Below are 72,089 nucleotides of genomic sequence, written 5' to 3'. Positions count from 1 at the left end.
TGTAGAACTTACTGTGAAATGCTTACTTATGAGCCCTTTAACCAACAATGCAGAGTTAGAAAACAGTAGGCAAGACAAAGGAAAACGAGTTACACAATAAAATAATAATAACGAGGATATATACATGGGGTACCGGTACCGAGTCAATGTGCAGTGCATGTGAAGAGTGTGTGTGTGTGTGTGTGTGCGTGCGTGTGCATGTGGGATTAGAGTCGAGTCTGTGAACATCGAGCCTGTGCAAGAAAGTCAGTCCAAAATATTATAATTTAATAAGGGGGTCAATGCAAATAATCCAGGTAGCAATTTGATTGACTGTTCAGCAGTCTTATGGCTTGGGGGTAGAAGCTGTTAAGGAGCCTTTTGGTCCTAGACTTGGCGCTCCGGTACCACTTGCCGTGCGTAGGCAGAGAAAACAGTCTATGACTTGGGTGACTGGAGTCTGACAATTTTTTGGGGCTTTCCTCTGACACCGCCTATTATATAGGTCCTGGATGGCAGGAAGCTTGGCCCCAGTGATGTACTGGGAGGTACGCACTACCCTCTGTAGCGCTTTACGGTCGGATGCCGAGCATTTGCCATACCAGGCAGTGATGCAACCAGTCAGAATACTCTCGATGGTGCAGCTGATGACAGTTTAACATGGTGTTCTTGGTCACAGGGACTACGGTGGTCTACTTGAAACATATAGGTTTACAGACTGGGTCAGGGAGAGTTTTAAAGTGTCAGTGAAGGCCCTTGCCAGCTGGTCAGCGCATGCTCTGAGTATGCACCCTGGAGAACGGGCATATTTAAAGGGCAGCGTTCCCCAACCCCTCCCCGTTTTTCAACTGGTCGTTCAGAACATCACCATTTCCGTTTAATTGAACGTTGCACACCGTTTTTTCATATTGAACGCAGCCCTGCAGTTCTACTCTGAGATACATATGAAGAAGAGATCAAGCGTCTTAGAGTAGGAGTACAGATTTAGGATCAGGTTTGCGATTTAGATCACCACAAATAAGATTAAATGGACAGAGGGGACCTGGTCCTAGATCTTGATACATATGGGCATATATATAAGTGGACCTGCACCACCTCCACCAAGAGAAGTCTCTGTTGACTGGGGAAATATCTGTTTTTGTTCAGCAGTTGTTATTACCACAATTCACACAAGATGGCGCCAAAGACACATGCCTTGCTTCATTGGTTGTATAGGGCCAAATCAGCCAGACAAAACATTGCTCTGCAAAGCAGCAAAAAAATAAATAAAAATAGGATATTCCAAGGTCAGTCAATAATAATAGGCTATTTGTTACAAAAACCTAACTGCTGCATTCATTATAACAGACTACTTAATATTGGGACTACTTACTATCAGTCATTTTCTCAGACACAACCTTTCATGTTCAATGCTGTGCAAGCAAATAAAAAATGTCACGTTTCTGAAAAAAAAGGGCTGAGACTGGTCAACGGACAGTAGCATCAAATATCATCATCAATAAGCGTTAATCTTTAGGAAGCGTATTATAATCAATAGCTTTATCATTAATATGTTTATTATAATCAATAGCTGCAATGATGATACATACAGTTACACTGGTGACAATGCTGTCAAACCTCTCTCTCTCTCGAGCCCCTTTTATGCCTGCCACTGATATGCGTCCCTTGTCCTGATCTTGTCCGTTGTCCTAAATCAGTTCACAACGAGTCTTTGAATCGTCTACACCTGTCTGAAAATGTGGGCACAATCAGAATGTGGACACGATCTAGACACAGGACGCATGTTAGCAGCAGATATAAACAGGGCTTCAGAGTCAAACATGCGTGCTACAAAAAATAATTGCAATTACTGGTACAGTAGCATACCCTCAAGGAATACACATTGGTCAATATAATTAACTCAACTATATCGCTAAGTCACATAGCTGCTGTAGCTACGCCAGGCCCTGAATTACTGGCACTATTGATAAGGATGAGCAAAACAGACTGTATAAAATAAACAATACAAATACTGACTATTGTATGCTGCAATTTTTTTTATTATTATATTATTTTATACTAATACCATTGAAAAAAAGAAAGACATTTTGTTTTTGCCGTCTCAGTCTCTGTACTTGAACCACCTTGAAAACCTGTGGTTTGAATTGATGAGGGCAGATTCTGTATCGAAGAATGGTCTAAGCTCCCTTGCATTATCCCGCATGGTAGAGCATGATACTTGCAACTCTAGGGTTGTGGGTTTGATTCCCACTGGGGACCAACATGAAAATGTATACACTCACTACTGTAATTTGTCTGCTAAAAATGTCCCACAGAAAACTCCCAACATGTTCTCATAAAACACTTTAGAAAAAGGCTCAGTGGCATTATCATCGCAAGGTGAGGTATTGAAAGATTGAAAACAGGGGTGCCAATAATTTTGACCCCTATCTTTTTGAAGGGAAAGCAATATTACTTGTTAAACAATCTCTTTCTCTGGGCAATTATATTAGTAAAAATAAAACGGTGTATGTGTAAACAGACAAGATATCTTGTGGGTCACTATAGCTCATATTTATTTCATTGTCTTTTTTTGCTCATCTTCATCAAGGGGTGTCAATAATTATAGATCCCATTGTATTTTTTTTATATTTTACTAGGCAAGTCAGTTAAGAACAAATTCTTATTTTCAATGACAGCCTATGAACTGTGGGTTAACTGCCTTGTTCAGCAGCAGAACAACAGACCTTCATTTTTGATGATCTTGTCAGCTCGGGGATTCGATCTTTCAACCTTGCGGTTATTAGTCCAACGCTCTAACCACTAGGCTACCTGCCACCCCATAAATGTTTCTCTCTCCATTATTATTTATTATTCTCTTCCTCCTCTATGTCTCTTTCTGACACTAAGGCTCTATCTCAATTAGTCTTTCATCGATTCCTCTCCTCCTGTCTGCTCTCCTCCTTCTCAAACCTATTAGAGGAGAAGTTTCAAGGTACCTCCCCTAGGATTGTATACTCCAATGAATTTTGTGAAGGCAGTGAGTAAAGAGGGATGTGAAGAATAATCGAGGAAGGATGAATAGAGAAAAATCCCATAGGCAAGTCTGTAATACCACTTTTTTCACGGTCATCACTATCTGGCCTTTTTCTACAATTTCTCTTCTTAAAATCAGATTTTAACCCTAACCTTTACCTTAACCTTACATTAAGACCAGAAAGGAAATTCAGAAATGTGTAAGATAGAAATGTGTATATGTGTATAGACAATTTTGACATTGCAGCCTGGGCATCTAGTGGAACCCTATATTACATCTATAGTGTGTTTATCTCTCACTTTAACCACTAGGTGGGATCATCACTTAATCATTCAGCACTGTCTCTATGAACATAGATAGAGGACTCATCTTTGTATTTGTTCCATTATACCGTCTGTTACAGCATCCTTTATGTACGACACAAAACCCCAAACAACGAACGCAGAGCAGAATTAGGACTAAACCTGCTAATTATCCAAATCCAGAAAAGAGCTGTTAAATGCCTATACAGTCCACCACAAAGCCCTCACCTACAGAGAGATGAACCTAGGGAAGTCTCCTCAGCCAGCTGGTTCTGGGGCTCTCTTCACAAACACAAACAGACCCCACAGAGCCCCTGGACAGAAACACAATTAGACCCAACCAAACTATAACAATGCAAAAAGATAACTATCTGACCCATTGGAAAGAATCAACCTAAAAACAGAGCGCATTGGAATGCTATCTGGCCCTAAACAGAGAGTACACAGTGGCAGAATACCTGACCACTGTGACTGACCCTAAATGAAGAAAATTCTTGACTATGTACAGACTCAGTGAGCCTAGTCTTGCTATTGAGAGATGGCGCCGTAGGCAGTCCTGGCTCTTGAGAGAAGACAGGCTATGTGCACACTGCCCAACAAAATGAGGTGGAAACTGAGCTGCACTTCCTAACCTCTTGCCAATGTATGACCATATCAGAGACACATATTTCCCACAGATCACACAGACCCACAAAGAATTAGAAAACAAATCAAACATTGACAAACTCCCATATATTAGGTGATCACAGCAACAAGGTTGCCATGAAAACAGGGCAACCAATGGAGCACAAACAACACTGTAAATACCACCAATAATTATCTGTTTATTTATCTTATCCTACTATTCATACTACAACTATTTGCACATTGTTAAAAACACTGTACATAGATGATGATCTGACATTTGAAACATCTTTATGCTTTTGAAACATTTGAGTGCAATGTTTACAGCACTTTTTATTTTATTTTTATTTTTTATGGGGTAGATAAGCTTTAATATTGCGGATGGATTGTGGCTTTCATCAATGTAATTGTCTCCATAATTTCCAATCCCCCATATATTTTGGGGGGAAATGTATATAAAATGTATATATTTTTGTATATATTTTCCTTTATTATTTTCCCCTAATCCTACCACTCCTCCCCCCTTTAAATGTTTGTTTTAATGATGTTGCTTTTTGTTTCTTGCTTTGGCAATATAAACACATGTTTCCCATGCCAATAAAACCCCATTGGGGGAGAGAGATATTTGTGTACAGACTACATGCAAGGCAACTGTACATAACGAGCTATTGTTTGTTAAATCACTCTTTCACAAATCCAATTACGTTCATCGGTACATCATTCCATGTATATACAGGGTCACAATATGCACAATTCATCTCAGCACAGTCCTCCTCCCCATTAGGACCTGAATTATCAGTGGTGTACCCCTCTCTCTCTCTCTCTCTCTCTCTCTCTCTCTCTCTCCCGACAGTCCTGTTCAGCGTACTCCCAGGGTTTCTTCTCAGCCGAGAGGTAATAACAGCTGTTGAAGCCAAACTTCTTCCATCCTTTAGGACACATTTTCTCTGTTTGAGAATACAAACAGAGAAAGAAATAACACTTAAATACAGCAAACCCGTTTCAGTTTCTAAAGGCTGTATGGTTGCCGTGCCTGCATGCGTTGCCGTGCAAGACAAACTACCTCTAGCTTCCTCCATACTGCACACAGAGACATAAAAATCGTATCCAGAGTTCATCTGACCCTAAGTAGAAAAACGTCTTAGTTGTCAGAATCTTTCAACATTCCTTTAAACAAATGTTAACACTGTAATTGAACTATTGGTAAATTCACGATGGGGATGCACTGCACACGGTGTCCTAGTGCACACTGGACCCGCACACTTCAGGAAAAGGAAGGGTATAGAATCGAAACTGAACAAAAATATAAACTCAACCTGTAAGTTGTTGGTCCCATGTTTCATGAGCTGAAATAAAAGATCCCAGATATGTTCCATACGCACAAAAAGCTGATTTCTCTCAAATGTTGTGCATACTGTACATTTGTTTACATCCCTGTTAGTGAGCATTTCTCCTTTGCCAAGATAATCCATCCACCTGGCATATGTGGCATATCAAGAAGCTGGTATGATCATTACAGATGTCTCAAGTTTTGAGGGAGTGTGCAATTGGCATGCTGACTGCAGGAATGTCCACCAGAGCCGTTTCTAGATAATTGAATGTTCATTTCTCTACCATAAGTCACCTACAACGTCATTTTAGAGAATTTGGCAGTACGTCCAATAGTCCTCACAACCGCAGACCACGTGTATGGCATCGTGTGGACGAGCGGTTTGCTGATGCCCCATGGTGGTGGGGTTACCGTGACGAGATCCTGAGGCCCATTGTGAGGCCCTTTAAAAAAAAATGCACATCTGTATTCCCAGTCATGTGAAATGCTTAGATTAGGGCCTAATTTCAGTTGACTGATTTCCTGATATGAACTAACTCAGTAAAATCAATGAAATAGTTGAATTCAACTCACTCTGTAACTGGTCTCTCTCACTCTGTAACTGGTCTCTCTCACTCTGTAACTGGTCTCTCTCACTCTGTAACTGGTCCCTCTCACTCTGTAACTGGTCTCTAACTCTGTTTCTATTTTTGTTCAGTATAGATGCAGCCCTGGTGTCTGACTTGGCAACTTACCACACCCAGAGAGCCCCTTCTCCAGCGTCACCTTCTCATTGATCAGAAGACTGACCCTGTCACTCATCATGTCCCTGTCTTTAGTCAAGGCATTGTAACACTCCTGTAACTGGTTTTGGTTTGTTTTCTCTAACTGGTCTCTCTCACACTTTAACCTGTTGGGGCTACAGGTTAGCAATGAACCCCGAGTCGGGATTGCTAACAAGGCTGGAAATTCAAAACATCAAAAATCTAATAATTTCAATTTCTCAAACCATCAACTATTTTACACAATTTAAAAGATAAACATCTCCTTAATCTAACCACATTGTTCGATTTTCAAAGAGGCTTTACGGCAAAAGCATAAAGTTAGATTATGTTAGGACAGTACATAGCCACAAAAGTACAAACATCCATTTTCAATTCAAGGTCAGGCGTCACCAAAAGCAGAAACCAGCTAGAATTATGCACTAACCTTTGTCAATCTCCATCAGATGACACTCCTAGGACATTATGTTATACAATACATGCATTTTTTGTTCCATCAAGTTCATATTTATATCCAAAAACAGCATTTTACAGTAGCGTGAAATTCAGATTTTTTTCTTCTCTGAAATGCTTCCGGTGAACATAACAAAATTACTATTCGACAACATTGGTAAATTATAATATTGTCATTCAAAGAATAATATATTATCATCTCGTAATTGCTACCGAATGGCCAGATCTCAAAATAACTTTACTGGGAAATCACATTTTGCAATAAACGGGGTGCTATGCTAAGAACAACAGGCTATGCTATACAGTTAGCATAATCTAAAATCGATAATAACATTGTAAATACCCCCTTACCTTTGATTATCTCCATCAGAAGGCAGGATCCCAGGTCCGGAAGGCATTCCAGGTCCGGAACAAATGTGGTTTCTTTTGACAAAGTTCATAATTTATGTCCAAATAACACCAAGTACTTAGCGTTCATTATGCTCCCACAAAACGTGGTTGGGGGCTGGTAAAATCACGCCGAAAAGCTAAAAAAACCTAGTAAATAATCTATTTATGTTCGTTCAAACATGTAAAATGTTGTTTAGCATTAATCTTTTGGTCCATTTTTAACGTTAAACATCAGTAATATTTTCACACAACCTATCCTATGTCTAGATAAAAAATGATGACAAACTCACGTTTCTCAGATTTATGCGCAGGCGCAAAAAAAGGAAGTGATGACATGTCAACTTCCTTGGATTCTAATTTGCTCTCTGTTTATCATAGACGCTTCAAACAACTTTATAAAGATCGTTGACATCTAGTGGAAGCCGTAGGTGTTGCGAAATGAATCCTTTCTCACTATGGTATCTATAAAACAATGACACTAAATAGTACAGTCACAAAATTCACATTTTTTTAAATCTATTTTTCACAGGTTTTTGCCTGCAATATGAGTTTTGTTATACTTACAGACACCATTCAAACTGTTTTAGAAAATTCAGAGTGTTTTCTATCCGAATGTGTTAATAATATGCATATCCTAGCTTCTGAGTTGGTGTAGGAGGCAGTTAAAAATGGGCACATCTTTTTTCAAAATGTCTCAATACTGGATGTATTATCACTTGTGAATGATGTATTATCACTTGTGAATGATGTATTATCACTTGTGAAAGATGTATTATCACTTGTGAAAGATGTATTATCACTTGTGAATGATGTATTATCACTTGTGAATGATGTATTATCACTTGTGAATGATGTATTATCACTTGTGAATGATCTATTATCACTTGTGAATGATGTATTATCACTTGTGAATGATGCCCAGCTTTTGACAAGAAACAGTGCATACTATTTTTGGCAACTTTTTAAAATCATAGTCACACACATAAGTGGCCAAATAACTTCTTAAAATGAAGCACATTAACCTGCATTATAACTGTGTAGAGCAATGTTCCCTCTAAACTGCGTGTTGGTGCAGGTGCACAGCTCCCTGGGACTGCAGCGCAGAAGAAATATCAGCACGTGCACTTGAAAGAGTTTTCCTCATTAGTATACACTATCAACGTTCCCTTTACTCAAATCAAATCAAAGTGTATTTGTCACGTGCGCCGAATACAAAAGGTATAGGCCTTACAGTGAAATGCTTACTTACAGGCTCTAACCAATAGTGCAAAAATAAGGTATGTGTGTGTGTGTGTGTGTGTGTGTGTGTGTGTGTGTGTGTGTGTGTGTGTGTGTGTGTGTGTGTGTGTGTGTGTGTGTGTGTGTGTGTGTGTGTGTAGGTAAGTTAAGAAATAAAACAACAGTAAAAAGACATTTGAAAATAAGAGTAGCAAGGCTATGTACAGACACCGGTTAGTCAGGCTTATTGAGGTAGTATGTACATGTAGGTATGGTTAAAGTGACTATGCATATATGATGAACAGAGAGTAGCAGTAGCGTAAAAAGAGGGGTTGGCGGGTGGTGGGACACAATGCAGATAGCCCGGTTAGCCAATGTGCGGGAGCACCGGTTGGTCTGGCCAGTTGAGGTAGTATGTACATGAATGTATAGTTAAAGTGACTATGCATATAAGATAAACAGAGAGTAGCAACAGTGTAAAAGAGGGGTTGGGGGGCACACAATGCAAATAGTCCGTGTAACCATTTGGTTACCGGTTCAGAAGTCTTATGGCTTGGCGGTAAAAACTGTTGAGAAGCCTTTTTGTCCTAGACTTGGCCCTCCGGTACTGCTTGCCATGCGGTAGTAGAGAGAACAGTCTATGACTGTGGTGGCTGGGGTCTTTGACAATTTTTAGGGCTTTCTTCTGACACCGCCTGGTGTAGAGGTCCTGGATGGCAGGCAGATTTGTCCCAGTGATGTACTGGGCCATACGCACTACCCTCTGAAGTGCCTTGCGGTCGGAGGCCGAGCAATTGCTGTACCAGGCAGTGATGCAACCGGTCAGGATGCTCTCGATGTTGCAGCTGTAGAACCTTTTGAGGATCTCAGGACCCATGCCAAATCTTTTTAGTTTCCTGAGGGGGAATAGGCTTTGTCGTGCCCTATTCACGACTGTCTTGGTGTGTTTGGACCATTCTAGTTTGTTGTTGATGTGGACACCAAGGAATTTGAAGCTCTCAACCTGCTCAACTACAGCCCCGTCAATGAGAATGGGGACGTGCTCGGTGCTCCTTTTCCTGTAGTCCACAATCATCTCCTTAGTCTTGGTTACGTTGAGGGATAGGTTGTTATTCTGGCACCACCCGGCCAGGTCTTTGACCTCCTCCCGATAGGCTGTCTTGTCGTTGTCGGTGATCAGGCCTACCACTGTTGTGTCGTCTGCAAACTTAATGATGGTGTTGGAGTCGTGCCTTGCCATGCAGTTGTGGGTGAAAAGGGAGTACAGGAGGGGACTGAGCACGCACCCCTGTGGAGCTCCAGTGTTGAGGATCAGCGTGGCAGATGTGTTGCTACCTACCCTCACCACCTGGGGGCGGCCCGTCAGGAAGTCCAGGATCCGGTTGAAGAGGGAGGTGTTTAGTCCCAGGATCCTTAGCTTAGTGATGAGCTTTGAGGGCACTATGGTGTTGAACGCTGAGCTGTAGTCAATGAATAGCATTCTCACATAGGTGTTCCTTTTGTCCAGGTGGGAAAGGGCAGTGTGGAGTGCAATAGAGATTGCATCATCTGTGGATCTGTTTGGACGGTATGCAAATTGGAGTGGGTCTAGGGTTTCTGGGATAATGGTGTTGATGTGAGCCATTACGAGCCTTTCAAAGCACTTCATGGCTACGGACGTGAGTGCTACGGGTCTGCAGTCATTTAGGCAGGTTGCCTTTGTGTTCTTGGGCACAGGGACTATGGTGGTCTGCTTGAAACATGTTGGTATTACAGACTCAATCAGGGACATGTTGAAAATGTTTGCGAAGACACCTGCTAGTTGGTCAGCACATGACTGGAGCACATGTCCTGGTAATCCGTCTGGCCCCCCGCATTCTTGTATATGTTGACCTGTTTAAAGGTCTTACTCACGTCGGCTTCGGAGAGCGTGATCACACAGTCGTCCGAAACAGCTGATGCTCTCATGCATGCCTCAGTGTTGCTTGCCTTGAAGCGAGCATAGAAGTGATTTAGCTCATCTGGTAGGCTCGTGTCACTTGGGTAGCTCGCGGCTATAATACATTATATGACTCCCATCAGCCTAAGTTTGATAATATAATGCATGATATGACTCCCACCCGTCTTAGTTTGATAATATAATACATGATATGACTCCCACCAGCCTTAGTTTGATAATATAATAGATGATATGACTCCCACCAGCTTTAGCTTGATAATATACTACATGATATGACTCCCACCAGCCTTAGCTTGATAATATACTACATGATATGACTCCCACCAGCCTTAGCTTGATAATATAATGCATGATATGACTCCCACCAGCCTTAGTTTGATAATATAATACATTATATGACGCCCACCATCCTTAGTTTGATAATATACTACATGATATGACTCCCATCAGCCTTAGTTTGATAATATACTACATGATATGACTCCCACCAGCCTTAGTTTGATATTATAATACATTATATGACTCCCACCAGTCTTAGTTTGACAATATAATACAAGACATGACTCCCACCAGCCTTAGTTTGGTAATATAATACATGATATGACTCCCACCAGCCTTAGTTTGGTAATATAATACATGATATGACTCCCACCAGTCTTAGTTTTATAATATACTACATGATATGACTCCCACCAGTCTTAGTTTTATAATATAATACCTGATATGACTATATATCATGCTATATGATGTATGTGTGAATTCACAGGGTCCCAATTTTGGATCTGCTATAGTAAATTGGGATCCTGTTAATTGACATATACACTACATATATCCTGACTGAGTTTACAGCACCACCAGCCTTCAAATGGAGAACACATTATGGATCTCACTCTGTGACTGGTGGTGAAGGGGGAAGTTGACCCTAGACTCTGATCTTAGGTCAGTTTTGCATTTCCACCACAAATGGTTAAGGTTAAGATTGGGGGAAAGAAACCTGATCCTAGATCTGAACCTAGTGGAGAATTCCCTCCGTGGTGTGACCGGCACCAATGGCCATTTACAGCAGGGGTCAATTTTTATCTCGGATGGATCCCGAGGCAAATGTGGCTTACCAGTGAACCTCCAGGTGTTCACCATTAATACTGTGTCCATGACTGATGCAACCTGAAAAAGCATTAAAGACAGAGTTAATGAGTACTTGAGGTCACTGAGAAAGTCTTGACATGGCCTGCTCTCCCTTATGTAAGGAATTAAGCATCTTCGCCATGTTTACCTTGTACTGTAGGCTATGTTTACTTGTTAGACTGCACAGTAGCTTATTAAACATATGCATTTTGAAATAGTAAAAAAAAATATAATAATCAGTAACATGTTTCTACCATGGTGTGTTTTTGGATGATGGATAATTTTAAATACAGTCAAATGCATTTGTGAATTAAATTGCTTTATTGTTTAATTATTTAAGGCTCCTTTCTCTTCTATGTGCTGGAGTTATTTTAAGAATAAAGTAGGCTAATGAAGGCAACAAATTGTTGCTTACTGAAACTCCCAAAGTCATCCAATTGTTACAATAGGATTTGAAGCAAAAGCCTACCCGCGTATGGTCAACTATTTCAGCACCGTTTTGTGCTGCTCTGAGACAAGCAAGACTACTTAATAAACAAATACATTTAAAAAAAGTAATTCAATAATATATTTATTTTTGTACCACTGTAGATGTTGCAGTCATTCAGATGAGTCCAATTGTAAAGTGTAGCCTAAAGGCTAAAATGGGCAAACTTGCAATGTATTCAAAGCTTAAGTACTCTAAAACCAGATTTTCCCAACCCCTACAAATATATTCATGTATTATTAACCCTGCCTGATAATAGTACAAAACCCATTAGATATTCATTTAGAATCCTCTAAATGCAATTAGATCTACTACTGTAATTTCTTGATCTGTATTGATCTGCAAGTATTTTCATTTAGAGATTCGGGAAAACAATTTGATGTTTCCTTTCATGTGTCCAACCAATTATTATTGGATTATTCACCATGGAAACCAATGAAATGTGTTTCTTAGTTAGGTTGGCTTGTTTTCAGAATTCACAGCCTGCTAGCTTGTGAAAAACAAAATGCCTCCAGCTGTCCATCACTACTGTAAATATAAAGAGTGGTTATAGAGGGTGCAACCGGTCAGCACCTTAGGAGTAAATGTCAGTTGGCTTTTCAGAGCTGAGCGTTCAGAGGTCGAGAGAGAGAGAGGTCGAGAGAGAGAGAGGTCGAGAGAGAGAGAGGTCGAGAGAGACAGAGAGGTCGAGAAAGAGAGAGAGGTCAAGAGAGAGAGAGGTCGAGAGAGAGAGAGAGAGAGAGAGAGAGAGAGAGAGAGAGAGTAGAGAGAGAGAGAGAGAGAGAGAGAGAGAGAGAGAGAGAGGTAGATAGAGAGAGAGAGAGAGAGAGAGAGAGAGAGAGAGAGAGAGAGAGAGAGAGAGAGAGGGTTGAAACACACACAGTAACACGTGTAAATGAGTTCTGAGAGCCGATCTGTTATCCAACGATTAGTTTAATATTAAAAATTGTCAAATGCTTCTCAAAGATGCCCTGTGGTGGTCAAACTAGCACTAACTAGCATTAATGGCAACAATGGTTGACACTTAAATAACGTGCCATAGAATTCTGCGGCAGCCCGCAAGTTGTGCTGCAGTATGATGCAACTTTTTAATGAAGAACCACTGTAGGAGTTGGCAAGACAGCATTAAACAGATCTGGGACTCTAGCTAGGGTTGGGTTAAGTTTAGGTAAGAAGAATTGTTTAGGAGTTGGAGTGAGGTTAGAAAACAAAATTCAATCCAGCAACCTTGTGTTATGCCTTCCATTCAACACCAACTTATCACCTAGCAAGTGTATTTAACTCACACTGGGCACTGTAAGCTCTGCCCACTGAGCTTTATTTGAACCAATAGCATTCATTATGTCCTTGAGGCAGAGCTGCCCTCAGGGCAAGATTGAATACGGAAAATTGTCCCTAACCAATCTGGATTGTTGTTTGAGGTTCAGGCTAAATCTCTATCACCTGTTCACATTCTTTTCACCAACCCTTTGTCCAACTGCTGGTGAATATGAGAAAAAGCATTTAGCATTTCAATAAACCAATGATCAATCCACAAACAACATGGAAGCTATCAAAAAACAAGGAAGATGAAGATGAAGGCACTTAAAATGCCTTTATTGTGGTCGTACGTTCAATGAAACAACATACAAAAAAATGAATGTAAAAGAAGAAACAGGAAAACAATGGAACATATTATCTCCAATATTGTATGTATACTGCATAACTTTGCTCTTCAATAAAACATATTTGTTCATTGAACAATATATTATAGAATGGGTTGCCAGATGGTGGTGTCATACATGACCGATGACATCACAATGGTCTTTAAGCCAATTTGAACAATGGGTTAATGTGGATATGTATCAGTCTTCATTGGTTATTGACATGGCTTGTTTCTGCTGGTGCAAAAAGGTATGAAATCAGGTCATTTAATCGATTAACAACTACTTAAATTCTGGAGTAGTATTTTTCTCTTAGACCTAGTGGGAAGAATAAAAGTACATTCTGATTGACAAATGCATAAAAAGTGTACATGAAATGTACATGAAGTTCGGCTGTTGCAAATGCCACTCAATGTAACCTGTCTATTCTGTGTTATATGAGGTTTAGGATAGATAGCTAAGTTCCTCTCGGTTAGGCCTACCTTTTCCTATTCCGATGACCCCCCCCTCTTCCATTTGCTGGGGATCGGGGAAAAGGGTATTTTTTCAGCACTATAACATTTTCTTGTCAACAGAAAAAACGTCAGAAAGCAAATTCAGTTGATGTAGAGCAGAAGACAAGAAAGAAGAATGAGAGTGGCACTTCATCCCCCTCTCCAATTCCATCTGACCGTTCTGAACGGAATGCCTCCGTCACCTCTGACCCTTCACCCTCTGACCAACTCTCCTCCCTCCATCCACCTTCCTCTCCTGTTAAATGTTCCTCTCAGCCTTGCTCTCCTGCTAAACAGCCCTCTGTACCCCGGTCACCTGCCAAACACCCTTCCCCAGTGAAATCCTCTCCAGTGGTGTCCCTCCCTAGTTCTCCCTCTCCTACCAACCCTCTGGACTGTCATGGAGACACCAGCCATGAGGGCACAACAGTCAGGTAATTCAAACAAAAAGTACAGTGCCATCCTAGAGTCTCTTTAGAGAGTTGGGTTTAGAGCTACAAGACCAGGGCCAGTGTTTATCAAGAGTATGAGTGCTAATCTAGGATCAGGTCCTCTCTTTCCATAATCATCTGATTTTTAATGTTCTAAAAGGCAAACTGATCCTAGATCAGACTCCTACTCTGAGAAACTCTATAAACACAGTCCCAGAAAGTTATTTTCCACAAACTGTAGTTTTAGGCTCTTCTGTCCACATCTAGTGGATAAAGAGAGTACTAACCTATTGCCCTGGTCTACTTGGTACACTGCATTTATATGGACAGCAATACATGCGTAACTACTCAGACTGTGTTTATAGTACAGTATAGTATTTAATAGAGAGACTGCGTAGAGTGATACGATCTCTGTTTTGGAGGCTTTAGACCTGTTTATCTCCTTCCTCCAGACCTCTGTCTCTTCTGGACCACTCTAGCCCAAGGCCCCAGAGGCCAGTCTCAGCCACCAGAAGCATGAGTCTTCCCAGGGCCAGCTCAGCCACCAGAGGGTCAGAAGAGACCCAGGGGGCCAGAGGAGAACGGGGGGCACTGGTCAACATGGAACTTCTTGGGTAAACCACAACACACCACAAATGCATTGAATATAAGTTATTTATTGTTTAGAGATCAATGTCTGATATACTATGGGGATAGGGCTTACTATCAAGCATGTCAGTTTTATTAGATATTTATAAAGAAATTAATTATAACAATCTTGGCCTAAAGGACATCCACTTCTTTGTGTACTCACATAATTACATATCATTTTTACATGACCAAGATGGCTGCCATTATCATCACTTGACAGAGTTATGAAGGTTTATGACATAGGCCATTCTATGTGTCTAGGGTATTGTATATCTATGTGTGTACTGATGGCTGCTTTTTCTTCACAGGTTGCCTAACATTGGCAACACTTGCTTCCTTAACGCCATCCTGCAGTGTCTCCTGGTCCTGCCTTCCTTCTTAAAGAAAATCCTGCACCAGGAACAACTCTGGAGCTCCTCCCCCTTCTCCAACCTGCTCAGGTAAAGGAAGGATCAAAAGCAGACACTTCCCCACACACCCATTATTTGTGGTCATGAATTTGCATGCGACTTCTATACAAAGTGTTTGTCGTAGCAGGTTAGGAGAGCATTTTTGCTAAATCTAACACTTTTCCTAACCTTAACTCCTTCATATTTTGCTGTGTATGTATTTAATTTTTTTTTTCTTTCGGAATCTTCATAAACCAGAGGAACAACAATGATACAATGATTATGATGTAAACATTAGTAGGCCAACTTGGAAAGTGTAGAATTACTATTTTCCCATAATGCTCAATGACTGAACATTCCACATTACCGTGGGAAATTGATAGTTTTTTAAAATGCTCTGGAATTGAGAGCAGTATCCAAACCAAATATCTTAGGAGAATAAACAACACATTTTTGTTGTTTTGATCATTGTCCGTCCTCAAAGGTGAAATTGCATTGAATCGAATGAATCATTTCTAATGATGAGGTGCCGTTAGATAAAACATATTTGGATATACTCATCTGCCTCTTTAGGCGTAAGCCAGTAGGTTGACACCATCCAGTCAGCTGCTAATTTACTCTCTGTCTCCCCTACAGGTGTCTGTCTGATGTGTACCGTTCGAGTCTACCTGACAGTGGGGCAAACCAGGCCTCAAAAGCAGACCTCATGTGGAAGGTCAAGTACTCCTTGTCAGGATATGATTTGAAATATCTGGGGGACACGCAACAGGTAACTGAGGCACTACTCTCTTGTGTACGTGCGCTCTTTTTGCAAGGGTTCATTTTATCTTCTTCATTTGCTTTTATCTTGGTATGTTTCTTTCTCTCCTCATCATAGGACGCACACGAGTTACTTGTGAACATGCTGTGTCAGCTGAAGGAGGAGGGCATGATATTGAAGACACTCGGGGTGAGCTATACCTGCCCTGTTTCCCAGCTGGAGTTCCAGCTTGTGTCGGTGCGCACATGTACCAGGTAAGAGCTCCCATTGGTTGTAATGTATCTACTGAGAACATGATATTTCTACAAATAATATTACAAAACACATGGCATAACAGAAACATTGTAGACACCTGAAACAGAAACAGACTTGAAGCATTTTTCTTCTCTTTGTCCTGCTTCTGAAGCTGTGGGCGCGAGTCGTCCACCAGAGAGGACTACAACCACCTCTCATTGGACTTCAGCCCTGAGCGCACCTTGCAGAGCAGCCTAGCACTCACTTTCAAAGTCAGCACTTAGGGCTCAGACCTGCATGTAGAGACTAACACCCAGGGCAAGCTGCCCACTGCCTCAGAATACGCTATCTTATTATTGTAGTGGTATCATTCATTTTGTAATGCTTTTGTTTCTAACCCAGGGTGAAAAGGTTGAATTCAAATGTGAGGGCTGTAAAGGACTCCACGCCACAAAGTTGGAGCTTTTCCACACACTGCCTCTGTGAGTTGTCCCTTTATAACCTCTCATAGGACTAGCAGTGTGTAATGAAATGAGTGGTCATTGTGTCCTGAGCCTTTAGGAGTAGTTACCTTCCTGAGCAGGTTGTAGGACTTAGTGATGAGCACCACCCAACACATTTCACTCATCTGTTATTTTGTTGAGTGGTTTCATTGTCTGTCTGTTCATCTCTCTTCCTCTCTGTCTCTGGGCAGTGTGCTGGTTCTGCATCTGAAGAGGTTTGGAGGACCTGGGGGGTTGGAGAAGCTGGAGGCTCCTCTTTTGTTTCCTTCGGAGCTGAGGCTCTCCACCCTCTGTGGGGACATGGTGCCACACCTGCACAGTGCCAGCCCACAGGCCCTCACCAACCTGGCCCCCAGCATCCAGGGGTCCATCCCCCAGACCCTCACCAGCCAAGTCTCCAGCCCAGCTGGAGAGGCCAAAGACAGCACCCTCTGCTGTTCAGGTAGGTCATGACACCATAACACTATTCTTGCTCCAACACCACACAAACCATCCACTCCCAAAAACGGTCCTGCTGACAGAGAAGCTGGAAGCTGCAATTTAAAATGTTTCTCAGACATCTTTAGTGATGTATTGGAGCTGTTTTAGTCCAGAGCATTTCAGACAAGTGACCACGTTTTCACAGCTCTTCATATGTATATTTGACCCCTCAGATTCAAATGACCAGGAACCAGAGAAAGTGCTGCTGACAGCCTCAGTGGTGAGAAGAGAGAGAGAGATAGAGTGAAACCAGTGAAAAATAAGTTATGACAGAACACTGAGATAGTTATGAGGAGAACACGATGTAGTAGACCTCCTGTAGTAGACTAGTACTGTAGTAGACTGTAGACAGTGTGGTGGACTGTAGAGGAAATGACATTCCCATGATCACATGTGTTTTCTTACAGAAGCAGCAGCCAGTGAAGTCAGTGAATGGATACTACCAGCTGACTGGTGTAGTCTCTCATTTGGGAGGCTCCGCAAACTCCGGTAAGTAAATACCTTAAAACACACACATGCAGATGCACAATACATATGACATCAGCTGAATTCCAAATCACTCCCTTCTCCTCAGCTTTTAATTTGCATGTTCATGTGTGCCTCTGCCGTATACACAAGCATCCCAAAGCTGAGGGAGTGAATATTATCGAGGGTGAAGGCCAGGGATCATCAACTAGATTCAGCCTCGGGTCCATTTTATTTCTTAGCCAGATGGGCAGGGGTATGGAACAAAATTACAAATAGTTTGTAGACCGCAAATTGACCGTAAGAAGCCCAAACAGATATAATATTTGACTCATATCAAACCTTGCTTACATTTGTGTACAATCACATATATCTCTTTATTGTGCGTGGGAATACTTTGAAATAGATTTCCAAAATGATCATCACTTGGAGCTGATTTGTTGCTTTTTTAAATTCTTTTAACAATTACATTTTATTTGTTCAGAAAACATGGGGGGCCAAATAAAATCACCCTTGGGCCAAATTTGTCCCATGGGCCACCATTTGGGGAACCCTGGTGTAGGGAATAATTAGACCCTCCAATAGCCACTTCGGCCAAGCGTGCAAGACTGCAGGCTTCAGAGTGAAGTGTCATCCCGACAAGCACTGCAATATGTTTAGAGTTTGCGCAGTTTAATTCAAAAGAATGGAGAGGCATGCCTAATTATATGCTACGCGTATTTGTTTATCTCTGATTTCAAAACTTGACACATGTAACAGATAAAATATCTCCCAAATGAACTGTTTAACTGTTACAACACACTCTATTACCCACAAAAGCCTGACCTTTGACCTCTAGTCTGTCTTACTTGTTCCACAGGGCACTACATTAGTGACATCTTGCATGCCAGTGGAAACTGGTTCTGCTGTAACGACAGCCAGGTGTCAATGTCCAATGAAGCCACTGTGCTGAGGACCAGAGCCCGGAGTGCCTACATGCTCTTCTATATGTTCAGGTACCGCTTACTCTCACCATCTATATTCTTGTGTTGCTATATATGTGTACGGTTCCTTTCACCCTACAGGGCAAGAGAGCGGGAGGCCCCAGCACACAGGGCCTAACATGGCCACCTGCACCAGCCCCAGCCTAAACAGGGGCAGCACCTGGACCGGCCTCCAAACACTCAGACATGCCTCAACAGGGGCAGGACCTGGACCAGCCTCAACACACTCAGCTCAGCCTCAACAGGGTCAGCACCTGAACGAGCCTCAACAGGGTCAGCACTGGGCCCAACATCAACAACCCCGAGCCCAGCCTCAACAGGGGCAGCACCTGGCCCAGCTTCAACACCCCCAGCCCAGCCTCAACACACTCACACCTGTCTCAACAGGGGCAACACCTGGCACAATTTCAACACCCCCAGCCCAGCCTCAACATGGGAAGAACCAGGCCCAGTCTCAACATGGACAGAACAAGACCCAGCCCCAACACCCTCAGCCCTGCCTCAACAGGTGCAGCACTCAGCCCAACTTTAATCATGCGGATCAAGGGAGACTTGCTCTTCCTCACTAGCATGAACATTATTTCAGTAGCTTATGTCATAAATGCCTCTCCTTGATTTGACTACTTCACCTAATGTATAAAGGTCATGTAAAAAAACACATAAAGTATACACACTAAATGTAGTACACATGTAAATGTGGTGGATAGAGTGTGTGATTATTTAGAGGGTATAACATCCCTTCTATTTGGTTTGGTTTGAAATCCTCCTGTTGTGAAATACACTGTGGTGTATAACTTCTTATTCAGCATGGTCAGACTGGATGACCTGCAATATTCAACATTGATCCAGGTCCCCAGCATGTCAGGAGATGACTTGTGCATGCCATGCAATCTTAATAAAGACAAACACATTTAAGATGACTCCCACCAGTCGTAGTGTGATAATATACTACATGATATGACTCCCACCAGTCTTAGCTTATAATATAATACATGATATGACTCCCACCAGCCTTAGTTTGATAATATAATACATGATAAGACACACCAGCCTTAGTTTGATAATATAAACATGGTATTACTCCTACCAGTCTTAGTGTGATAATATAATACATGATATGACTCCCACCAGCCTTAGTTTGATAATATACTACATGATATGACTCCCACCAGTCTTAGTTTGATAATATAATACATGATAAGACACACCAGCCTTAGTTTGATAATATAAACATGGTATGACTCCCACCAGTCATAGTGTGATAATATAATACATGATATGACTCCCACCAGTCTTAGTTTGATAATATACTACATGATATGACTCCCACCAGTCTTAGTGTGATAATATAATAAATTATATGACTCCCACCAGACTTTGTTTGGTAATATAATACATGATATGACTCCCACCAGTCTTAGTTTGATAATATAATACATGATATGACTCCCACCAGTCTTAGTTTGATAATATAATACATGATATGACTCCCACCAGTCTTAGTGTGATAATATAATATATGATATGACTCCCACCAGTCTTAGTTTGATAATATATGATATGATATGACTCCCACCAGCCTTAGTTTGATAATATAATACATGATATGACTCCCACCAGTCTTAGGGTGATAATATAATACATGATATGACTCCCACCAGCCTTAGTTTATAATATAATACATGATATGACTCCCACCAGCCTTAGTTTATAATATAATACATGATATGACTCCCACCAGTCTTAGTTTGATAATATAATACATGATATGACTCCCACCAGCCTTAGTTTATAATATAATACATGATATGACTCCCACCAGCCTTAGTTTATAATATAATACATGATATGACTCCCACCAGTCTTAGGGTTATAATATAATACATGATATGACTCCCACCAGCCGTAGGGTGATAATATAATACATGATATGACTCCCACCAGTCTTAGTTTGATAATACATAACATGATATGACTCCCAACAGCCTTAGTTTGATGATATAATACATGATATGACTCCCACCAGCCTTAGTTTATAATATAATACATGATATGACTCCCACCAGCTTTAGCTTGATAATATACTACATGATATGACTCCCACCAGCCTTAGCTTGATAATATACTACATGATATGACTCCCACCAGCCTTAGCTTGATAATATAATGCATGATATGACTCCCACCAGCCTTAGTTTGATAATATAATACATGATATGACGCCCACCATCCTTAGTTTGATAATATACTACATGATATGACTCCCATCAGCCTTAGTTTGATAATATAATACATGATATGACTCCCACCAGCCTTAGTTTGATAATATAATACATGATATGACTCCCACCAGCCTTAGCTTGATAATATACTACATGATATGACTCCCACCAGCCTTAGTTTGGTAATATAATACATGATATGACTCCCACCAGTCTTAGTTTTATAATATACTACATGATATGACTCCCACCAGTCTTAATTTTATAATATAATACCTGATATGACTATATATCATGCTATATGATGTATGTGTGAATTCACAGGGTCCCAATTTTGGATCTGCTAAAGTAAATTGGGATCCTGTTAATTGACATATACACTACATATATCCTGACTGAGTTTACAGCACCACCAGCCTTCAAATGGAGAACACATTATGGATCTCACTCTGTGACTGGTGGTGAAGGGGGAAGTTGACCCTAGACTCTGATCTTAGGTCAGTTTTGCATTTCCACCACAAATGGTTAAGGTTAAGATTGGGGGAAAGAAACCTGATCCTAGATCTGAACCTAGGGGAGAATTCCCTCCGTGGTGTGACCGGCACCAATGGCCATTTACAGCAGGGGTCAATTTTTATCTCGGATGGATCCCGAGGCAAATGTGGCTTACCAGTGAACCTCCAGGTGTTCACCATTAATACTGTGTCCATGACTGATGCAACCTGAAAAAGCATTAAAGACAGAGTTAATGAGTACTTGAGGTCACTGAGAAAGTCTTGACATGGCCTGCTCTCCCTTATGTAAGGAATTAAGCATCTTTGCCATGTTTACCTTGTACTGTAGGCTATGTTTACTTGTTAGACTGCACAGTAGCTTATTAAACATATGCATTTTGAAATAGTAAAAAAAAAATATAATAATCAGTAACATGTTTCTACCATGGTGTGTTTTGGTTGATGGCCAATTTTAAATACAGTCAAATGCATTTGTGAATTAAATTGCTTTATTGTTTAATTATTTAAGGCTCCTTTCTCTTCTATGTGCTGGAGTTATTTTAAGAATAAAGTAGGCTAATGAAGGCAACAAATTGTTGCTTACTGAAACTCCCAAAGTCATCCAATTGTTACAATAGGATTTGAAGCAAAAGCCTACCCGCGTATGGTCAACTATTTCAGCACCGTTTTGTGCTGCTCTGAGATAAGCAAGACTACTTAATAAACATATACATTTAAAAAAAGTAATTCAATAATATATTTATTTTTGTACCACTGTAGATGTTGCAGTCATTCAGATGAGTCCAATTGTAAAGTGTAGCCTAAAGGCTAAAATGGGCAAACTTGCAATGTATTCAAAGCTGAGCGTTCAGAGGTCGAGAGAGAGAGAGGTCGAGAGAGAGAGAGGTCGAGAGAGACAGAGAGGTCGAGAAAGAGAGAGAGGTCGAGAGAGAGAGAGGTCGAAAGAGAGAGAGAGAGAGAGAGAGAGAGAGAGAGAGAGAGAGAGAGTTAGAGAGAGAGAGAGAGAGAGAGAGAGAGAGAGAGAGAGAGAGAGAGAGAGAGAGAGAGAGAGAGAGAGAGAGAGAGAGAGAGAGAGAGAGAGAGAGAGAGGGTTGAAACACACACAGTAACACGTGTAAATGAGTTCTGAGAGCCGATCTGTTATCCAACGATTAGTTTAATATTAAAAATTGTCAAATGCTTCTCAAAGATGCCCTGTGGTGGTCAAACTAGCACTAACTAGCATTAATGGCAACAATGGTTGACACTTAAATAACGTGCCATAGAATTCTGCGGCAGCCCGCAAGTTGTGCTGCAGTATGATGCAACTTTTTAATGAAGAACCACTGTAGGAGTTGGCAAGACAGCATTAAACAGATCTGGGACTAAAGCTAGGGTTGGGTTAAGTTTAGGTAAGAAGAATTGTTTAGGAGTTGGAGTGAGGTTAGAAAACAAAATTCAATCCAGCAACCTTGTGTTATGCCTTCCATTCAACACCAACTTATCACCTAGCAAGTGTATTTAACTCACACTGGGCACTGTAAGCTCTGCCCACTGAGCTTTATTTGAACCAATAGCATTCATTATGTCCTTGAGGCAGAGCTGCCCTCAGGGCAAGATTGAATACGGAAAATTGGCGATAACCAATCTGGATTGTTGTTTGAGGTTCAGGCTAAATCTCTATCACCTGTTCACATTCTTTTCACCAACCCTTTGTCCATCTGCTGGTGAATATGAGAAAAAGCATTTAGCATTTCGGTAACCCAATGATCAATCCACAAACAACATGGAAGCTATCAAAAAACAAGGAAGATGAAGATGAAGGCACTTAAAATGCCTTTATTGTGGTCGTACGTTCAATGAAACAACATACAAAAAAATGAATGTAAAAGAAGAAACAGGAAAACAATGGAACATATTATCTCCAATATTGTATGTATACTGCATAACTTTGCTCTTCAATAAAACATATTTGTTCATTGAACAATATATTATAGAATGGGTTGCCAGATGGTGGTGTCATACATGACCGATGACATCACAATGGTCTTTAAGCCAATTTGAACAATGGGTTAATGTGGATATGTATCAGTCTTCATTGGTTATTGACATGGCTTGTTTCTGCTGGTGCAAAAAGGTATGAAATCAGGTCATTTAATTGATTAACAACTATTTAAATTCTGGAGTAGTATTTTTCTCTTAGACCTAGTGGGAAGAATAAAAGTACATTCTGATTGACAAATGCATAAAAAGTGTACATGAAATGTACATAAGAGCAAGGCTGTTGCAAATGCCACTCAATGTAACCTGTCTATTCTGTGTTATATGAGGTTTAGGATAGATAGCTAAGTTCCTCTCGGTTAGGCCTACCTTTTCCTATTCCGATGACCCCCCCTCTTCCATTTGCTGGGGATCGGGGAAAAGGGTATTTTTTCAGCACTATCACATTTTCTTGTCAACAGAAAAAACGTCAGAAAGCAAATTCAGTTGATGTAGAGCAGAAGACAAGAAAGAAGAATGAGAGTGGCACTTCATCCCCCTCTCCAATTCCATCTGACCGTTCTGAACGGAATGCCTCCGTCACCTCTGACCCTTCACCCTCTGACCAACTCTCCTCCCTCCATCCACCTTCCTCTCCTGTTAAATGTTCCTCTCAGCCTTGCTCTCCTGCTAAACAGCCCTCTGTACCCCGGTCACCTGCCAAACACCCTTCCCCAGTGAAATCCTCTCCAGTGGTGTCCCTCCCTAGTTCTCCCTCTCCTACCAACCCTCTGGACTGTCATGGAGACACCAGCCATGAGGGCACAACAGTCAGGTAATTCAAACAAAAAGTACAGTGCCATCCTAGAGTCTCTTTAGAGAGTTGGGTTTAGAGCTACAAGACCAGGGCCAGTGTTTATCAAGAGTATGAGTGCTAATCTAGGATCAGGTCCTCTCTTTCCATAATAATCTGATTTTTAATGTTCTAAAAGGCAAACTGATCCTAGATCAGACTCCTACTCTGAGAAACTCTATAAACACAGTCCCAGAAAGTTATTTTCCACAAACTGTAGTTTTAGGCTCTTCTGTCCACATCTAGTGGATAAAGAGAGTACTAACCTATTGCCCTGGTCTACTTGGTACACTGCATTTATATGGACAGCAATACATGCGTAACTACTCAGACTGTGTTTATAGTACAGTATAGTATTTAATAGAGAGACTGCGTAGAGTGATACGATCTCTGTTTTGGAGGCTTTAGACCTGTTTATCTCCTTCCTCCAGACCTCTGTCTCTTCTGGACCACTCTAGCCCAAGGCCCCAGAGGCCAGTCTCAGCCACCAGAAGCATGAGTCTTCCCAGGGCCAGCTCAGCCACCAGAGGGTCAGAAGAGACCCAGGGGGCCAGAGGAGAACGGGGGGCACTGGTCAACATGGAACTTCTTGGGTAAACCACAACACACCACAAATGCATTGAATATAAGTTATTTATTGTTTAGAGATCAATGTCTGATATACTATGGGGATAGGGCTTACTATCAAGCATGTCAGTTTTATTAGATATTTATAAAGAAATTAATTATAACAAGCTTGGCCTAAAGGACATCCACTTCTTTGTGTACTCACATAATTACATATAATTTTTCCATGACCAAGATGGCTGCCTTTATCATCACTTGACAGAGTTATGAAGGTTTATGACATAGGCCACTCTATGTGTCTAGGGTATTGTATATCTATGTGTGTACTGATGGCTGCTTTTTCTTCACAGGTTGCCTAACATTGGCAACACTTGCTTCCTTAACGCCATCCTGCAGTGTCTCCTGGTCCTGCCTTCCTTCTTAAAGAAAATCCTGCACCAGGAACAACTCTGGAGCTCCTCCCCCTTCTCCAACCTGCTCAGGTAAAGGAAGGATCAAAAGCAGACACTTCCCCACACACCCATTATTTGTGGTCATGAATTTGCATGCGACGTCTATACAAAGTGTTTGTCGTAGCAGGTTAGGAGAGCATTTTTGCTAAATCTAACACTTTTCCTAACCTTAACTCCTTCATATTTTTCGGTGTATGTATTTTATTTTTTTTCCCTGGAATCTTCATAAACCAGAGGAACAACAATGATACAATGATTATGATGTAAACATTAGTAGGCCAACTTGGAAAGTGTAGAATTACTATTTTCCCATAATGCTCAATGACTGAACATTCCACATTACCGTGGGAAATTGGTAGTTTTTTTAAATGCTCTGGAATTGAGAGCAGTATCCAAACCAAATATCTTAGGAGAATAAACAACACATTTTTGTTGTTTTGATCATTGTCCGTCCTCAAAGGTGAAATTGCATTGAATCGAATGAATCATTTCTAATGATGAGGTGCCGTTAGATAAAACATATTTGGATATACTCATCTGCCTCTTTAGGCGTAAGCCAGTAGGTTGACACCATCCAGTCAGCTGCTAATTTACTCTCTGTCTCCCCTACAGGTGTCTGTCTGATGTGTACCGTTCGAGTCTACCTGACAGTGGGGCAAACCAGGCCTCAAAAGCAGACCTCATGTGGAAGGTCAAGTACTCCTTGTCAGGATATGATTTGAAATATCTGGGGGACACGCAACAGGTAACTGAGGCAATACTCTCTTGTGTACGTGTGCTCTTTTTGCAAGGGTTGATTTTATCTTCATCATTTGCTTTTATCTTGGTATGTTTCTTTCTTTTCCTCATCATAGGACGCACACGAGTTACTTGTGAACATGCTGTGTCAGCTGAAGGAGGAGGGCATGATATTGAAGACACTCGGGGTGAGCTATACCTGCCCTGTTTCCCAGCTGGAGTTCCAGCTTGTGTCGGTGCGCACATGTACCAGGTAAGAGCTCCCATTGGTTGTAATGTATCTACTGAGAACATGATCTTTCTACAAATAATATTACAAAACACATGGCATAACAGAAACATTGTAGACACCTGAAACAGAAACAGACTTGAAGCATTTTTCTTCTCTTTGTCCTGCTTCTGAAGCTGTGGGCGCGAGTCGTCCACCAGAGAGGACTACAACCACCTCTCATTGGACTTCAGCCCTGAGCGCACCTTGCAGAGCAGCCTAGCACTCACTTTCAAAGTCAGCACTTAGGGCTCAGACCTGCATGTAGAGACTAACACCCAGGGCAAGCTGCCCACTGCCTCAGAATACGCTATCTTATTATTGTAGTGGTATCATTCATTTTGTAATGCTTTTGTTTCTAACCCAGGGTGAAAAGGTTGAATTCAAATGTGAGGGCTGTAAAGGACTCCACGCCACAAAGTTGGAGCTTTTCCACACACTGCCTCTGTGAGTTGTCCCTTTATAACCTCTCATAGGACTAGCAGTGTGTAATGAAATGAGTGGTCATTGTGTCCTGAGCCTTTAGGAGTAGTTACCTTCCTGAGCAGGTTGTAGGACTTAGTGATGAGCACCACCCAACACATTTCACTCATCTGTTATTTTGTTGAGTGGTTTCATTGTCTGTCTGTTCATCTCTCTTCCTCTCTGTCTCTGGGCAGTGTGCTGGTTCTGCATCTGAAGAGGTTTGGAGGACCTGGGGGGTTGGAGAAGCTGGAGGCTCCTCTTTTGTTTCCTTCGGAGCTGAGGCTCTCCACCCTCTGTGGGGACATGGTGCCACACCTGCACAGTGCCAGCCCACAGGCCCTCACCAACCTGGCCCCCAGCATCCAGGGGTCCATCCCCCAGACCCTCACCAGCCAAGTCTCCAGCCCAGCTGGAGAGGCCAAAGACAGCACCCTCTGCTGTTCAGGTAGGTCATGACACCATAACACTATTCTTGCTCCAACACCACACAAACCATCCACTCCCAAAATGGTCCTGCTGACAGAGAAGCTGGAAGCTGCAATTTAAAATGTTTCTCAGACATCTTTAGTGATGCATTGGAGCTGTTTTAGTCCAGAGCATTTCAGACAAGTGACCACGTTTTCACAGCTCTTCATATGTATATTTGACCCCTCAGATTCAAATGACCAGGAACCAGAGAAAGTGCTGCTGACAGCCTCAGTGGTGAGAAGAGAGAGAGAGATAGAGTGAAACCAGTGAAAAATAAGTTATGACAGAACACTGAGATAGTTATGAGGAGAACACGATGTAGTAGACCTCCTGTAGTAGACTAGTACTGTAGTAGACTGTAGACAGTGTGGTGGACTGTAGAGGAAATGACAGTCCCATGATCACATGTGTTTTCTTACAGAAGCAGCAGCCAGTGAAGTCAGTGAATGGATACTACCAGCTGACTGGTGTAGTCTCTCATTTGGGAGGCTCCGCAAACTCCGGTAAGTAAATACCTTAAAACACACACATGCAGATGCACAATACATATGACATCAGCTGAATTCCAAATCACTCCCTTCTCCTCAGCTTTTAATTTGCATGTTCATGTGTGCCTCTGCCGTATACACAAGCATCCCAAAGCTGAGGGAGTGAATATTATCGAGGGTGAAGGCCAGGGATCATCAACTAGATTCAGCCTCGGGTCCATTTTATTTCTTAGCCAGATGGGCAGGGGTATGGAATAAAATTACAAATAGTTTGTAGACCGCTAATTGACCGTAAGAAGCCCAAACAGATATAATATTTGACTCATATCAAACCTTGCTTACATTTGTGTACAGTCACATATATCTATTGTGCGTGGGAATACTTTGAAACAGATTTCCAAAATGATCATCACTTGGAGCTGATTTGCTGCTTTTTTAAATTCTTTTAACAATTACATTTTATTTGTTCAGAAAACATGGGGGGCCAAATAAAATCACCCTTGGGCCAAATTTGTCCCATGGGCCACCATTTGGGGAACCCTGGTGTAGGGAATAATTAGACTCTCCAATAGCCACTTCGGCCAAGCGTGCAAGACTGCAGGCTTCAGAGTGAAGTGTCATCCCGACAAGCACTGCAATATGTTTAGAGTTTGCGCAGTTTAATTCAAAAGAATGGAGAGGCATGCCTAATTATATGCTACGTGTATTTGTTTATCTCTGATTTCAAAACTTGACACATGTAACAGATAAAATATCTCCCAAATGAACTGTTTAACTGTTACAACACACTAAATTACCCACAAAAGCATGACCTTTGACCTCTAGTCTGTCTTACTTGTTCCACAGGGCACTACATTAGTGACATCTTGCATGCCAGTGGAAACTGGTTCTGCTGTAACGACAGCCAGGTGTCAATGTCCAATGAAGCCACTGTGCTGAGGACCAGAGCCCGGAGTGCCTACATGCTCTTCTATATGTTCAGGTACCGCTTACTCTCACCATCTATATTCTTGTGTTGCTATATATGTGTACGGTTCCTTTCACCCTACAGGGCAAGAGAGCGGGAGGCCCCAGCACACAGGGCCTAACATGGCCACCTGCACCAGCCCCAGCCTAAACAGGGGCAGCACCTGGACCGGCCTCCAAACACTCAGACATGCCTCAACAGGGGCAGGACCTGGACCAGCCTCAACACACTCAGCTCAGCCTCAACAGGGTCAGCACCTGAACGAGCCTCAACAGGGTCAGCACTGGGCCCAACATCAACAACCCCGAGCCCAGCCTCAACAGGGGCAGCACCTGGCCCAGCTTCAACACCCCCAGCCCAGCCTCAACACACTCACACCTGTCTCAACAGGGGCAGCACCTGGCCCAGCTTCAACACCCCCAGCCCAGCCTCAACACACTCACACCTGTCTCAACAGGGGCAACACCTGGCACAGTTTCAACACCCCCAGCCCAGCCTCAACATGGGAAGAACCAGGCCCAGTCTCAACATGGACAGAACAAGACCCAGCCCCAACACCCTCAGCCCTGCCTCAACAGGTGCAGCACTCAGCCCAACTTGAATCATGCGGATCAAGGGAGACTTGCTCTTCATCACTAGCATGAACATTCTTTCAGTAGCTTATGTCATAAATGCCTCTCCTTGATTTGACTACTTCACCTAATGTATAAAGGTCATGTAAAAAAACACATAAAGTATACACACTAAATGTAGTACACATGTAAATGTGGTGGATAGAGTGTGTGATTATTTAGAGGGTATAACATCCCTTCTATTTGGTTTGGTTTGAAATCCTCCTGTTGTGAAATACACTGTGGTGTATAACTTCTTATTCAGCATGGTCAGACTGGATGACCTGCAATATTCAACATTGATCCAGGTCCCCAGCATGTCAGGAGATGACTTGTGCATGCCATGCAATCTTAATAAAGACAAACACATTTAAGATGACTCCCACCAGTCGTAGTGTGATAATATACTACATGATATGACTCCCACCAGTCTTAGCTTATAATATAATACATGATATGACTCCCACCAGCCTTAGTTTGATAATATAATACATGATAAGACACACCAGCCTTAGTTTGATAATATAAACATGGTATGACTCCCACCAGTCATAGTGTGATAATATAATACATGATATGACTCCCACCAGTCTTAGTTTGATAATATACTACATGATATGACTCCCACCAGTCTTAGTGTGATAATATAATAAATTATATGACTCCCACCAGACTTTGTTTGGTAATATAATACATGATATGACTCCCACCAGCCTTAGTTTGATAACATAATACATGATATGACTCCCACCAGCCTTAGTTTGATAATATACTACATGATATGACTCCCACCAGTCTTAGTTTGATAATATAACACATGATATGACTCCCACCAGTCTTAGTTTGATAATATATGATATGATATGACTCCCACCAGCCTTAGTTTGATAATATACTATATGATATGACTCCCACCAGTCTTAGGGTGATAATATAATACATGATATGACTCCCACCAGCCTTAGTTTATAATATAATACATGATATGACTCCCACCAGCCTTAGTTTATAATATAATACATGATATGACTCCCACCAGTCTTAGTTTGATAATATAATACATGATATGACTCCCACCAGCCTTAGTTTATAATATAATACATGATATGACTCCCACCAGCCTTAGTTTATAATATAATACATGATATGACTCCCACCAGTCTTAGGGTTATAATATAATACATGATATGACTCCCACCAGCCGTAGGGTGATAATATAATACATGATATGACTCCCACCAGTCTTAGTTTGATAATACACAACATGATATGACTCCCAACAGCCTTAGTTTGATGATATAATACATGATATGACTCCCACCAGCCTTAGTTTATAATATAATACATGATATGACTCCCACCAGCCTTAGTTTGATAATATAATACATGATATGACTCCCACCAGCCTTAGCTTGATAATATACTACATGATATGACTCCCACCAGCCTTAGCTTGATAATATAATACATGATATGACTCCCACCAGCCTTAGCTTGATAATATAATGCATGATATGACTCCCACCAGCCTTAGTTTGATAATATAATACATTATATGACGCCCACCATCCTTAGTTTGATAATATACTACATGAGATGACTCCCATCAGCCTTAGTTTGATAATATACTACATGATATGACTCCCACCAGCCTTAGTTTGATATTATAATACATTATATGACTCCCACCAGTCTTAGTTTGACAATATAATACATGACATGACTCCCACCAGCCTTAGTTTGGTAATATAATACATGATATGACTCCCACCAGTCTTAGTTTTATAATATACTACATGATATGACTCCCACCAGTCTTAGTTTTATAATATAATACCTGATATGACTATATATCATGCTATATGATGTATGTGTGAATTCACAGGGTCCCAATTTTGGATCTGCTAAAGTAAATTGGGATCCTGTTAATTGACATATACACTACATATATCCTGACTGAGTTTACAGCACCACCAGCCTTCAAATGGAGAACACATTATGGATCTCACTCTGTGACTGGTGGTGAAGGGGGAAGTTGACCCTAGACTCTGATCTTAGGTCAGTTTTGCATTTCCACCACAAATGGTTAAGGTTAAGATTGGGGGAAAGAAACCTGATCCTAGATCTGAACCTAGTGGAGAATTCCCTCCGTGGTGTGACCGGCACCAATGGCCATTTACAGCAGGGGTCAATTTTTATCTCGGATGGATCCCGAGGCAAATGTGGCTTACCAGTGAACCTCCAGGTGTTCACCATTAATACTGTGTCCATGACTGATGCAACCTGAAAAAGCATTAAAGACAGAGTTAATGAGTACTTGAGGTCACTGAGAAAGTCTTGACATGGCCTGCTCTCCCTTATGTAAGGAATTAATTATCTTTGCCATGTTTACCTTGTACTGTAGGCTATGTTTACTTGTTAGACTGCACAGTAGCTTATTAAACATATGCATTTTGAAATAGTAAAAAAAATATATAATAATCAGTAACATGTTTCTACCATGGTGTGTTTTGGTTGATGGCCAATTTTAAATACAGTCAAATGCATTTGTGAATTAAATTGCTTTATTGTTTAATTATTTAAGGCTCCTTTCTCTTCTATGTGCTGGAGTTATTTTAAGAATAAAGTAGGCTAATGAAGGCAACAAATTGTTGCTTACTGAAACTCCCAAAGTCATCCAATTGTTACAATAGGATTTGAAGCAAAAGCCTACCCGCGTATGGTCAACTATTTCAGCACCGTTTTGTGCTGCTCTGAGACAAGCAAGACTACTTAATAAACATATACATTTAAAAAAAGTAATTCAATAATATATTTATTTTTGTACCACTGTAGATGTTGCAGTCATTCAGATGAGTCCAATTGTAAAGTGTAGCCTAAAGGCTAAAATGGGCAAACTTGCAATGTATTCAAAGCTTAAGTACTCTAAAACCAGATTTTCCCAACCCCTACAAATATATTCATGTATTATTAACCCTGCCTGATAATAGTACAAAACCCATTAGATATTCATTTAGAATCCTCTAAATGCAATTAGATCTACTACTGTAATTTCTTGATCTGTATTGATCTGCAAGTATTTTCATTTAGAGATTCGGGAAAACAATTTGATGTTTCCTTTCATGTGTCCAACCAATTATTATTGGATTATTCACCATGGCAACCAATGAAATGTGTTTCTTAGTTAGGTTGGCTTGTTTTCAGAATTCACAGCCTGCTAGCTTGTGAAAAACAAAATGCCTCCAGCTGTCCATCACTACTGTAAATATATAGAGTGGTTATAGAGGGTGCAACCGGTCAGCACCTTAGGAGTAAATGTCAGTTGGCTTTTCAGAGCTGAGCGTTCAGAGGTCGAGAGAGAGAGAGGTCGAGAGAGAGAGAGGTCGAGAGAGAGAGAGGTCGAGAGAGACAGAGAGGTCGAGAAAGAGAGAGAGGTCGAGAGAGAGAGAGGTCGAGAGAGAGAGAGAGAGAGAGAGAGAGAGAGAGAGAGAGGTCGAGAGAGAGAGAGAGAGAGAGAGAGAGATCGATAGAGAGAGAGAGAGAGAGAGAGAGAGAGAGAGAGAGAGGGTTGAAACACACACAGTAACACGTGTAAATGAGTTCTGAGAGCCGATCTGTTATCCAACGATTAGTTTAATATTAAAAATTGTCAAATGCTTCTCAAAGATGCCCTGTGGTGGTCAAACTAGCACTAACTAGCATTAATGGCAACAATGGTTGACATTTAAATAACGTGCCATAGAATTCTGCGGCAGCCCGCAAGTTGTGCTGCAGTATGATGCAACTTTTTAATGAAGAACCACTGTAGGAGTTGGCAAGACAGCATTAAACAGATCTGGGACTCTAGCTAGGGTTGGGTTAAGTTTAGGTAAGAAGAATTGTTTAGGAGTTGGAGTGAGGTTAGAAAACAAAATTCAATCCAGCAACCTTGTGTTATGCCTTCCATTCAACACCAACTTATCACCTAGCAAGTGTATTTAACTCACACTGGGCACTGTAAGCTCTGCCCACTGAGCTTTATTTGAACCAATAGCATTCATTATGTCCTTGAGGCAGAGCTGCCCTCAGGGCAAGATTGAATACGGAAAATTGTCCCTAACCAATCTGGATTGTTGTTTGAGGTTCAGGCTAAATCTCTATCACCTGTTCACATTCTTTTCACCAACCCTTTGTCCATCTGCTGGTGAATATGAGAAAAAGCATTTAGCATTTCAATAAACCAATGATCAATCCACAAACAACATGGAAGCTATCAAAAAACAAGGAAGATGAAGATGAAGGCACTTAAAATGCCTTTATTGTGGTCGTACGTTCAATGAAACAACATACAAAAAAATGAATGTAAAAGAAGAAACAGGAAAACAATGGAACATATTATCTCCAATATTGTATGTATACTGCATAACTTTGCTCTTCAATAAAACATATTTGTTCATTGAACAATATATTATAGAATGGGTTGCCAGATGGTGGTGTCATACATGACCGATGACATCACAATGGTCTTTAAGCCAATTTGAACAATGGGTTAATGTGGATATGTATCAGTCTTCATTGGTTATTGACATGGCTTGTTTCTGCTGGTGCAAAAAGGTATGAAATCAGGTCATTTAATCGATTAACAACTATTTAAATTCTGGAGTAGTATTTTTCTCTTAGACCTAGTGGGAAGAATAAAAGTACATTCTGATTGACAAATGCATAAAAAGTGTACATGAAATGTACATGAAGTTCGGCTGTTGCAAATGCCACTCAATGTAACCTGTCTATTCTGTGTTATATGAGGTTTAGGATAGATAGCTAAGTTCCTCTCGGTTAGGCCTACCTTTTCCTATTCCGATGACCCCCCCCTCTTCCATTTGCTGGGGATCGGGGAAAAGGGTATTTTTTCAGCACTATCACATTTTCTTGTCAACAGAAAAAACGTCAGAAAGCAAATTCAGTTGATGTAGAGCAGAAGACAAGAAAGAAGAATGAGAGTGGCACTTCATCCCCCTCTCCAATTCCATCTGACCGTTCTGAACGGAATGCCTCCGTCACCTCTGACCCTTCACCCTCTGACCAACTCTCCTCCCTCCATCCACCTTCCTCTCCTGTTAAATGTTCCTCTCAGCCTTGCTCTCCTGCTAAACAGCCCTCTGTACCCCGGTCACCTGCCAAACACCCTTCCCCAGTGAAATCCTCTCCAGTGGTGTCCCTCCCTAGTTCTCCCTCTCCTACCAACCCTCTGGACTGTCATGGAGACACCAGCCATGAGGGCACAACAGTCAGGTAATTCAAACAAAAAGTACAGTGCCATCCTAGAGTCTCTTTAGAGAGTTGGGTTTAGAGCTACAAGACCAGGGCCAGTGTTTATCAAGAGTATGAGTGCTAATCTAGGATCAGGTCCTCTCTTTCCATAATAATCTGATTTTTAATGTTCTAAAAGGCAAACTGATCCTAGATCAGACTCCTACTCTGAGAAACTCTATAAACACAGTCCCAGAAAGTTATTTTCCACAAGCTGTAGTTTTAGGCTCTTCTGTCCACATCTAGTGGATAAAGAGAGTACTAACCTATTGCCCTGGTCTACTTGGTACACTGCATTTATATGGACAGCAATACATGCGTAACTACTCAGACTGTGTTTATAGTACAGTATAGTATTTAATAGAGAGACTGCGTAGAGTGATACGATCTCTGTTTTGGAGGCTTTAGACCTGTTTATCTCCTTCCTCCAGACCTCTGTCTCTTCTGGACCACTCTAGCCCAAGGCCCCAGAGGCCAGTCTCAGCCACCAGAAGCATGAGTCTTCCCAGGGCCAGCTCAGCCACCAGAGGGTCAGAAGAGACCCAGGGGGCCAGAGGAGAACGGGGGGCACTGGTCAACATGGAACTTCTTGGGTAAACCACAACACACCACAAATGCATTGAATATAAGTTCTTTATTGTTTAGAGATCAATGTCTGATATACTATGGGGATAGGGCTTACTATCAAGCATGTCAGTTTTATTAGATATTTATAAAGAAATTAATTATAACAAGCTTGGCCTAAAGGACATCCACTTCTTTGTGTACTCACATAATTACATATAATTTTTCCATGACCAAGATGGCTGCCTTTATCATCACTTGACAGAGTTATGAAGGTTTATGACATAGGCCACTCTATGTGTCTAGGGTATTGTATATCTATGTGTGTACTGATGGCTGCTTTTTCTTCACAGGTTGCCTAACATTGGCAACACTTGCTTCCTTAACGCCATCCTGCAGTGTCTCCTGGTCCTGCCTTCCTTCTTAAAGAAAATCCTGCACCAGGAACAACTCTGGAGCTCCTCCCCCTTCTCCAACCTGCTCAGGTAAAGGAAGGATCAAAAGCAGACACTTCCCCACACACCCATTATTTGTGGTCATGAATTTGCATGCGACGTCTATACAAAGTGTTTGTCGTAGCAGGTTAGGAGAGCATTTTTGCTAAATCTAACACTTTTCCTAACCTTAACTCCTTCATATTTTGCTGTGTATGTATTTTATTTTTTTTTCCCTGGAATCTTCATAAACCAGAGGAACAACAATGATACAATGATTATGATGTAAACATTAGTAGGCCAACTTGGAAAGTGTAGAATTACTATTTTCCCATAATGCTCAATGACTGAACATTCCACATTACCGTGGGAAATTGGTAGTTTTTTAAAATGCTCTGGAATTGAGAGCAGTATCCAAACCAAATATCTTAGGAGAATAAACAACACATTTTTGTTGTTTTGATCATTGTCCGTCCTCAAAGGTGAAATTGCATTGAATCGAATGAATCATTTCTAATGATGAGGTGCCGTTAGATAAAACATATTTGGATATACTCATCTGCCTCTTTAGGCGTAAGCCAGTAGGTTGACACCATCCAGTCAGCTGCTAATTTACTCTCTGTCTCCCCTACAGGTGTCTGTCTGATGTGTACCGTTCGAGTCTACCTGACAGTGGGGCAAACCAGGCCTCAAAAGCAGACCTCATGTGGAAGGTCAAGTACTCCTTGTCAGGATATGATTTGAAATATCTGGGGGACACGCAACAGGTAACTGAGGCACTACTCTCTTGTGTACGTGCGCTCTTTTTGCAAGGGTTCATTTTATCTTCTTCATTTGCTTTTATCTTGGTATGTTTCTTTCTCTCCTCATCATAGGACGCACACGAGTTACTTGTGAACATGCTGTGTCAGCTGAAGGAGGAGGGCATGATATTGAAGACACTCGGGGTGAGCTATACCTGCCCTGTTTCCCAGCTGGAGTTCCAGCTTGTGTCGGTGCGCACATGTACCAGGTAAGAGCTCCCATTGGTTGTAATGTATCTACTGAGAACATGATATTTCTACAAATAATATTACAAAACACATGGCATAACAGAAACATTGTAGACACCTGAAACAGAAACAGACTTGAAGCATTTTTCTTCTCTTTGTCCTGCTTCTGAAGCTGTGGGCGCGAGTCGTCCACCAGAGAGGACTACAACCACCTCTCATTGGACTTCAGCCCTGAGCGCACCTTGCAGAGCAGCCTAGCACTCACTTTCAAAGTCAGCACTTAGGGCTCAGACCTGCATGTAGAGACTAACACCCAGGGCAAGCTGCCCACTGCCTCAGAATACGCTATCTTATTATTGTAGTGGTATCATTCATTTTGTAATGCTTTTGTTTCTAACCCAGGGTGAAAAGGTTGAATTCAAATGTGAGGGCTGTAAAGGACTCCACGCCACAAAGTTGGAGCTTTTCCACACACTGCCTCTGTGAGTTGTCCCTTTATAACCTCTCATAGGACTAGCAGTGTGTAATGAAATGAGTGGTCATTGTGTCCTGAGCCTTTAGGAGTAGTTACCTTCCTGAGCAGGTTGTAGGACTTAGTGATGAGCACCACCCAACACATTTCACTCATCTGTTATTTTGTTGAGTGGTTTCATTGTCTGTCTGTTCATCTCTCTTCCTCTCTGTCTCTGGGCAGTGTGCTGGTTCTGCATCTGAAGAGGTTTGGAGGACCTGGGGGGTTGGAGAAGCTGGAGGCTCCTCTTTTGTTTCCTTCGGAGCTGAGGCTCTCCACCCTCTGTGGGGACATGGTGCCACACCTGCACAGTGCCAGCCCACAGGCCCTCACCAACCTGGCCCCCAGCATCCAGGGGTCCATCCCCCAGACCCTCACCAGCCAAGTCTCCAGCCCAGCTGGAGAGGCCAAAGACAGCACCCTCTGCTGTTCAGGTAGGTCATGACACCATAACACTATTCTTGCTCCAACACCACACAAACCATCCACTCCCAAAACGGTCCTGCTGACAGAGAAGCTGGAAGCTGCAATTTAAAATGTTTCTCAGACATCTTTAGTGATGCATTGGAGCTGTTTTAGTCCAGAGCATTTCAGACAAGTGACCACGTTTTCACAGCTCTTCATATGTATATTTGACCCCTCAGATTCAAATGACCAGGAACCAGAGAAAGTGTTGCTGACAGCCTCAGTGGTGAGAAGAGAGAGAGAGATAGAGTGAAACCAGTGAAAAATAAGTTATGACAGAACACTGAGATAGTTATGAGGAGAACACGATGTAGTAGACCTCCTGTAGTAGACTAGTACTGTAGTAGACTGTAGACAGTGTGGTGGACTGTAGAGGAAATGACAGTCCCATGATCACATGTGTTTTCTTACAGAAGCAGCAGCCAGTGAAGTCAGTGAATGGATACTACCAGCTGACTGGTGTAGTCTCTCATTTGGGAGGCTCCGCAAACTCCGGTAAGTAAATACCTTAAAACACACACATGCAGATGCACAATACATATGACATCAGCTGAATTCCAAATCACTCCCTTCTCCTCAGCTTTTAATTTGCATGTTCATGTGTGCCTCTGCCGTATACACAAGCATCCCAAAGCTGAGGGAGTGAATATTATCGAGGGTGAAGGCCAGGGATCATCAACTAGATTCAGCCTCGGGTCCATTTTATTTCTTAGCCAGATGGGCAGGGGTATGGAACAAAATTACAAATAGTTTGTAGACCGCAAATTGACCGTAAGAAGCCCAAACAGATGTAATATTTGACTCATATCAAACCTTGCTTACATTTGTGTACAATCACATATATCTCTTTATTGTGCGTGGGAATACTTTGAAACAGATTTCCAAAATGATAATCACTTGGAGCTGATTTGTTGCTTTTTTAAATTCTTTTAACAATTACATTTTATTTGTTCAGAAAACATGGGGGGCCAAATAAAATCACCCTTGGGCCAAATTTGTCCCATGGGCCACCATTTGGGGAACCCTGGTGTAGGGAATAATTAGACCCTCCAATAGCCACTTCGGCCAAGCGTGCAAGACTGCAGGCTTCAGAGTGAAGTGTCATCCCGACAAGCACTGCAATATGTTTAGAGTTTGCGCAGTTTAATTCAAAAGAATGGAGAGGCATGCCTAATTATATGCTACGCGTATTTGTTTATCTCTGATTTCAAAACTTGACACATGTAACAGATAAAATATCTCCCAAATGAACTGTTTAACTGTTACAACACACTCTATTACCCACAAAAGCCTGACCTTTGACCTCTAGTCTGTCTTACTTGTTCCACAGGGCACTACATTAGTGACATCTTGCATGCCAGTGGAAACTGGTTCTGCTGTAACGACAGCCAGGTGTCAATGTCCAATGAAGCCACTGTGCTGAGGACCAGAGCCCGGAGTGCCTACATGCTCTTCTATATGTTCAGGTACTGCTTACTCTCACCATCTATATTCTTGTGTTGCTATATATGTGTACGGTTCCTTTCACCCTACAGGGCAAGAGAGCGGGAGGCCCCAGCACACAGGGCCTAACATGGCCACCTGCACCAGCCCCAGCCTAAACAGGGGCAGCACCTGGACCGGCCTCAACACACTCAGCTCAGCCTCAACAGGGTCAGCACCTGAACGAGCCTCAACAGGGTCAGCACTGGGCCCAACATCAACAACCCCGAGCCCAGCCTCAACAGGGGCAGCACCTGGCCCAGCTTCAACACCCCCAGCCCAGCCTCAACACACTCACACCTGTCTCAACAGGGGCAACACCTGGCACAGTTTCAACACCCCCAGCCCAGCCTCAACATGGGAAGAACCAGGCCCAGTCTCAACATGGACAGAACAAGACCCAGCCCCAACACCCTCAGCCCTGCCTCAACAGGTGCAGCACTCAGCCCAACTTTAATCATGGGGATCAAGGGAGACTTGCTCTTCATCACTAGCATGAACATTCTTTCAGTAGCTTATGTCATAAATGCCTCTCCTTGATTTGACTACTTCACCTAATGTATAAAGCTCATGTAAAAAAACACATAAAGTATACACACTAAATGTAGTACACATGTAAATGTGGTGGATAGAGTGTGTGATTATTTAGAGGGTATAACATCCCTTCTATTTGGTTTGGTTTGAAATCCTCCTGTTGTGAAATACACTGTGGTGTATAACTTCTTATTCAGCATGGTCAGACTGGATGACCTGCAATATTCAACATTGATCCAGGTCCCCAGCATGTCGGGAGATGACTTGTGCATGCCATGCAATTTCAATAAAGACAAACACATTTAAGATAATCCAATTTAAGATGATTCTGTTAACCGTTGTAACTTTTTAACTCAGGAAGCTTTATCGTATTCTATTCTTATTTACAATAAAAGTGACTCCAAAGTTACACAATACATTGTTTACCATTAATTTCTATTACATTTCCATTTTAGTCCTTTAGCAGACTTACAATTAGAGCATTAATCTTAACTTACAGTGCCTTCAGAATGTATTCACACCCCTTGACTTTTTACACATTTTGTTGTATTACAGACAGAATTTAAAATGTGGAAAATATATTTTGTCAAATTGGTTGTTGATCATAGCTAGACAACCATTTTCAGGTCTTGCCATAGATTTTCAAGAAGATTTAAGTCAAAACTGTAACTTGGCCACTCAGGAACATTCACTGTCTTCTTGGTAAGCAACTCCAGTGTATTTTTGTCCTTCTGTTTTATGTTATTGTCTTGCTTAAAGGTGAATTCATCTCCTCGTGTCTGGTGGAAAGCAGCCAGTACCAGATTTTCCTTTAGGATTTTGCCTGTGTTTAGCTCCATTCAGTAAAAGAAAAATCTTCTGAAAAACTCCCCTGTCTTTAACGATTACAAACACACCTTAACATAATGTATGATAGTGAAACTCTTTATCAGTCAACCACAGTGAATTACAAATACTGGCCATCAGGTGACTCCCACCAGCCTTAGTTTGATAATATAAAACATGATATGACTCCCACCAGCCTTAGTTTGATAATATAATACATGATATGACTCCCACCAGTCTTAGTTTGATAATATAATACATGATATGACACCCACCAGTATTAGTGTGATAATATAATACATGATATGACTCCCACCAGTCTTAGTTTGATAATATAATACATGATATGACTCCCACCAGTCTTAGTTTGATAATATAATACATGATATGACTCCCACCAGTCTTAGTTTGATAATATAATACATGATATGACTCCCACCAGTCTTAGTTTGATAATATAATAAATGATATGACTCCCACCAGCCTTAGTTTGATAATATAATACATGATGACTCCCACCAGCCTTAGTTTGATAATATACTACATGATATGACTCCCACCAGTCTTAGGGTGATAATATAATACATGATATGACTCCCACCAGTCTTAGGGTGATAATATAATACATGATGACTCCCACCAGCCTTAGTTTGATAATATAATACATGATGACTCCCACCAGCCTTAGTTTGATAATATACTACATGATATGACTCCCACCAGTCTTAGGGTGATAATATAATACATGATATGACTCCCACCAGTCTTAGGGTGATAATATAATACATGATGACTCCCACCAGCCTTAGTTTGATAATATAATACATGATGACTCCCACCAGCCTTAGTTTGATAATATACTACATGATATGACTCCCACCAGTCTTAGTGTGATAATATAATACATGATATGACTCCCACCAGCCTTAGTTTGATAATATATTACATGATGACTCCCACCAGCCTTAGTTTGATAATATACTACATGATATGACTCCCACCAGTCTTAGGGTGATAATATAATACATGATATGACTCCCACCAGTCTTAGGGTGATAATATACTACATGATATGACTCCCACCAGCCTTAGTTTGATAATATAATACATGATGACTCCCACCAGCCTTAGTTTGATAATATAATACATGATATGACACCCACCAGTCTTAGGTTTATAATATAATACATGATATGACTCCCACAAGCCTTAGTTTGATAATATAATACATGATGACTCCCACCAGTCTTAGTTTGATAATATAATACATGATATGACTCCCACCAGCCTTAGTTTATAATATAATACATGATATGACTCCGACCAGCCTTAGTTTATAATATAATACATGATATGACTCCCACCAGCCTTAGTTTATAATATACTACATGATATGACTCCTACCAGTCTTAGTTTGATAATATAATACATGATATGACTCCCACCAGCCTTAGTTTATAATATAATACATGATATGACTCCCACCAGCCTTAGTTTATAATATACTACATGATATGACTCCTACCAGTCTTAGTTTGATAATATAATACATGATATGACTCCCACCAGTCTTAGGGTTATAATATAATACATGATATGACTCCCACCAGTCTTAGTTTGATAATACACTACATGATATGACTCCCAACAGCCTTAGTTTGATAATATAATACATGATATGACTCCCACCAGCCTTAGTTTATAATATAATACATGATATGACTCCCACCAGCCTTAGTGTGATAATATACTACATGATATGACTCCCACCAGTCTTAGTTTGATAATATACTACTTGATATGACTCCCACCAGCCTTAGTTTATAATATAATACATGATATGACTCCCACCAGTCTTAGTTTGATAATATAATACCTGATATGACTCCCACCAGTCTTAGTTTGATAATATACTACATGATATGACTCCCACCAGCCTTAGTTTGATAATATAATACATGATATGACTCCCATCAGCCTTAGTTTATAATATACTACATGATATGACTCCCACCAGCCATAGTGTGATAATATACTACATCATATGACTCCCACCAGCGTTAGTTTATAATATAATACATGATATAACTCCCACCAGTCTTATTTTGATAATATACTACATGATATGACACCCACCAGTATTAGTGTGATAATATAATACATGATATGACTCCCACCAGTCTTAGTTTGATAATATAATACCTGATATGACTCCCACCAGCCTTAGTTTGATAGTATAATACATTATATGACTCCCACCAGCCTTAGGTTTATAATATAATACATGATATGACTCCCACCAGCCTTATTGTGATAATATAATACATGATATGACTCCCATCAGCCTTAGTTTATAATATACTACATGATATGACTCCCATCAGCCTTAGTTTGATAATATACTACATGATATGACTCCTACCAGCCTTAATTTGATAATATACTACATGATATGACTCCGATCAGCCTTAGTTCATAATATACTACATGATATGACTCCCACCAGCCATAGTGTGATAATATACTACATCATATGACTCCCACCAGCGTTAGTTTATAATATAATACATGATATAACTCCCACCAGTCTTATTTTGATAATATACTACATGATATGACACCCACCAGTATTAGTGTGATAATATAATACATGATATGACTCCCATCAGTCTTAGTTTGATAATATAATACCTGATATGACTCCCACCAGCCTTAGTTTGATAGTATAATACATTATATGACTCCCACCAGCCTTAGGTTTATAATATAATACATGATATGACTCCCATCAGCCTTAGTTTATAATATACTACATGATATGACTCCCATCAGCCTTAGTTTGATAATATACTACATGATATGACTCCCATCAGCCTTAGTTTATAATATACTACATGATATGACTCCTACCAGCCTTAATATGATAATATACTACATGATATGACTCCGATCAGCCTTAGTTTATAATATACTACATGATATGACTCCCACCAGCCTTAGTGTGATAATATACTACATGATATGACTCCCACCAGCCTTAGTGTGATAATATAATACAAGATATGACTCCCACCAGCCTTAATTTGATAATATAATACATGATATGACTCCGCCAGCCTTAGTTTGATAATATAATACATGATATGACTCCCACCAGCCTTAGTTTGATAATATAATACATGATATGACTCCCACCAGTCTTAGTTTGATAATATACTACATGATATGACTCCCACCAGTCTTAATTTGATAATATAATACATGATTTGACTCTATATCATATTATATGATGTATGTGTGAATTTACAGGGTCACAATTTCGGATCTGCTAAAGTAAATTGTTATCCTGTTAATTGACATATACATTACATATATCCTGACTGAGTTTACAGCACCACCAGCCTTCAAATGGAGAACACATTATGGATCTCACTCTGTGACTGGTGGTGTAGGGGGAAGTTGTCCCTAGATAATGATCTTAGGTCTGTTATGCATTTCCACCACAAATGGTTAAGGATAGGATTGGGGGAGAGAAACCTGATCCTAGATCTGTAGCTAGGGTAAACTTCCCCCCAAAGTGTGACCGGCCACCAACGGCCATATAGGGATCTTTCTATCTGTGCTGTCTGTGAAGAGTTACTCAGAATGAAAATGCAGAAGTTCTGAAAATATCTCCATAGTTTTGTTTGACAGATTTAATAGAATAGAATGAAGAATTTAAAAAAACTTCACATGTTTTATTACAAAAAGTTCATATTTCCACCCTGTCTTTTAGTACAACACAACATATACATACTGGTTACATCTAATGACACAACTCTCTCTGCACTGATTCCACTGTTCCACATGACATCTACCTACATGAACTATTATACAACTCTATAGCTCTACTCTACTCCACAGGAGGAGAGAAAGCATCACACAGATCCTTAGATACAGGGACAGAGTCAAAGGTGTCCCTCTGGTGGATATAGTACTAACTACAGGTACAGCTGTAGTGTTGGTTACAGAGACCTGGGTGGATGTAGTACTAACTACAGGTACATCTGTAGTGTTGGTGACAGAGACCTGGGTGGGTGTAGTACTAACTACAGGTACAGCTGTAGTGTTGGTGACAGAGACCTGGGTGGATCTAGTACTAACTACAGGTACAGCTGTAGTGTTGGTGACAGAGACCTGGGTGGATGCAGTACTAACTACAGGTACAGCTGTAGTGTTGGTGACAGAGACCTGGGTGGATGCAGTACTAACTACAGGTACAGCTGTAGTGTTGGTGACAGAGACCTGGGTGGATGTAGTACTAACTACAGGTACAGCTGTAGTGTTGGTGACAGAGACCTGGGTGGATGTAGTACTAACTACAGGTACAGCTGTAGTGTTGGTGACAGAGACCTGGGTGGATGTAGTACTAACAACAGGTACAGCTGTAGTGTTGGTTACAGAGACCTGGGTGGGTGTAGTACTAACTACAGGTACAGCTGTAGTGTTGGTGACAGAGACCTGGGTGGATGTAGTACTAACTACAGGTACAGCTGTAGTGTTGGTGACAGAGACCTGGGTGGATGTAGTACTAACTACAGGTACAGCTGTAGTGTTGGTGACAGAGACCTGGGTGGATGCAGTACTAACTACAGGTACAGCTGTAGTGTTGGTGACAGAGACCTGGGTGGATGTAGTACTAACTACAGGTACAGCTGTAATGTTGGTGACAGAGACCTGGGTGGATGTAGTACTAACTACAGGTACAGCTGTAGTGTTGGTTACAGAGACCTGGGTGGATGTAGTACTAACTACAGGTACATCTGTAGTGTTGGTGACAGAGACCTGGGTGGATGTAGTACTAACTACAGGTACAGCTGTAATGTTAGTGACAGAGACCTGGGTGGATGTAGTACTAACTACAGGTACAGCTGTAGTGTTGGTGACAGAGACCTGGGTGGATGTAGTACTAACTACAGGTACAGCTGTAGTGTTGGTGACAGAGACCTGGGTGGATGTAGTACTAACTACAGGTACAGCTGTAATGTTAGTGACAGAGACCTGGGTGGATGTAGTACTAACTACAGGTACAGCTGTAGTGTTGGTGACAGAGACCTGGGTGGATGTAGAACTAACTACAGGTACAGCTGTAATGTTGGTGACAGAGACCTGGGTGGATGTAGTACTAACTACAGGTACAGCTGTAGTGTTGGTGACAGAGACCTGGGTGGATGTAGTACTAACTACAGGTACAGCTGTAGTGTTGGTGACAGAGACCTGGGTCCGATTTCCCAAAAACATATTAAGGATACATTTATCTGAGAACAATAGGATCCTGTGGTTGTAACGATGGACTGAGCCTTACGATGCTTTTGGGAAACCGGGCCCTGGGCTGTAGAGCTCACATCCACCCCCACAGAGTCCTTCACTGAGCCCAGACACACACCCATGTTGCCCGCCCTGTCCACTACCAACAGTTCTACCTTCTTTGAACAGCAGGTGAAGCTGTAGTGCAACCTGGTCACAATCTTGGACCTGGGGCCCACTGCCCTTGAAGTGTTGAGGGTCCCATTGCCCTGGTATAGGCTGATGCAGATTATTCCTGTCCCTTTGACACAGTCGGTGAGGTTGGCAGAGAGCTGCCAGTTTGAGGAGCTGCTTGCTAACGTGGAGTCAGAGGAGACTGCTGAGGTATAATAACAACTGGAGACTGTGTCCAAGATGTCGTTGTTTTCAAGGTAAGCATGTTCGCATACTCAGATTCATGGGCGTCTGTATCTGGGTTGCATCAGGTTTACACAGCCAAAATCACATGCACACTAGCACTCAGTGGGTACAGGGAGCAGCGAGGCTCTCCAGAGGGTGGTACGGTTTGCCCAACGCATTTACCGGGGGCACACTGCACAGTATTTCGCTACAATGACATCTGGTAAATATGTGTATGTGTGTGACCAATACAATTTGATTTGATTTGAGCAGCAACGAGATCATTACATCATCCGAAAACATGGCAGACATTGGATGAATATAAAATGTTTAAAAAAAAATCGGCCTCAGCGACAACTATTTGAAGAATTTAATGGATTTTTTTGTGCACAAAGGTGATGACTAAAGTGTCTTATTAGGAATTTTGTAATCTGACTTTCCTATGTGGCCGTGTATGGGAAAATTGTTTTACTGGGCCGGGAGTCCGTTAAACTGCAGTACCTAAACAAAACTGTAGGAGCAATCGAACCCTGGCCCCTTGGAGGAGATGCCTGGTAGCCTGTTCTGGGGAGTGGTAAAATCATTCACCTGGAGGGAGGAAGGAAGTGAAGAAGGGGAGGAAGAGGGAGAGGTTATAGATAAAGCGAGAGAGCAAGAGAGCTTAGTCAGATAACTGATGTAGCTGATAAGAACTGTGAGGGAGAGAGGCTGTGAGGGGCTGTGGCTGTGAGGGAGAGCGGATATGAAAAAAGGAGGCAATTTTAGAGTTTTGAAACAAGACACTTCCTTTGCTGACAACGGACAGGGTTACAGTACATCTGTTCCAGACGGGGTGCTAGCGGGCGCCATGAGGCTCACCGTACTGTTGGCTGCACCGCCCCCAGTCACCATGGAGATGTTGGCAGGGAAGGAAGAAGTGAATCTGCGATCGTTGGTGGCTTGGACGGTAAAGGTTCCTCCGGTTCTGTTGGCCGTTTCTGCAGTGAAGCGGACTGAAATGGTGGAAACTATGGACAAAACAGGGCGTAGACTCTGATGGGTTAAGTATTAGTAGTATTGATAAATGAGGCCTCAAGGCTCTGTTGGTACAGTCCTGTCTGCTTTCTATTCCAGTTTTTAGTCTTGGTCGAGATGTAGTAACAACCTTCAAAATCATCTCTCTCCCCCTCTGTAGCTGGTTTCTCTCTTTAGTCAGCTCGTTATAGCTTTTCTGTAGGTGGTCTTTCTCTCTTTAGTCAGGGTGTTGTAACTGATCTGTAGCTGGTCTCTCTCTCCAGTTAGGTTGTTGTAACTGGTCTGTAGCTGGTCTCTCTCTTTAGTCAGGGTGTTGTAACTGATTTGTGGCTGGGCTCCCTCTTTAGTCAGAGTGTTGTAACTTATCTGTAGCTGGTCTCTCTCATTAGTTCGGGTGTTGTAACTGGTCTGTAGGTTGTCTCTCTTTTCAGTTAGGTTGTTGTAACTGGTCAGTAAGTGGTCTCTCTCTTAGTCTCTCTCGTAGTTGGTCTCGTTCCTCAGTAAGGGTGTTGTAAATGTCATTTAGCTGACAGATGTGTCGTGGTGCTGATCTCACTGTTCCACCAGGGTCTCTGCACTGATGTAGATATCCACAATCCTCTCTTCCATCTCACCTCTGTCAAACCTTATTGGTCATATCTGGCTTGGTATAGATGGACTCAGACATTTTCAACAATGTTTATTGACTGTTTTGCCTCTAAGCAGAGTTTCCCAAACTCGATCCTGGGCCCCCCCTTAGTGAACGTTTTGGTTTTTGCCCTAGCAGTACACAGCTGATTCAAATAACCAACTCATCATCAAGCTTTGATGATTAGAATCAGCTGTCTAGTGCTAGTGCAAATTGAACTGGCTGGTCTCTGTCTTTCGTCAGGCCAGTGGTGTTGTAACAGGCCTCTAACTTATCTCTCTCTTCTGTGGAGCGGGCTAAAATAAAAATAAATATGGTGTCATGTGATGTTTCACGTAGACGCTGATCTTGGGTCAGTTTTTCCTCCACTAAATGGTTAAGGTTAGGATTGGGGGAGGGGAAGTTCATCCTAGATCTCAATTCTCTATGGACATGGTTGACAGTCTATTTTGTTTGTTTCAAACTACAGGTAACACAATTATATGATTTTAGTGTTTGTCTAGTTAAGTGTGTGTGTGTGTGTGTGTAATCTTACCTGAAGCAACAACTCCATGGTGATCATAAACAGCAGAGAGAGAGAAGAGAGAGAGAGAGAGAGAGAGAGAGAGAGAGAGAGAGAGAGATGGTGTGTACAACAGAAAATATATAAAGAGAGAGACCCAAAAGAGTAGAGCCGAAGGGATGTCTTTAACGTTTTTAAACTGACAAAACATAGGACTATGTATATAATATAATATATAATAACCACAACTCTATCCTCCTGATTCCTGCTTACAAGCAAAAATTAAAGCAGGAAGCACCAGTGATTGGGGCTATAAAAAAAATGGTCAGATGAAACAGATGCTAAACTACAGGACTGTTTTGCTAGGCAACATTGCTAGGCAACATTTTACAGGCAACATTCGCACTGAGCTAAAGGGCAGAGCTGCCGCTTTCAAGGTGCGGGACTCTAACCCGGAAGCTTACAAGAAATCCCGCTATGCCCTGCGACGAACCATCAAACAGGCAAAGCGTCAATACAGGGCTAAGATTGAATCATACTACACCTGCTCTGATGCTCGTCGGATGTGGCAGGGCTTGCAAACTATTACAGACTAGAAAAGGAAGCACAGCCGCGAGCTGCCCAATGACACAAGCCTACCAGACGAGCTAAATCACTTCTATGCTCGCTTCAAGGCAAGCAACACTGAGGCATGCATGAGAGCATCAGCTGTTCCGGACGACTGTGTGATCACACTCTCTGAAGCCGACGTGATTAAGACCTTTAAACAGGTCAACATACACAAGGCTGCGGGGCCAGACGGATTACCAGGACGTGTGCTCCGGGCATGTGCTGACCAACTGGCAGGTGTCTTCACTGACATTTTCAACATGTCCCTGATTGAGTCTGTAATACCAACATGCTTCAAGCAGACCACCATAGTCCCTGTGCCCAAGAACACAAAGGCAACCTGCCTAAATGACTACAGACCCCTAGCACTCAGCCCCCAACACCATTATCCCAGAAACCCTAGACCCACTCCAATTTGCATACCGCTCAAACAGATCCACAGATGATGCAATCTCTATTGCACTCCACACTGCCCTTTCCCACCTGGAAAAAAGGAACACCTATGTGAGAATGCTATTTATTGACTACAGCTCAGCGTTCAACACCATAGTACCCTCAAAGCTCATCACTAAGCTAAGGAACCTGGGACTAAACACTCTGCAACTGGATCCTGGACTTCCTGACGGGCCGCCCCCAGGTGGTGAGGGTAGGTAGCAACACATCTGCCACGCTGATCCTCAACACTGGAGCTCCCCAGGGGTGCGTCCTCAGTCCCCTCCTGTACTCCCTGTTCACCCACGACTGCATGGCCAGGCACGACTCCAACACCATCGTTAAGTTTGCTGACGACACAACAGTGGTAGGCCTGATCACCGACAACGATGAGACAGCCTATAGGGAGGAGGTCAGACACCTGGCCGGGTGGTGCCAGAATAACAACCTATCCCTCAACGTAACCAAGACCAAGGAGATGATTGTGGACTATAGGAAAAGGAGCACCGAGCACGTCCCCATTCTCATCGACGGGGCTGTAGTGGACCAGGTTGAGAGCTTCAAATTCCTTGGTGTCCACATCAACAACAAACTAGAATGGTCCAAACACACCAAGACAGTCCTGAAGAGGGCACGACAAAGCCTATTCCCCCTCAGGAAACAAAAAATTTGTGACCGGTTGCATCACTGCCTGGTACGGCAATTGCTCGGCCTCCGACCGCAAGGCGCTTAAGAGGGCACTTCAGTGCGTACGGCCCAGTGCATCACTGGGGCAAAGCTGCCTGCCATCCAGGACATCTACATCAGGTGGTGTCAGAGGAAGGCCCTAACAATTGTCAAAGACCCCAGCCACCCCAGTCATAGACTGTTCTCTCTACTATCGCATGGCAAGCGATAGTAGGCAAACTGTTTGAATGGTGTCTGTGAGTATAACAGAACTCATTTGGCAGGCCTAAACCTGAGAAGATTCTGTACAGGAAGTGCCCTTTCTGACCATTTCTTGGCCTTCTTGATCATCTCTATCCAAAACAGGGGATCTCTGCTGTTACGTGACACTTCCGATGGCTCCCATAGGCTCTCAGAAGGTGGCAAAAAGCTGAATGGTGGCTTTGCAGGCCCTGGCTGAAAAACATTAGCGCATTTTGATAGTGGTCAATCAGAGAACAGAGACTGGAGGCGCGTGCACGAGGCGACCCCATGTTTTTATTATTTCGTCTTTGAACGAAAACAACGACTCCCGGTCGGAATATTATCACTTTTTTACGAGAAAAATACCATAAAAATTGATTTTAAACAGCGGTTGACATGCTTCTAAGTACGGTAATGGAATATTTAGAAATTGTTTGTCACGAAACGCGTCGGGCGCGTAACCCTTCGTCACCCTTGGATAGTGTCTTGAACGCACGAACAAAACGTCGCTATTTGGATATAACTATGGATTATTTTGAACCAAACCAACATTTGTTATTGAAGTAGAAGTCCTGGGAGTGCATTCTGACGAAGAACAGGAAAGGTAATCAAACTTTTGTAATAGTAAATCGGAGTTTGGTGAGGGTCAAACTTGGTGGGTGTCAAAATAGCTAGCCTGTGATGGCGTGCCATCTACTCAGAATATTTCAAAATTTTAAAATCGGACATAGCGAGCGCATAAAGGAGTTCTGTATCGATAATTCTTAAAATAATTGTTATGTTTTTTGTGAACGTTTATCGTGACTAATTTAGTAAATTCACCGGAAGTGTTCGGTGGGAATGCTAGTTCTTCGTAAACAAAAATTGTTTTGCCAACTATTTTTCTGTTTTTCTTATTTTTAATCAGTACAGCGCAGGACGATATCACTAGTGACAACAGATGTTTATCTGGTAGCTGGGAAGAAATTAAAAGATGTTAGGTGCAACGTACTGGTCTCCTGGAAGGGATCAGCTGAGGGTACTTAAGAATTTTCTTAGTACCTCTGGTTTTGCTAGGTTTTTATCTATTCGGTGCTGGCTAGCACCCCTTCTATTCCCATGGGGGGAGTGTACAACTTGATTTGGTTCCGGTGGACCCACTTTAATGTGGCGTTTTGTCGACCTTTGCTGATTTTGATCTGGTAAGCTACAGGTGATAGCTTCACCACAATCTCGTGTGACCCCGTCCAGTGGGGCAGGAACTTTGTTGCGACGCCCGCGGGTTTGGTGTATATGTAGTACCACACCTTATCTCCGACCTCGAACACCTGGTGTGAGGCTATTTGTCGTAATAGGTCTTGTCACCTTCTGCACTTCTTTCCAATTGTCCTTGAGCGTACGCAAAGGTAGTCTGGAGATGGTTCCGCAAGTCGGTCACGTATTGATGAGCCGTGTAGGCGGTGGCTGCGGCGACATCTCCCGGTTGGTACAGGAGATGCAGTGGAAGGGTCATTTGCCGGCCCGTCATCATCTCAAAGGGTGTCATTCCCGTAGACCTGTTGCGTGTGGCTCTGATTGCCATCAGTATCAATGGGAGTTTGAGGTCCCAATCTTTGTGGTTGGCTGCCACATATTTCCTCAAGATTCTGACAATTGATTGGTTGCTTCTTTCTACCCCCCCCCGAGCTCCTAGGGTGGTATGCGATGTGGAGTTTAGCTTTGACTCCCAGGAGCTTCCACAGTTCGGTCATTACAGCTGCCGAAAAGTGGGTTCCTCTGTCGCTGTCCACGGTTTCTCCTGGCAGGCCGAAACGACTGAAATCGTGGTTTAGCAAAAGAACGGCAGTGGTTTCCGCTGTGTCATTGGTCGCCGGCAGGCACTCCACCCACTTTGTGAATGCGCAAGTCACTGTGAGGAGGTACTTGTTGCCTCTGGCCGACCTGGCAACTGGGCCGACCCAGTCGATCTGGATCGAGCTCCAGGGGTAAGACACACCCTTGCGTTGCAGGGGTGCTCTGTGAAGTGGCTTGGTGGGTTGAAACTGGCAGAAAACTAGACACGCCCTCACGTATCGTGCCACGTCTTGTTCCATGTGAGGCCTGTGGGCCACCTGTCACAATGTTTCACATGTAGCCTTGACCCCCCTATGGCCTCCACATGGCTCGTCGTGGGCATGAGCTATCATTATCCCCCTCTGTGTTTTAGGAACCACCCACCTTCGAGCGGTGTCGGTTTCTGAAACATACACCAATAGGTCATCTACAAGTGTGAGGTGCTGTTTAGTTGCGTACAGCGAACGCAAGTCGTGTGAACCTGCCAAAGCCAGTTCGGACACTGGGTGGTTGACAGGATCCGACAGGAATGCCATCAAAGTGGCGAAGGACTCATCTTGGTGTTGCATTGCTACCAGGTCGCCATTCATGAATGAATGCGTTAGCAACACATTATGTTCGTGCGAAGACGTTTTCCGTGGTGCTACATGGCTACGCGTTACCGCAGACACCATAGCTTCCTCAGTGGGTTTTTCGTCTCGAGCATCAAACACCCAAGGGGTGCTGTGAATTGCACCAGATTTCGCCATGCTGTCAGCATGGTCGTTGCCAAGTTTGTCACGACCAGGTGATTTGGAGTGTCCCTTGACTTTCTTCCAATACACCTGTATGTCGTGTTTGGTGATGAGGTCATCACAAGCTAGAATGAGCTCTTTGTTTTTCACCTCTTTACCACTTGAAGTAGTCATGTGCTTTTGTTTCCAAAATGGCAAGTGGCATAAGAAGGTGAGTCTCGCGTAGTTTGAGTCGGTGCAGATCGCCAGTTCTGCCAATTCGTGTTTTACCGCTGTTTGCAGGGTGATCAGCACGCCAGCCACTTCTGCAAACTGGCTGGTCTTGTTGCCAAGCTGAAATTGAAGTGGTTTGCACGGAATGTCGTTGTGCCATACCAATCCCACCCCAGCTTGCAAGTGGTCTAGATGGCGGTAACAGCCATCTACAAATGCCATCGGCATGTCGAGACACACGTTCTCTTCGAAATAGTGATGGTTCGAAGGCAATGGCGGAGCGATGTCACGCGGGGGTGGTCCGGAGTCGGTTTCATCGTCACCACAGTGTTGACACACCGCCAAAGCACTGCCCAAAGGCAGGTTTTTTGCTTTTGCGTAGTTGATTACTACATCATGGCTCTGCAGCGTCATGAGCCAAGCCGCTATCCTGCTGTTGTGTACAGCAACCCTCACGGATTCGTTGGCTTTTCAGAAAAGTCACAGGCTGGTGACATGTTTCTATGATCACCTTTTGTCCGCCGACATAACTGGTGAAGTGTTTGATCGCCCAGACTGTCGACAGCAGCGCTTTTTCGCAGTCTGAGTATTTGTGTTCGGCGGGGTTGAGTGTTTTGCTCGCGTAAGCAACCACACGTTTGTCTTGGTCGTATTTTTGGTACAACCCAGCGCTAAGGCAGTGCTCTGAGAAACCAACTTCCAAAAATAATGTCTTGTCTTTGTTGGGGTATACCAGGCAGGGTGCCTCGCAAAGCAGGTTTTTCAAGGAAGCCACCGCTTCGTTGTGAGTGGCATCCCAAACGAATGGGGTGTCTTTCTGAAGAAGGTGAGTCAACGGTTTTGACAAGTCGGCGTAGTTTTTGATGAATTGACGGGAGTAATTACATACTCCCAAGAAGCTGTGCACCTCGTGAAGGTTTGTAGGTGTTTTGATGTTGCGGACTGCTTGGATTCTGTTAGACTGTGGCAGGATGCCCTCGGCACCCACCAGAAGCCCAACGTAGTTTACCTTGGTCCTGCACCATTGTCCTTTCATGATGGCCAACTTAGCCCCTGCAGTCCCGAGTTGGGTGAGAACGTGGTCCATTTCATTGAGGTGATGTGACCAAGTCTCACTTCTCATGAGAACGTCGTCCACGTAAATTATCGTCCCCCTAGAGGCTGCGTCTGGCATCGCCTTGTGCAGGAAGATGTTGAACTCTGAGGGGGAGTTCGCATACCCGAATGGGCAACAATTGAACGTGAAGAGCTTGTTCGAGAAAGAGAAAGCCAACTTGTGTTGGTCACGCGGGTTGACTGTCATGGTCCAGAAACCATTTGCCACGTAGACGGTGGAGAAGTACTTGGCGTTTGCCACCTTTGGCAACTCTTGGTCGAGCTGTGTCATTGGCCAACGAGACAACGGAACCAGTTTGTTGAGTTGTCTATAGTCAATGGTAAGACGCCATTTGGTTTCAGAACGGGCCACACGGGAGCGCTGTACGTACTGTTACATTCCCTGATTATCCGTTTAGCTAATAAGGAATCGATAATCTCTTGTACTGCTGCGTATGCTGTGAGCGGGATTTTGTATTGTCTAACAAATGTAGGAGTTGCTCCGGGTGGCGTAGGAATACGCACCACATGGATACTCGTAAACCCGCAATCCAGCGAGTCTGTCGACCAGATCTCACTGTGTTTGTTAAACAATTCTCTCAACTGATGGCGTTCAGTGTCATTGACAAGAGCATCAGCCTCCGACAGTAGTTGTATTACCTGTGCATGGAAACCAGGATATGGTTCGGCGACATTGTACAGGTCTTCATCGGGTGGTGACGGCATGTCACTTTTGGAAGAGTCATCGGTTGTTACCTCACAAGAGTGTACTTCGCATGCAGGAGGAGACGCAATATCATCCTCCGTGACGATGGAGTATACTTACATCTAGACGTTCCGCTAGCGGAACACCTGCTCCAATATCCAATGATGGGCGTGGCGCGAAATACAAATTCCTCTAAAATCCGAAAACTTCAATTTTTCAAACATATGACTATTTTACAGCATTTTAAAGACAAGACTCTCGTTAATCTAACCACACTGTCCGATTTCAAAAAGGCTTTACAGCGAAAGCAAAACATTAGATTATGTCAGCAGAGTACCCAGCCAGAAATAATCAGACACCCATTTTTCAAGCTAGCATATAATGTCACAAAAAACAAAACCACAGCTAAATGCAGCACTAACCTTTGATGCTCTTCATCAGATGACAACCCTAGGACATTATGTTATACAATGCATGCATGTTTTGTTCAATCAAGTTCATATTTATATCAAAAACCAGCTTTTTTACATTAGCTTGTGACGTTCAGAACTAGCAAACATCCGGTGAATTTACTAAATTACTCACGATAAACGTTCACAAAAAACATAACAATTATTTTAAGAATTATAGATACAGAACTCCTCTATGCACTCGATATGTCCGATTTTAAAATAGCTTTTCGGTGAAAGCACATTTTGCAATATTCACAGTCGATAGCCCAGCCATCACGGCTAGCCATTTAGACACCGACCAAGTTTAGCCCTGATCAAACTCCGATTTACTATTACAAAAGTTTGATTACCTTTGTTGTCTTCGTCAGAATGCACTCCCAGGACTGCTACTTCAATAACAAATGTTGGTTTGGTCCAAAATAATCCATCGTTATATCCAAATAGCGGCGTTTTGTTCGATGCGTTCCAGACACTATCCGAATGGTAAATCAGGGTCGTGAGCATGGCGCAATTCGTGACAAAAGATTTCTAAATATTCCATTACCGTACTTCGAAGCATGTGAACCGCTGTTTAAAATCCATTTTTATGCCATTTTTCTCGTAAAAAAGCGATAATATTCTGACCGGGAATCTCCATTTAGCTAAACAGAGGAAAGAAAACAAAGCTTTCGGTCGACACGGGCACGAGCCTGAGTCTCACAGTACTGTAACCAGCCACTACCCAAACACGCTACTTTGTTTCAGCCAGAGCCTGCAAAGCCACGATTCAGCATTTTGCCGCCTTCTGAGAGTCCATGTGAGCCGTAGAAAGTGTCACGTAAGAGCAGAGATCCCCTGTAATTGATAGAGATAATCAACAAGGCCAAGAAATGGTCAGACAGGGTACTTCCTGTACAGAATCTTCTCAGGTTTTGGCCTGCTAAATGAGTTCTGTTATACTCACAGACACCATTCAAACAGTTTTAGAAACTTTGGAGTGTTTTCTATCCAAAGCTAATAATTATATGCATATTCTAGTTTCTGGGCAGGAGTACTAATCAGATTAAATCGGGTACGTTTTTTATCCGTCCGTGAAAATACTGCCCCCCTAGCCATAACAGGTTAACAGGTTGCTGTCAGGATCGACATCCAGCCGGAACGCCGATGTGTCGTCCAGTTGCAATACGGGAGTTAGTGCTATTGCTTTTGACTGACAAGTAAACAGCGTACCTCCCTCACCATCTAGGTCTAGGGAGGACGGAAGAGGCCCAATCACGGGAACAACTAGTTCAAAATCATGGAAGGCATAATCGATCAATGTTCCTAGCTGAGTGTGCCGAGGAATGGAGATATCCGCTTGAGTCAGATTTTGTACCAGGAGGTAAGTGGATCTAGCGGTTAGTTCCAACAGTGGGTTGCCATTGATAGTTAGCCCCAAGTCGAATAGTTTTGGAGAGGGTTGGAAGAATGCAGTGGTGCCTTCCATCCGGTATCCGGGCGCCAGGTTCAGTCTTACAGAAACCTCTGTGGTTCTTGCCGGTATCAACATGGCGGACTCAGTTATCGCCTTGCAAGCTTCAGAAATAGTCTGCCCGGAAGCCATTCGCACCGGGTCGAAAGACAAGGCATGTTGGTTTGGCTGCGCCAAAGACCAAAGAACTTGGTGTATGGTATCAAGTTTAACACCCAATCTTATCAAAATGTCCGCTCCCACATAGACTGTATGTGGGAGGTCCGCGACAACCAGTAGGTAGTGGGATACTTCCTTGGTTCCAATGCGGATCGATAGCGCACACACCCCTATTGCGGTGAGTGTTGTCTGGTGTGTCGTTCCCAGTGGAAATCTAAACGTTTTCGGCACAAGGGGATGGCAGTTAGCCGTTTTCGAAATTTCGTTGAACATTTCCAAACTGATTGCGGATTTTTCGGACCAGATGGCCAGCCTGGTATCCTCAGCCATAGTGCCGTTTAGGCACACGCCCCCTATCAGAGGAGGGCGGTAAGTGTCGGCTGGTGAATCACCCAAGCCGCACAAGAAAACCTCATGCTCGGTTAAGTTCCGAGTCGAACTCACATTGTCATTTGCCACAAATGGCGGGCTCATGGCCAAGTTCACCGGGTTTGCGTCAGATGCTGACGTCGGACCCACGTCGTTGCACAATGTATGGCAGGTAGCCTTGGAAGAATGCGGCGAAGTCAACGGAGTTGGCATAGGTATTTGTGACCAGATTTGATTGGTTTTCCAATCCATTAGTGGTACCAAACGGTCAATTAAATCACTCCCAATCAGCATCCGTTCGATTTCGGTGCTAGTCACATACACGGGGTGTATCAGTGACACGCTTTCGAAGTTGAGTTTAAGTAGGAGACGTTTGGTTAGGGGCGAGGTAGCTTGAGTGAAACCTCGAAGATGAGCCTGAGTCTCACAGTACTGTAACCAGCCACTACCCAAACGCGCTACTTTTTTTCAGCCAGAGCCTGCAAAGCCACGATTCAGCTTTTTACCGCCTTCTGAGACCCTATGGCAGCCGTAGGAAGTGTCACGGGACAGCTAAGATCCTCACTCTTCAATAAACAGAGACAAGAAGAACGACACCTTGTCAGACAGGCCACTTCCTGCATGAAACCTTGTAAGTTTTTTGCCTGCCAAATGAGTTCTGTTATACTCACAGACACCATTCAAACAGTTTTAGAAACTTTAGGGTGTTTTCTATCCATATGTAATAAGTATATGCATATTCTAGTTACTGGGTAGGAGTGGTAACCAGATTAAATCGGGTACGTTTTTTATCCGGCCGTGAAAATACTGCCCCCTATCCCAGACAGGTTAATGAAGTTGGGAGACATGTTTGACAGAAAAAGTTGTTTGAACGGTAATAGGTCTTCCATTCCTGTTTCAGTGAGCATGCCAAAGTAAGCTGAACGAAGCCGGTGATAGTAGTCTTGTGGATGTTCATTTCGAGCTTGTCTGATATTGTTAGCCAACGAACTATCGTGTTTGCGAGTCGCAGAACCACTGAATTCTATTTTCAAAACCGTGGCAAGTTTAGCATAGTCGTTTTGCACGTGTTGCTCTTGTAGACGGATGAACCTTGTCACGTGTCTGTTGGACGTTCGCTTCAAAAGATAGAGCCTGTCCGCATTCGTAGCGTTTGGGTAGCCATCCAAGGCGTCCTCTATGTCTGCTAAGAATGTCTCAGTGTCATTTAGCTTTCCCGGAACGGAGTCGAAGAGGCGGAAGTTTTTGACGATTTTGTCAAGGCAATCCCCGCCAAGTGCGCGGGGAGCATCTGCACTCTCCCGTGGAGAATTGTGGGCCGAGAGGCCAAGAGGAAAAGTCAAGCTGTGGTTGTGTTGGCGAGGAGGCCCCAATTCACTGTGGGCCGAATGGCCAAGAGAAAGAGGCTGAAATCTCCTGTCATCTACATTCCCTCGTTCTCTTAGCTCCGGATGTGAGCTAGGTTGCTTGGTTTGGTTGTCCCGCGATAGCGCGTGACTGTTCTGGAGTTCCTCCAGATGATACCTAAGGGTGGTGTTATCCTCTTGGGGCTAGGTGGGACGCTAGCGTGCCACCTGTGGTGCACTCCATCAACAGCAGGTGCATTTCAAGAGCGGCAAATTTGAATCCAAATAAATGTCAAAATTCAAATTTTTCAAAAATACAACTATTTTACACCATTTAAAAGATAAACATCTCCTTAATCTAACCACGTTTTACGATTTCAAAAAGGTTTTACGGCGAAAGCATAAATTTAGAGTATGTTAGGACAGTACATTTACAAGAGTTGTGTGTAATGTTTTGTCAAGTCAAAGACAGGGTCACCAAAACCATAAAACCAGCTAAAATGATGCACTAACCTTTTACAATCTCCATCAGATGACACTCCTAGGACATTATGTTAGACAATGCATGCATTTTTAGTTCTATCAAGTTCATATTTATATCCAAAAACAGCGTTTTACTATGGCATTGATGTTGAGGAAATCGTTTCCCTCCAATAACCGGCAGTCAAGTCAGCGTAACAAATTAAATAATTAAAATTAGAAAACATTGGTAAAATATTATATTGTCATTTAAAGAATTATAGATTTACATCTCTTGAACGCAATCAACTTGCCAGATTTAAAAATAACCTTACTGGGAAATCACACTTTGCAATAATCTGAGCACTGAGCCCAGAAAAATACGCGTTGCGATACAGACTAGACGTCATGTTGGGGAGATCTAAAATCGAAAATACTATGTAAATAATCCATTACCTTTGATTCTCTTCATCAGATGTCACTTCCAGGTATCACAGGTCCATAACGAATGTAGTTTTGTTCAAAAAAGCTCATCATTTATGTCCAAAAATCTCCGTCTCGTTAGCACATGATGTAAGCCAGCCGGACTTCTCGTCATGAACGAGGGGAAAAAATATATTTCCGTTCGTTCAAACATGTCAAACGTTGTATAGCATAAATCATTAGGGCCTTTTTTAACCAGAACATGAATAATATTCAAGGTGGACGAATGCATACTCTTTTATAACGTATTGGAACGAGGGTACCCAACATGAACTCGCGCGCCAGGTGTCTAATGGGACATCATCGTTCCATGGCTCTTGTTCGGTCAGATCTCCCTCCAGAAGACTCAAAACACTTTGTAAAGGCTGGTGACATCTAGTGGAAGCAATAGGAAGTGCCAAAATATTCCTAAACCCCTGTGTTTTTCAATGGGATAGGTTTAAAGTCAATACAACACATCAGGTATCCACTTCCTGTCAGAAAATGTCTCAGGGTTTTGCCTGCCAAATGAGTTCTGTTATACTCACAGACACCATTCAAACAGTTTTGGAAACTTTAGAGTGTTTTCTATCCATATATAATAAGTATATGCATATTCTAGTTACTGGGTAGGATTAGTAACCAGATTAAATCGGGTACATTTATTTTATCCAGACGTGCAAATGCTGCCCCCTAGACCCAACAGGTTAAGCTGCATCGCAGAGTCCACCTGGGAGTTGAGGGTGTTTATTTTCGACACGTAGGTGTCGCCCTTGCTTCGCTCGGCCTCATACTTATCTGTCATGGTTTGCAGGGAGAGGTCGCGAGTGTGGAGTGAGAGATCCAGTGATGCGATGTCCTCCTTTTGTTTAGAGGTCTCATTTTCCAACTTTCTCACCTGGTCTTTCTCATCCTTCATTAAATCAGCGACTTCAATGAGTTCTGCTGTTTTGTCCTCCAACTTGGTCATTGTGTTCATTAACTGATCGTCTTTGGTCTGCAGCTTTTGGAATAGAGCATTATTGCTTTGAGTGGTTTCATTCACAACCGCTTGCAGGGCATCAATTTGCTCGCCCCGTTTTCTAGCTAGCTCTTCCGATTCATCTAGTTTCGCGTGGACTTCATCGTATTTAGTTTTGGCTAAACCGAGTTGTTCTTTTAGAATACGGACTTGGTCAAGAGTTTGTTCGCGTTCTTTGTTATAAGTGTTAGACAGATCTTCCAATTTATCTGTTCTCACACACAGTTCCTCGGCTAGCAGTAGCTTATCTTTTTCGGCTTTCGATGCCAGCGCCCTGGTTCTCTCCACCTGTACCCTGAACTCCCCAGCTTCCTGCTCGTGCCTCTGCTGGGCACTGAGGTACTGGTGCACTGTCCATCTCTGCTGGTGGGCATAGTTGAGGGCTAAACTGGAGAAAACCTTCACAAGGCCTCCGCCTGATGGTCTATTTTGAAGAGCGTCTTTCGCAATGTCTGCATTTTTCTTGCTTATGGCATTGAAATCTAACATTTTCAGCCCCTCGGCATAGTTAGGATTTGCATCGTTGCTGAGGTCCGCGATCAATCTTTCCGTGGGTGAAGGTCCACTGATTAGAGGGGAAATGGGTGGAAACCCATCTGATGGATTGCTCATTATTATGATTGTCAGTTATTTCAATTTACGTAATGTTTGGGTTTTTCAGTTGGAGGCTGCAAACACGATTTAACTCAGTTTGTAAACGTCAATGAATCATCAAGACTGGGTCAGTAATGTGAGTTGGTTATTACTGAACTTGCCAAAACAGGTTTAATTGATTAAATCGATTTTAATGATAAATCTAACCTGTATAGGCTAGTTGGGAAATTTAATTTTAATTCACCTGAAAGAGTTGCTATCTCTAAGTTAACGTTGAGAAGTTGAACTATGTCTCATTGGTTAGAACACATTAGTTTGCGTATTATTACAATAACCAACCTGGACAGGTAGTGTAGCAATTTAATGTATATTAAATTGAACGAGACAATGATATCCAATCAGTTGAGACTGGTTAGATATCGTACAGCATAACCGGAATTATTTAGAAATAATTACTGGTGATTCTTCACCACCGGAGGTCACTGTTAACACAAGCTAAAATCGACAGGGTACCAGTGAAAATAGAATTTTACAATACTGTTAAAAAGTCTACCTAAACACCATTAAGCTGGTAAAACAGCTTTAATCTATTAATCAATTTGAATGATTAGTCAACCCCGTATAGGCTAAAGGAATTAGCTTTAATTAACCTGAAATAGTTGCTATATCTAAGTTAACGTGGAACAGTTTAACCATGTCTCATTGGTTATGGCACATTCGTGTGTGTATTATTCCCATAACCAACCTGGAAAGGTAGTGTATCAATTGAATGTATGTATAAAATTGAACAAGACAATGATATCTTATCAGTTAAGACTGGTTTGATATCCTACAGCGTAACCTGACTTATTTCACGAAAAATGACTGGCGATTCTTCGCCAGAGGTTACGGATAGCCCAAGCTGAGATCTCACAGGATTCCTGCCTAACGCGGGAATTCACTATGAACAAAGAGGAAAACAAAAATGACTGCTCTCCTTTGTTAGCTTAGCATCTGGCGAAATGCTTAGCTTTCCTTGCGCGGGGTTTCCCCCTCGCCGCACAAGGGAAGTTCCCTCCAACAAGGGAACAGGTTTACTTGGTGATGTCTCACGTTCAACCCTTAACCTCTTCCCGTTACCAAACGCGAGAGGTAGAGAGATAATAACTTTGCTTCGGTCAAACGAATAGATCTACTCTAATTTCCGTAATGGCTGGCTCATATGTCCTCTGCTCTAGGAATTACTTATGACCGAGTCAGATCACTCCTGAAAGCGATCGACAGAAATAACACTACGTTAGGCCCAACTAGTATTATTTCTCAGAATGCCTACATCGGCTGGTACATATGTCCTAGCTCGTAACATTCAGTAGACCCCCCTTCACACTGGCTTTGGTCAGATATACAACAGGGGTCGTTCTCTTCCGACCAGTATCTGGGTGAAATGGAACGACACACACACTTCTCTCCCGCACTAGTCCTGCCTATAGCTATTAATGGAATGTATATATCTTGCTACACAATTGATATGGACTCACCCAACAGTGCGGCCTAGTCCTATCTTAGACTCCTCACAGGGGCACCATATGTCGTGACGTTGTATTAGTTAATGTGACGACTGTTGCTCATCGAATGATTAACGGTTTATAATTGCATGATTAAATGAATTAAGCAATGAATCAAGCAATTATTAACTCATTAACCTGGGGCACCATGGGAACATTATTTTGATTGAGTTTCTATTTCCCAAATTAACTCAAAGGATATCAGAATATCGATTTTACAACAGTCGCTAAATTAATCAACCTCTTGTCTCATGTCTGAACGTCGCATAATCCGGGAATCTGCACGAACCCGGGCTACACCAATGAGTTTACCACACCAATCTTAGTTGATTATTTATTTACTAGCAAGCTAAAATGATGATAAAAATACACATACACAAAACACAGTCTAGCTATTGATTAGGACTTAGTATAACGGGCCAACACACTATGGCACGTGTTACCCAAAATGGGGATTTAAAAGAGAGAGAAACAAAGAAAGTACACGAGAGAAATATACATTTGGGTTCATTTGTCAGCCATGCTTATTTAAACCTAGCCTTGCCCCGAACTGCCGCTCTTATGGGTCAGAATATAATGATGTAATTACGTGTTGGAGGTCACAGGTGGGAAGCTCCGCGTGGGTCGTTTAGGCTTCTCAATGACGCACTTCTCCGGCGCAACTCTCTGGTTGTCCTTCTTGGACAACCATGTCAGTGTCCTTCTTGGCTTAGTGGTCTGATCCCTCGCCCTTGATCTGAAAGGGGTCTTCTGAGGACAGACAGCTCTGTAGCTCAGAGCTCACAGTTTAGGATTCGAACGGTGTAGATACCACGATTCAATGGAGAGTGGAGGCTGGGTGGTTCGGCTTGAATTCACCCGCTTAGACACAGCTACTCGTCCGTAGCTCGTGTAGAAAAATATTTCTTTGTCTTCAACCTTGTGTTTCGTTTTGGGGTTCGTTGACTTTGTTAGACCTTCGCTGCAGCTTGGGGTCACTTAGTCTGATATGTTAATTCTTCACTCTCCTGTCTTATACCCTCGGGTCAGAAGTGGGCGTAACCACCTTTAGGGCAATTCTCTGGGCGTACCAAGTTAAGGGACAAGGCCTAGATTTGACTAAAATCCAATTTTAGACACTAACTTCACATTTCATCCTTACCAAAACATTCTCTTTGATTTGGATATTTTCCACACAACGTACAATGTATAAACATCAGGCATATACTGGGAAAACTCTTGAAGGTACAATCTTTTCATAATAACGTCATCTCTTAACCTTTAATAACAATACAAAAGTTACATACATTTTCATATTCCACCTCTCGTCATGACCACCATTGTGGCTGACGGAAACCATTGTTCCAAAGTCCCTTTATTGCATGTTTAATGTTCTGAGGCCAGTTCTCCATTGTGAGGACAAAGGAATTTCTCTGTGGCCTAAGGTTTATTATGGGCGTGAAGGGTCATAAAACCCCCACATCTTCAGACCCCTAGATCTCTCCTCCTCTGTTGGGGGTTTGGGAGATAATCTGTAGGGTGGTGGTCTCCTGTACCCTGACCTGATCAGGACAGTCATGACAATGTGCAAATAGTTAAAGTACAAAAGGGAAGATAAATATAAATGGGGCGGCAGGTAACCTAGTGGTTAGAGCGTTGGGCCAGTAAAAGTTGCTGGATCGAATCCCTGATCTGTCGTTCTGCCCCTGAATAAGGAAGTTAACCCACTCTTCTCTGGTAGGCTGTCATTGTAAATAAGAATTTGTTCTTAACTGACTTGCCTAGTTAAATAAAGGTTCAATTTAATAAGTACATAAATATGGGTTGTATTAACAATGATGTTTGTCACAATTCTTGCTGCTGTGATGGCACACTGTGGTATTTCACCCAATAGATATAGGAGTTTATGATTTTTATTTAATTTTGTAATTTTTTTGTGCGTCTGTGTAATCTGAGGGAAATATGTGTCTCTAATATGGTCATACATTTTGCAGAAGGTTAGGAAATGCAGCTCAGTTTCCACCTCATTTTGTGGGCAGTGTGCACAGTCTGTTGGATAAGGTCCTGAATGGTTAAGTGATGATTCCACCTAGTGGTTAAAGTGAGAGATGAACTCACCATAAAGGTGAAATATTGGTATTACAATCTTGACTATTAGCTCTTGCTCAATTCCTCCTCACATCCTCTCTCCTCCCCTCTTTCTCAAAACACATTGGAGAATACAATCCTAGGGGAGTGACCTTGAACCTCCTGTATTAGTGTTGAGTGTGTGTTACCTGAGTGCTGGTCTCCGGGTCCATTATTAGGAGCGGTGTCTGCTGTCTCTTCTCTCTTGGTGCTGGTCTCATCGTCTCTCAGGGTGTCTGCACTGACGTAGATATCCACAATCCTTTCCTCCATCTCACCTCTGTCAAACTTGACCTTCTTATTCATATCTGGTTCAGCATAGATGATCTTTGACATCTGCTATGGCATTGTATTGATTGTGACGGCTACTGTTCATTGAATGATTAACTGTTTATAATTACGTGATTAAATGAATCAGGTAATTATTAACTCAGTAACCTGGGGCATCATGGGAAAGTTTTGTTTTACCGAGTTTCTATTTCCCAAATTAACTCAAAGAATATCAGAATATCGATTTTACAACAGTCACTAATTAATACATTTCCTCTACAGTCTCATCCTGAACGTCGCATAATCTGGGAATCTGCACAAACCCCAGTCCCAATAAATAAGTCCGTACCGCACCAATTGAGTTGATTATTTATTTACTAACAAGCTAAAATGATAATAGAAGATACACATACACAAACACACAGTCTACACTATTGATTAGAACGCAGTACAATGAAACATGTCCCTAGCGGGCCAACACAATATGACACGTTACACAAAATGGGGATTTAAAAAGAGAGAGAAAGTGAGAGAGCACGAGAGAAAAGCACACTTGGGTACATTTGTAAACTATGCTTAGTTTAGCCCTAACCTTACCCCGAACTGCCTCTCTTCTGGGTCAGAATATAATGATGTAATTACGTGTCAAAGGTCTCCGATGGGGGATCTCCTTGTGGACTGAGTTCCTCCTACTCTGATGGCAGCACTTCTTTGGTTACTGGGTGTAACTCTCTGATTGTCCACACGATGTCAGGGTCCTGTCTCTTAGTGGTCTGTTTCCTCACCCTTGTTCTGAAAGGGGTCTTCTGAGGATGGTCAGCCGTGGAGCTCAGGGCTCCAGCGTAGGAATGAAAGCAGTGTAGACACACGAATCCTTAGAGAGTGGTAACCAGGTGGTCTTGCTTGAATTCAAGACACAGCTACTCATCCGTAGCATAGATTTGTTAAAAGGTTCCTTTGTCTTCTTCAACCTCGTGTTGCTTTGTGGGGTTACAACAAATCGAACCTTGGCTGCAGCGCATGGTCACATAGTCTGTTATGTTAATTCTTTACTCGCATGTTTTATACCCTCGGGTCAGAAAGGGGCATTTCTGTCTTTTTGTCAAGTACTCTGGGCGTAACTAGTTATGAGGCAAGGTCTGGATTTAGACAACTAACTTCACATTTAATGTTTTCAAAAACATTCTATTTGATCTGAACATGTTCCACACAACGTACAGTATGCAAACTTCAGGTACATATTGTGACATCTCTTCAAGTTACAATGTTTTCGTTATAACGTCATCATTTAACTTTTAATAACATAACAAAAACAACATTGATTTCCATATTCCATCTATCGTCATTACCACCATTTTGGGTGACAAAACATATTGTCCCAAAGTCCCTAAATTGCATGTTACTGTTCTGAGGTAGGTTCTCCATAGGCCTAACATACATTCCATTCCTCCACAGTAAGAGGACAAAGGGATTTTCTCTGCTGCCTTAACCTCTCTAGGGTCGGCGGGACGAAATCGTCCCACCTACTCAACAGCCAGTTGAATCCCGTGGCGCGTTATTCAAATACCTTAGAAATGCTATTACTTCAATTTCTCAAACATATCACTATTTTACACCATTTCAAAGACAAGACTCTCGTTAATCTAACCACACTGTCCGATTTCAAAAAGGCTTTACAACGAAAGCAAAACATTAGATTATGTCAGCAGAGTACCCAGCCAGAAATAATCAGACACCCATTTTTCAAGCTAGCATATAATGTCACATAAACCCAAACCACAGCTAAATGCAGCACTAACCTTTGATGATCTTCATCAGATGACAACCCTAGGACATTATGTTATACAATACATGCATGTTTTGTTCAATGAAGTTCATATTTATATCAAAAAACAGCTTTTTACATTAGCATGTGACATTCAGAACTAAACTTCCGGTGAATTTACTAAATTACTCACGATAAACGTTCACAAAAAACATAACAATTATTTTAAGAATTATAGATACAGAACTCCTCTATGCACTCGCTATGTCCGATTTTAAAATAGCTTTTCGGTGAAAGCACATTTTGCAATATTCTCAGTAGATAGCCCGGCATCACAGGGTAGCTATTTAGACACCCACCAAGTTTAGCACTCACCAAAATCAGATTTACTATAAGAAAAATATTATTACCTTTGCTGTCTTCGTCAGAATGCACTCCCAGGACTTCTACTTCAATAACAAATGTTGGTTTGGTTCAAAATAATCCATAGTTATGTTCAAATATCCTCTGTTTTGTTCGTGCGTTCAAGACACTATCCGAATGGTAAAGAAGGGTGACGCGCACGACGCATTTCGTGACAAAAAAAATCTAAATATTCCATTACTGTACTTCGAAGCATGTCAACCGCTGTTTAAAATCAATTTTTATGCCATTTTTCTCGTAAAAAAAGCGATAATATTCCGACCGGGAATCTGTGTTACGGTTCAAAGACGATAGAAAATAAAAACGGGGTCGACTCGTGCACGCGCCTCAGCCCATTGTCCTCTGATAGAGCACTTACCAAAAGCGCTAATGTGTTTCAGCCTGGGGCTGGAATTACATCATTCAGCTTTTTCCCGCCTTCTGAGAGCCTATGGGAGCCGTAGGAAGTGTCACGTTACAGCAAAGATCTTCAGTTTTCAATAAACAGAGTCAAGAAGCTCAAGGAATGGTCAGACAGGCCACTTCCTGTAAGGAATCTTCTCAGGTTTTTGCCTGCCATATGAGTTCTGTTATACTCACAGACACCATTCAAACAGTTTTAGAAATGTTAGGGTGTTTTCTGTCCAAAGCCAATAATTATATGCATATTCTAGTTACTGGGCAGGAGTAGTAACCAGATTAAATCGGGTACGTTTTTTATCCGGCCGTGCAAATACTGCCCCCTATCCCCAACAGGTTAAGATTTACAAAGGGTTTCATAAAACCCCACACCTCCATACCTCTCCATCTCTCCCCCTCTGGCGGGTGTGAGAGATGTCTCTGTAGGAGTCGGGTCAATGGTAACCTGACCTGAACAGGCCTGTCATGACACATCTTTAAGACCTGGGTCTTTCTTTCTATATAGGTCTACTGTACATTAACTCTCTGCTTCTAATTAATGTGGTGGTCTTCCAACATGGCCATCAGGAGGCGTCGTACATCAACTGCAAATCCTCTAAACGTTAAGTCTCTGCTTCTAGTGATATCTCTGTCTCTGAGTCATCTGTGTGTCTCTGTCTGTGTGACTGTTGTAGGTGTTAACTCTAGGGACGTATCAAAAAGATGAAACGATAGTTGTGGCTATGCTAATACAAAAAATAGAACAAGTTTACTTCTTGTGTGCATACTTATGTGCATGTGTGTATGTGTGTGTGTGTGTGTGTGTGTGTGTGTGTGTGTGTGTGTGTGTGTGTGTGTGTGTGTGTGTGTGTGTGTGTGTGTGCGTGCTTGCGTGCGTGTGTGTGCGAGACAGATTGTTACAGTGGTTATTGTTAAACCATTTTCTGCAGAACAATATAAATCATTCCATGTCTCTACATGGTCATCTTGTCCAGAGTATATCTCAACACAGTCCTCCTGTCCAGGGAATGGGACTTGCTATTTGTGATGATGGACAGGACACTATCATACCAGGAAGATATAGATCATAGAGGGAAAGTGGAGAACAAAGACTAGCTGTTAACATATATTAAATATCATATGTAACAGCCCCACAATAATTCAGGGAGTTTCCAGAACTCCACCTTCCTGCTGATTTGGACCCTCTGTTTACTCCCAAATATACATCAACATGTTCAGGAGGTCCAGGACTACAAACATGGGTCATTATAATGTCCATACAATAGATTTGACACTACAAACTGATCCAAGTGGATATTGAGGGTGGGTAGGCTTAACCAGTGAGAATGAGATGACAACAGAAACCACCGGGGCTCTTCTGTACATTTACAGATTAGTCATTTAGCAGACGCTCTTATCCAGAGAGACTTACAGGAACAATTAGTGTTAAGTGCCTTACTCAAGGGCACGTCTACAGATTTTTCAAATAGTCATCTCAGGAATTCGAACCAACAACCTTTTAGTTCCTGGCCAAACGATCTTAACCGCTAGGCTACCTGCCGCCCTCTCTCATAATGAACCTGATTGGTTGAGGAGTTTTTGAGTTATAGCTGGTTGAACCACTGAAAATATCCGCTCCCCTTCCCTCTTTTGGGACCCATATAGGAGAACAACAGTCAAGTATGAGCATTTGATATTGTGCTTATATGTAAATTGACAACAAAGACTGACTGTTAAATATTATTTGGTAATATCCTTTGATATCTCTACTACACTCATTGATTGGTGATACAGTCAACTGCTGTACAATGTATGTAATGGTGGTTTGGTACTGTTGAGAATGTTATCACCAGCCCTAAATTGGAGCATGTAAATATCTGTAGAATATATTTCAATTAGCAATGATGTATATGGAAAAGTAAAATGTACTGACTTCATGTTGAACCTGATGATGTATAAAACATGGTACACAGGAAGTTACAAACAGGAAATAAGTAGGCCTTTTATTAATATAATACTACAAACAAATACAACAATAGATGCGTTTGCATGCATGTGTGCATGCAGTGTGTGTGCATGTGTGTGTTAGGTTGTGTGTGTGGGTTTGAGACAGAGAGAGAATATCTGTGAGAGAGAATGTCTGTGAGAGAGAGAGTGAGAGAGAAAGAGACAGAGAGAGCTAAAGAGAGAGAGAATGAAGGAGGAAGTTGTGTGCACTGTAGGCTACTGCATGTGTTAGAGTATGTTGTCATGGTGACGTTAAAGCACTTTCTCACAAACCCATTAGATTTTCCTGTCACATGACAAGTCATTCCATGCCTCCAGAGGACGCTGATCTTTACCTATCTCAACACAGTCCTCCTCACCATAGTCTAGTCTGCCAACACCATTATCAGGCTGTGGTTTATGACAGTACCTACAGGGTTAACACAACAGTCAGACATTCTTAATACCAGTATATACAGGGTTAAAAACAGTCATACTACATGATATGACTCCCACCAGCCTTAGTTTGATAATATAATACATGCAAGGGCTGTGGATCTAGTAGGTGCCCTTACAGACACATTACAGGACTACAGAAGTGAGGGTTACTTTGGAGAACAATGGAAAGATGTTGAAGAGACTGCAGAGCACTGCAAAAGAAGTGTACCAACAGTGTGTAAAAGACAAAAACAAGCTAAAACAAGCTTAAGATTTCACGACTCATTGATGATGAGCAAAATTGTGACCAAGGTGATGGTGAGAGCTTCAAAATATATATTTTATCAGGTGCTTGACAGTCTCACAGCTGAGCTGCAGAGGTGTTTTTCAAAGAAGAATTGCGAGATAATGCAAGGGGTCCTGTTTGCCTCTGCTCAGACCTTTGAGTCAGATTTAGAGGACATCAAACATGAGGTTCATCAAACCAAGTGGCTTCTTGATAGGAGAGAGAAAAGTGGAAGGGACAGACCGTCTACTCTCCTTGACTTTGTTGTGTTTCTAGAACCTTATAAAGATGTCTTCCATGAGCTATTTCGACTTTGTAAGATTTCTGTTGTTACACCAGTCAGCAGTGCTTCTTGCGAGAGAAGCTTCTCAGCTTTAAAATGGATTAAAACCCATCTGAGGACAACAATGGTTGATGACAGGTTGTCACCTCAGAATTCTCAGTGTTGAGTCAAGGAGGGCAGGCTCCCCCAACATGAGTGAGTTTGTGAAACATTTTGCCAGTTCTCACCAGAACCGCAGAATTATGCTGTTTTAAATCTACCTAGGATAATTTGGCACTTAGGCAGTCCCTCTGGTCATGATTAACACCTGCACTGTGTACTAGCTAGTACACTGACATTCTAAAATGATCAATCCAAAGGGTATCATGTCACACAGATTTAATCTGGTCTTGATTAGGACAATTCCAAAACTTTTCTTTGCTATTAGTTAACATAATATATGTGAGCATAAATATGATACTGTAAGTTTGTAATATTGATGGGCACCAAAATTATGTTTATTTTTCAAGTCCATTTTTGCTTGATACCTGGTATGTCAAATTGCAGTGTGTTTTTTTGTGATTGTACTTTTTTGTAAAAAAAACTATGCAATTTATGTAACACACAAACACTATCTTATCTCCTTGGTGCTTGAGTTTTATTTTCTGAAAATATTTTGGATGTTCAACACATAGACCCAGATTATATATTAATGAAAACAGAGTGACCCAAGTATCTCCAGTGCGTGTGTGTGTGTGTGTGTGTGTGTGTGTGTGTGTGTGTGTGTGTGTGTGTGTGTGTGTGTGTGTGTGTGTGTGTGAGAAAAAAAAGAAAGAAAGAAAGAAAGAAAGAAAGAAAGAAAGAAAGAAAGAAAGAAAGAAAGAAAGAAAGAAAGAGAGAAAGAAAGAAAGAGACTGAGCTGCAGTTCCGATGTAGCGACACTGACTATTCATTGTATGTTCATTTTAGGGATCGGCGTCCCGTCAACGGTTGTAAATCATGCCACTCTTTGTGTCGTGATCGAAGATTTTAGAGAAACAACAAATGTTGGTACGTATAAGTGTCTTATATCGGCTGAAAGCTTATATTCTTGTTAATATAACTGCACTGTCCAATTTACATAGCTATTACTGCGAAAAAATGCCATGCTATTGTTTGAGGAGAGCTCCTAACGACAAAACACTTTTTTCACGCGATAGGTTTGATAAATTCACCTCTGAAGGAAAAATGTGTACTTACGTGTCCCGTGTATATATATATTTACATATTTTTCTTCGCATATCTTTTTTACATTTTTTCTTCTAAAAACTCAACCTCAAAGCACTCTCCTGCAACCCGCCTCACCGATTTAAAAAAGAAAGTATTATTTACCTCAAATCCGAAATCCACAACAGAAGCTAGCCAGAGGTTAGCCATTTTCACTGGCTAACGTTGGAGTTCAGCTAGCCACGGTTAGCTGTCCTCAGCTATCTATTAGCTCGAAAAGCTATCACCAGTTTTTGTACAGCGCGACTCAGACCAGAGCATACCGGACCTATTCTCTCTCCTTTCCCCGGATTTCTACCGCAGGCTCTGGACATTTACACCTGGATCTTGCAGCTAACTAGCTGCTACCTGAGTGACTATTGGCAATGTCGGTCCCGGAATTAACACACGTTATTCCGGAGCTAGCCAG

The 72,089-nt window shown here is 42.1% G+C and overlaps 3 protein-coding genes across 6 annotated transcripts; all 3 read left to right on the top strand.

The window, feature by feature from the left end:
• The first annotated feature begins 13,372 nt into the window (after window positions 1-13,372).
• LOC123744205 (ubiquitin carboxyl-terminal hydrolase 37) lies at window positions 13,373-19,557 on the top strand. Of its 2 annotated transcripts, XM_045722919.1 has the most exons (13): window positions 13,373-13,517; window positions 13,843-14,195; window positions 14,645-14,806; window positions 15,131-15,262; window positions 15,848-15,980; window positions 16,089-16,225; window positions 16,378-16,477; window positions 16,608-16,687; window positions 16,900-17,150; window positions 17,362-17,408; window positions 17,596-17,677; window positions 18,513-18,648; window positions 18,718-19,557. In XM_045722919.1, exons 1-13 carry the CDS (start codon window positions 13,413-13,415, stop codon window positions 18,752-18,754), a joined length of 1,755 nt encoding a protein of 584 aa, XP_045578875.1. In that variant the 5' UTR covers window positions 13,373-13,412; the 3' UTR covers window positions 18,755-19,557. The 2 variants fall into 2 exon arrangements, with proteins under 2 accessions (XP_045578875.1, XP_045578874.1); XM_045722918.1 differs by having other exon boundaries at window positions 18,513-19,557.
• A 3,787-nt stretch (window positions 19,558-23,344) lies between these two features.
• On the top strand, window positions 23,345-29,589 carry LOC106597769 (ubiquitin carboxyl-terminal hydrolase 37). 2 transcript variants are annotated; one of them, XM_045722917.1, is made up of 13 exons: window positions 23,345-23,489; window positions 23,815-24,167; window positions 24,617-24,778; window positions 25,103-25,234; window positions 25,817-25,949; window positions 26,059-26,195; window positions 26,348-26,447; window positions 26,578-26,657; window positions 26,870-27,120; window positions 27,331-27,377; window positions 27,565-27,646; window positions 28,478-28,613; window positions 28,683-29,589. In XM_045722917.1, the coding sequence occupies exons 1-13, from the start codon at window positions 23,385-23,387 to the stop codon at window positions 28,717-28,719; spliced, it is 1,755 nt and encodes a 584-aa protein (XP_045578873.1). In that variant the 5' UTR covers window positions 23,345-23,384; the 3' UTR covers window positions 28,720-29,589. The 2 variants fall into 2 exon arrangements, with proteins under 2 accessions (XP_045578873.1, XP_045578872.1); XM_045722916.1 differs by having other exon boundaries at window positions 28,478-29,589.
• Window positions 29,590-33,657: 4,068 nt separating this feature from the next.
• LOC123744206 (ubiquitin carboxyl-terminal hydrolase 37-like) lies at window positions 33,658-39,775 on the top strand. Of its 2 annotated transcripts, XM_045722922.1 has the most exons (13): window positions 33,658-33,802; window positions 34,128-34,480; window positions 34,930-35,091; window positions 35,416-35,547; window positions 36,131-36,263; window positions 36,372-36,508; window positions 36,661-36,760; window positions 36,891-36,970; window positions 37,183-37,433; window positions 37,644-37,690; window positions 37,878-37,959; window positions 38,795-38,930; window positions 39,000-39,775. In XM_045722922.1, exons 1-13 carry the CDS (start codon window positions 33,698-33,700, stop codon window positions 39,034-39,036), a joined length of 1,755 nt encoding a protein of 584 aa, XP_045578878.1. In that variant the 5' UTR covers window positions 33,658-33,697; the 3' UTR covers window positions 39,037-39,775. The 2 variants fall into 2 exon arrangements, with proteins under 2 accessions (XP_045578878.1, XP_045578877.1); XM_045722921.1 differs by having other exon boundaries at window positions 38,795-39,775.
• Window positions 39,776-72,089: the final 32,314 nt, after the last annotated feature.

The sequence above is a fragment of the Salmo salar genome, chromosome ssa08 (genome assembly GCF_905237065.1).
Source record: "Salmo salar chromosome ssa08, Ssal_v3.1, whole genome shotgun sequence".
In the NCBI taxonomy this organism is placed as follows: Eukaryota; Metazoa; Chordata; class Actinopteri; order Salmoniformes; family Salmonidae; genus Salmo; species Salmo salar.
This window is presented reverse-complemented; position numbering and strand designations above follow the sequence as displayed.

Excerpts from the sequence above, each read along its gene's own strand:
- LOC106597769 (XM_045722916.1), top strand. The coding sequence starts at position 23,385 with ATGACATCACAATGGTCTTTAAGCCAATTTGAACAATGGGTTAATGTG. Across the intron at positions 23,490-23,814 it reads GTTTCTGCTGGTGCAAAAAG|AAAAAACGTCAGAAAGCAAA; the intron begins GTATGAAATCAG and ends TCTTGTCAACAG. Across the intron at positions 26,658-26,869 it reads CTTTTCCACACACTGCCTCT|TGTGCTGGTTCTGCATCTGA; the intron begins GTGAGTTGTCCC and ends GTCTCTGGGCAG.
- LOC123744205 (XM_045722918.1), top strand. The coding sequence starts at position 13,413 with ATGACATCACAATGGTCTTTAAGCCAATTTGAACAATGGGTTAATGTG. Across the intron at positions 14,196-14,644 it reads CATGAGGGCACAACAGTCAG|ACCTCTGTCTCTTCTGGACC; the intron begins GTAATTCAAACA and ends TCCTTCCTCCAG. Across the intron at positions 16,688-16,899 it reads CTTTTCCACACACTGCCTCT|TGTGCTGGTTCTGCATCTGA; the intron begins GTGAGTTGTCCC and ends GTCTCTGGGCAG.
- LOC123744206 (XM_045722921.1), top strand. The coding sequence starts at position 33,698 with ATGACATCACAATGGTCTTTAAGCCAATTTGAACAATGGGTTAATGTG. Across the intron at positions 33,803-34,127 it reads GTTTCTGCTGGTGCAAAAAG|AAAAAACGTCAGAAAGCAAA; the intron begins GTATGAAATCAG and ends TCTTGTCAACAG. Across the intron at positions 37,691-37,877 it reads TGTTGCTGACAGCCTCAGTG|AAGCAGCAGCCAGTGAAGTC; the intron begins GTGAGAAGAGAG and ends GTTTTCTTACAG.